General features: G+C 37.7%; 10 protein-coding genes and 2 long non-coding RNA genes across 18 annotated transcripts; 4 read left to right on the top strand and 8 right to left on the bottom strand.

Annotated features, from left to right (window-relative positions):
- Positions 1-3660: 3660 nt before the first annotated feature.
- On the bottom strand, positions 3661-6605 carry LOC103516896 (radial spoke head protein 9 homolog). Of its 4 annotated transcripts, none has more exons than XM_026829172.1 (3): positions 6496-6605; positions 4651-4921; positions 3661-3940 (listed from the first exon to the last, which is right to left on the bottom strand). In XM_026829172.1, exons 2-3 carry the CDS (start codon positions 4872-4874, stop codon positions 3676-3678), a joined length of 489 nt encoding a protein of 162 aa, XP_026684973.1. In that variant the 5' UTR covers positions 4875-4921; positions 6496-6605; the 3' UTR covers positions 3661-3675. The 4 variants fall into 4 exon arrangements, with proteins under 4 accessions (XP_026684973.1, XP_008480106.2, XP_026684974.1 ...); XM_008481884.3 differs by lacking the exon at positions 6496-6605 and adding an exon at positions 5890-6005; XM_026829173.1 differs by lacking the exon at positions 6496-6605 and adding an exon at positions 5406-5565.
- A 1186-nt stretch (positions 6606-7791) lies between these two features.
- Positions 7792-8369, top strand: LOC103516897. The gene is made up of 2 exons (XM_008481886.2): positions 7792-8020; positions 8167-8369. Exons 1-2 carry the CDS (start codon positions 7894-7896, stop codon positions 8367-8369), a joined length of 330 nt encoding a protein of 109 aa, XP_008480108.1. The 5' UTR covers positions 7792-7893.
- A 2022-nt stretch (positions 8370-10391) lies between these two features.
- Positions 10392-13563, top strand: LOC103516898. Its single transcript, XM_008481887.1, has 5 exons — positions 10392-10440; positions 10872-11081; positions 11692-12419; positions 12660-13128; positions 13244-13563. The coding sequence occupies exons 1-5, from the start codon at positions 10392-10394 to the stop codon at positions 13540-13542; spliced, it is 1755 nt and encodes a 584-aa protein (XP_008480109.1). The 3' UTR covers positions 13543-13563.
- A 6547-nt stretch (positions 13564-20110) lies between these two features.
- On the bottom strand, positions 20111-31244 carry LOC103516893. 4 transcript variants are annotated; one of them, XM_026829168.1, is made up of 7 exons: positions 30419-30632; positions 29899-30155; positions 23260-23617; positions 20989-21062; positions 20565-20797; positions 20389-20474; positions 20111-20235 (listed from the first exon to the last, which is right to left on the bottom strand). In XM_026829168.1, the coding sequence occupies exons 1-6, from the start codon at positions 30618-30620 to the stop codon at positions 20459-20461; spliced, it is 1140 nt and encodes a 379-aa protein (XP_026684969.1). In that variant the 5' UTR covers positions 30621-30632; the 3' UTR covers positions 20111-20235; positions 20389-20458. The 4 variants fall into 4 exon arrangements, with proteins under 4 accessions (XP_026684969.1, XP_026684970.1, XP_008480104.1 ...); XM_026829167.1 differs by lacking the exon at positions 20389-20474 and adding an exon at positions 20255-20388 and having other exon boundaries at positions 20126-20191; XM_026829169.1 differs by lacking the exons at positions 20389-20474; positions 30419-30632 and adding an exon at positions 31036-31244 and having other exon boundaries at positions 20115-20242; positions 20482-20797.
- On the top strand, positions 20238-20615 carry LOC113470611. Its single transcript, XR_003393599.1, has 2 exons — positions 20238-20315; positions 20492-20615. It is a non-coding gene; the product is annotated as an uncharacterized LOC113470611 (long non-coding RNA).
- On the top strand, positions 23911-29797 carry LOC113470612. Its single transcript, XR_003393600.1, has 2 exons — positions 23911-24325; positions 29656-29797. It is a non-coding gene; the product is annotated as an uncharacterized LOC113470612 (long non-coding RNA).
- On the bottom strand, positions 24543-25474 carry LOC113470610 (interaptin-like). The gene is made up of 2 exons (XM_026829170.1): positions 25126-25474; positions 24543-24852 (listed from the first exon to the last, which is right to left on the bottom strand). Exons 1-2 carry the CDS (start codon positions 25347-25349, stop codon positions 24555-24557), a joined length of 522 nt encoding a protein of 173 aa, XP_026684971.1. The 5' UTR covers positions 25350-25474; the 3' UTR covers positions 24543-24554.
- Positions 27837-33062, bottom strand: LOC108253382. The gene is made up of 4 exons (XM_017447244.2): positions 32340-33062; positions 31860-32147; positions 28648-28938; positions 27837-27990 (listed from the first exon to the last, which is right to left on the bottom strand). Exons 1-4 carry the CDS (start codon positions 32561-32563, stop codon positions 27966-27968), a joined length of 828 nt encoding a protein of 275 aa, XP_017302733.2. The 5' UTR covers positions 32564-33062; the 3' UTR covers positions 27837-27965.
- A 3424-nt stretch (positions 33063-36486) lies between these two features.
- LOC113470609 (structural maintenance of chromosomes protein 3 homolog) lies at positions 36487-37760 on the bottom strand. The gene has a single exon (XM_026829166.1). The coding sequence runs from the start codon at positions 37714-37716 to the stop codon at positions 36523-36525; it is 1194 nt and encodes a 397-aa protein (XP_026684967.1). The 5' UTR covers positions 37717-37760; the 3' UTR covers positions 36487-36522.
- A 2-nt stretch (positions 37761-37762) lies between these two features.
- On the bottom strand, positions 37763-40458 carry LOC103516899 (cytochrome P450 4d2-like). The gene is made up of 4 exons (XM_026829171.1): positions 40450-40458; positions 40077-40129; positions 38457-38605; positions 37763-38034 (listed from the first exon to the last, which is right to left on the bottom strand). The coding sequence occupies exons 1-4, from the start codon at positions 40456-40458 to the stop codon at positions 37763-37765; spliced, it is 483 nt and encodes a 160-aa protein (XP_026684972.1).
- Positions 40459-41258: 800 nt separating this feature from the next.
- On the bottom strand, positions 41259-44392 carry LOC113470608 (myosin-2 heavy chain-like). The gene is made up of 2 exons (XM_026829165.1): positions 42501-44392; positions 41259-42467 (listed from the first exon to the last, which is right to left on the bottom strand). The coding sequence occupies exons 1-2, from the start codon at positions 43548-43550 to the stop codon at positions 41295-41297; spliced, it is 2223 nt and encodes a 740-aa protein (XP_026684966.1). The 5' UTR covers positions 43551-44392; the 3' UTR covers positions 41259-41294.
- A 1140-nt stretch (positions 44393-45532) lies between these two features.
- Positions 45533-50914, bottom strand: LOC103516895 (cytochrome P450 4C1-like). Its single transcript, XM_008481883.3, has 6 exons — positions 50897-50914; positions 48786-48825; positions 48413-48420; positions 46847-47314; positions 46334-46529; positions 45533-46006 (listed from the first exon to the last, which is right to left on the bottom strand). The coding sequence occupies exons 1-6, from the start codon at positions 50912-50914 to the stop codon at positions 45654-45656; spliced, it is 1083 nt and encodes a 360-aa protein (XP_008480105.2). The 3' UTR covers positions 45533-45653.
- Positions 50915-65365: the final 14451 nt, after the last annotated feature.

Consider the following 65365-nt stretch of genomic DNA (forward strand, 5'->3'; position numbering starts at 1 on the left):
GGCCTTAGATTTCTGCAGACCTCAGCGAACAGAGCAGATTTTTTCTCACGCTCATTCTCTGATTAAAACAATACAAGGACTTTGCACTTGACTCGTGGGGTAACACCCCCAGACTTCAGCCAGCGTGCATGAGCCTAAGCCTCAAGTGTGAAACCTCCTCAACTTTAGTGACGCTTCGAGGTCTCTATTGGCGACATCAGTGGAGACTGTGCAGAGGGGGAAAGGCGAAAAATTGATGCTTTGACGAGTGAAAAGAGTTACATTACATTACATTGAAATGGGAGTCTTTTCTGACGAAATTCCATTGAGCGGAGTCCAGTATGTAGTAGGACTATTGCGCCCCAAGGCCTCAGAAGGAAAAGAGTTACAACTAGCCTTTTCATGATAGTACTTTACTGCTCAACAAAATTACTCTGTTTGTACTATCTGGATGATACTGCCTGTACGAGTATGCCTAGTACCTAGTAAAACCATATGAATCTAGAACTTTGCATCCAATATTACAAGGCATGCTGAGGAGGTCCCTTTGAATTTGAGCCCTTCAGGGCGATTTTAGGGTCCAGAGTTCAAGTGTATACGTAAGTACATTCCTAGTAAACACTATTGACCTTTTTTCACCTGACTCCATGGCATCCGGTCTACGCCACTCGTAACTCTCGAGTTTATCAACTCCAAGGCGTAAGGTCGCATGGTTTGAGGTGCCTCCCTCAAGTTGTATTGTTCAATTGAGTCATGAGTCACACTGGTATTGTCTATCATCGCGGCACTGGCGTTGTGTGCATAATAATCAGATTTCGAGGCTCGGTGCTCGGTTTTAACAGGGTTCAACGCGAGTCAAAGTTTTATCGACAGGGTCTGACTGAAAATATAGGGACCAATAGGTGGTGTTGTGTGGATAATAATCAGATTTCTCAATCACCCTATACGTCAACTTTCTTTCTCACGGAACACCCTGTGGCTCATTAATATTCTTCCAGTGCACATCTTATCATATATTGAACAGATATATGAATCTTATTGAGTTCATATATTAAACAAGGGACATACATATCTAGATATATGAATCATATTGAGTAGATCGTGCTGTGACAACCACTGGGTTGATGTGCTGTATCGGATATTGACAGAGTGTGTTATATGGTCTTCTTGTATGCACCTCTTTATATCCCCACTCCTTAGCCTTATTTGGTGACTTTATAGTCAGGTTATTGACTTGGAGAATATCCTGTGTGAATGTGAAACCGTTCTAGTCGAAAAAAGAAACCAAACCGAGTTGATGGAAATGTTGCGGAGGTCGCTCGACTCGAAATTAGGAAGTCACGGGTTAAGAGCCAGTTCAAACTGGTCGTCAGTTTCATCCGATTTTTTTCCGAATGTCCTGTATGCAAAGTAGTTTAAATGAGAGTGTTCACACTACACATGACACGATTTTTCCCCGAACGACAAGTGTGAACGGGCTTTATGGCGAGAATATTCTCCCGTTGCGAGTCAAAGTTTTATCGACAGGGTCTGACTGAAAATATAGGGACCAATATAGGGACCAGATTTAGGTGGTGTTGTGTGGATAATAATCAGATTTCTCAATCACCCTATACGTCAACTTTCTTTCTCACGGAACACCCTGTGGCTCATTAATATTCTTCCAGTGCACATCTTATCATATATTGAACAGATATATGAATCTTATTGAGTTCATATATTAAACAAGGGACATATCCAGATATATGAATCATATTGAGTAGATCGTGCTGTGAAAACCACTGGGTTGATGTGCTGTATCGGATATTGACAGAGTGTGTTATATGGTCTTCTTGTATGCACCTCTTTATATCCCCACTCCTTACATATCTAGATATATGAATCATATTGAGTAGATCGTGCTGTGACAACCACTGGGTTGATGTGCTGTATCGGATATTGACAGAGCGTGTGATATGGTCTTCTTGTATGCACCTCTTTATATCCCCACTCCTTGGCCTTATTTGGTGACTTTATAGTCAGGTTATTGACTTGGAGAATATCCTGTGTGAATGTGAAACCGTTCTAGCCGAAAAAAGAAACCAAACCGAGTTGATGGAAATGTTGCGGAGGTCGCTCGACTCGAAATTAGGAAGTCACGGGTTAAGAGCCTGTTCAAACTGGTCGTCAGTTTCATCCGATTTTTTCCCGAATGTCCTGTATGCAAAGTAGTTAAATGAGAGTGTTCACACTACACATGACACGATTTTTCCCCGAACGACAAGTGTGAACGGGCTTTATGGCGAGAATATTCTCCCGTCGGCCTTATTTGGTGACTTTATAGTCAGGTTATTGACTTGGAGAATATCCTGTGTGAATGTGAAACCGTTCTAGCCGAAAAAAGAAACCAAACCGAGTTGATGGAAATGTTGCGGAGGTCGCTCGACTCGAAATTAGGAAGTCACGGGTTAAGAGCCTGTTCAAACTGGTCGTCAGTTTCATCCGATTTTTTTTCCGAATGTCCTGTATGCAAAGTAGTTTAAATGAGAGTGTTCACACTACACATGACACGATTTTTCCACGAACGACAAGTGTGAACGGGCTTTATGGCGAGAATATTCTCCCGTTTTATTAAAATTTGAAAGTGATTAGAAAGCTATAAGAATAATGTGATAAATACCTTGGTGCTGATTTATTGAATTCATCCATTGGTCATCAGAAGAAGAACTGACAATGTATGCAGCATCAGCTAATATCTGATGTTGTGTATTTTACGACAATACCTGACAGTGTGACTACCTGATATCTAAAGTACCATCAGTTCGATTTTGCTGATACCATCGGATTCAGCAAAATTGACGAATGATTCTCACGCTACTTACCCTCAGGTTTCCAGGTGTATCCAATTACATAGCACAGCAAATATTTCAGTCACCTGAAAATGTAGATAAATATTCAGCCATCCTACTTACCCTCAGGTTTCCAGGTGTATCCAATTACATAGCACAGCAAATATTTCAGTCACCTGAAAATGTAGATAAATATTCAGCCACACCAGAAGCCCAATTCTAAGGCCAGCCACTCACTATCAGGTAGACCTGATCAGGTGTTTGATAGCTTGTGTACTCATCAGATCAGGTATACCTGATCAGGTGTACCTGTCAGGTCTACCTGATAGTGAGTGGCTGGCCTCAAATCGTGGTATGGATAAAAGAAGAAGAAGAAGTTTGGTAGAGTTCTTACCGTCTCGCAACTGTGAGAACGGAGTTCATATCGTCTCGAATTAGAAGAGAGGAGGAAAAGATAGGAAAAAGCCAGCCGTTCCGAAGAAGGAACATTATCTGTTTAGGATAAAGTTTGCCCCCAGAGCGGGTATCGAACCTATGACCTAGCGCTTCTTACCGTCTCGAATTAGAAGAGAGGAGGAAAAGATAGGAAAAAGCCCGCCGTTCCGAAAAAGGAACATTATCTGTTTAGGATAAAGTTTGCCCCCAGTGCGGGCATCGAACCTATGACCTAGCGCTTACAAGGCAGTGCCTTTTCTATCCGTTTAGGATAAAATTCGCCTTGGGCGGGAATCGAACCTCAACAAAGTTGCGAAAAGAAGTACTTGCTCATAAATCCAGCCGTTCCGAGAACCTTATCTGTTTAGGATAAAGTTCGCCCCCAGGGTGGGTATCAAATCCGTGCCATAGCACTTACAAGGCAGTACTCTCTCTATCCGTTTAGGATCGTCCTGGGGGAATCGTACCTCAACCTGCGTACCTGCTCGATCTCCGGAACCATTTCCTTGATACTTTCCGCTTCCACGTCTCCTTCGCCTCTTTCTCCGATTGTAAACATGCCCTTCGTATCGACCTCTTCTACATCTCGGAACAGCAGGGGATCTCCTACAAATCTGACGCGACAATCCTGGCTGAGGCTGTAGGCATTGTCCTGGGACACCGGGTTCGGAATGAGCACCCAATTCAGACCGTTCAGGCTGGAACGAAATGATATTTATGTATTAGGATAGGATGCATCAACATTGTAGAAGGATATTTGGGGATAGTTGTCAAGTGTCCTGAAAATTCGAGACTCGCACAGTGTGAACCGGTTATTTTCTGACAATTTCTAAAGGTCTTTGTATACGAAGATTCGATGATGTACCTACTACATAATTTGACCCACGTTGTTACAATTTCTTCTAACCAACCTCGGTAGTGCAGTGGCTAACACGTTGGACTTTGAATCTGGAGGTCGATGGTTCGAGTCCAAGTCAAGTCATAAAATGTATCTAGGTGTAATTGGGGGAACGATATTTATGACAAACATACGTATGCTTAACACATTAAAAAATCCGTTGTAAAAATAACTTTTTCCTTCTAAAATTCCCTCTAAGATTGAACCCCAGCCTAGTTAGCTTGGTAGGTAGCGCATCCGTTGTAAAAATAACTTTTTCCTTCTAAAATTCCCTCTAAGATTGAACCCCAGCCTAGTTAGCTTGGTAGGTAGCGCATCTGCGTTGTAAGCGCTAGGCCGCGGTTTCGATTCCCGCCCGGAGCGGATTTTATCCTGAATGGATATGGTTCGTTCTCGGAATTGCTAGCTTTCTCCTATCCTATCCTCCTTCGCGCTTCAATTTCGAGACGATAAGACCTACGTTATTACAATGCTCTCTGTCAAACCTCCTAAAATAATAATAAAACTCACCTGTAGTAGAAGATCCGATCCAACGCATCCTGTCGTACTCCGAACGCAATGTAATAGTTCTTCTGTGTCCCATAGATAATACCGAAGAAGTACATACGACAAAACCTCGCCTGGTCTTGCAGAATACGGAGTGAATTCTGTACAATACTCAGCTGTTCTGTGCTGAGAGTAACACCAATATCGGCTGTGTAGTCCAGGTATTCGAGAAGATATTCCACGTCCATTACTTTTGGTAAGAACACGTTTGAGTGTGTAGAACACTGTGTACACTCTGCAAGAATATGAGAAAATACAAGATTGTTGTTTACTGGAATCGGTAGTACCTACCTACCGGTACTAGTGCAGAAGCCGCGACAGTGAAAAATTGCTACAAAAAGGAGATGTCACAAATGAGCAGAGACCAGTGTTAAAATAGGGTTAGGTTAAACGCAAAAAGGAGCTTTCTTTTTCTTGGTCGTAGCTTCTGAATAATTACCCTAGAATCTTCTTATGGTATCAATATGAATAGAGATCAACAGTGGAACATTTTATACTCAGAACAAGAAAATAAAAAAAAAAAAAAAAAAATGCCGCTACAGTGAAAAATTGCTACAAAAAGGAGATGTCACAAATGAGCAGAGACCAGTGTTATCATAGGGTTAGGTTAAACGCAAAATGGAGCTTTCACAAATTAGCAGTGACCAGTGTTATTATAGGGTTAGGTTAAACATAAAAACGCGCTTTCTTTTTCTTGGTCGTAGCTTCTGAATAATTACCCTAGAATCTTCTTCTTATGGTATCAATATGAATAGAGATCAACAGTGGAACATTTTATACTCAGAACAAGAAAACAAATTTTCAAAACTTCAAAGCAAAAATCAATTCACTAAAGAGCTCACACTCACAAACGAAAATGACTCACCACACTCACAACAAATTTAAAAATTTAACATGCAGAATACTTTATATTCTGGCTTAAATATTTTCAAAAGAAAAGTTTCGAGTTTGAATACCGCCTCGTTAGCTTGGAAAGCGCGCATTCCTTGTGCGCGTCAAGCTACGTTTCCACTTGGGCTGCATTTGTCGCTCGGCATGTCAGGCTGCAAACGTAGCTTTAGGTCGCGTCAGAGGGAGAGAAAGAGAAGAGAAAGAGAGAGAGAAAGAAAGAGAGAGAGAGAGAGAGAGAAAGAGAAAGAGAGAGAAAGAGAAAGAGAGAGAAAGGGAGAGAGAAAGAAGGGAAGAAAGAATAATCCCACATACCTGACTAGATGATAGATAATATTGAGATCATATATAGAGAACTATTACTCCGGATGTCACCAAACGATGGTTTTATCTTGAGATAGTTGAACCAGGGTTTCCTTACAGATCAACCTGCAAATAAAACATAACATTCAATTATTAAAAATACCTACGTTCACAGACACTTGACTACTTTTTCTTTCGAAAGGTTTGACAGAGGGAACTTTAACTACAAAGGTCTTATCATCCTGAAATCGAAGAGAGAAAAAAGACAGGATAGGAGAAAGCCAGCCGTTCCGAGATCGAACATTATACCTTCAGGATAAAATCCGCCCCGGGCGGGGATCGAACCCGTGGCCTAGCGCTCACAAGGCAGACGTATAACCGAACCCATCACCCCGTGTATGGAAAACCAAATCAAACTCAAACACAAGAACAACGTGTTAATCAAAGGCAGAAAACATTGCATTGTAGCTTTAGGTCGCGTCAGAGGGAGAGAAAGAGAAGAGAGAGAGAGAGAGAGAAAGAGAAAGAGAAAGAGAGAGAAAGAGAAAGAGAGAGAAAGGGAGAGAGAGAGAGAAAGGGAGAGAGAGAGAGAAGGGAAGAAAGAATAATCCCACATACCTGACTAGATGATAGATAATATTGAGATCATAAATAGAGTACTATTACTCCGGATGTCACCAAACGATGGTTTTATCTTGAGATAGTTGAACAAGGGTTTCCTTACAGATCAACCTGCAAATAAAACATAACATTCAATTATTAAAAATACCTACGTTCACAGACACTTAACTACTTTTTCTTTCGAAAGGTTTGATAGAGGGAACTTTAACTACAAAGGTATTATCATCCCGAAATCGAAGAGAGAAAAAAGACAGGATAGGAGAAAGCCAACTCTTTATATACTGTGGACTTTTTTTTTTTTTTGTAGAGGTTTGACAGAGGGAACTGCAACTGCTATTGTCTTATCGTCCCGGAATCGAAGAGACAAGGAATACAGGATAGGAGAAAGCCAGCCGTTCCGAGAACGAACATTATACCTTCAGGATAAAATCCGCCCCGGGCCGGGATCGAACCCGTGGCCTAGCGCTCACAAGGCAGACGTACTACCAACCAAGCTGACTAGGCTCGCTATTTACTATTTATTTAAAGAATTCACAATTTAGTTTGAAAGTCTGTGTGTTACCTGTCGGGTCCAAGACACAGTGTCAAGGGTTTTCTTTGAAGAACACTGTGTACACTCTGCAAGAGTATGAGAAAATACAAGATTGTTGTTTACTGGAATCGGTAGTACCTACCTACCGGTACTAGTGCAGAAGCCGCGACAGTGAAAAATTGCTACAAAAAGGAGATGTCATAAATGAGCAGAGACCAGTGTTATTATAGGGTTAGGTTAAACGCAAAATGGAGCTTTCACAAATTAGCAGTGACCAGTGTTATTATTATTATAGGGTTAGGTTAAACATAAAAACGCGCTTTCTTTTTCTTGGTCCTAGCTTCTGAATAATTACCCCCCTAGAATCTTCTTCTTATGGTATCAATATGAATAGAGATCAACGTAGAACACTGTGTACACTCTGCAAGAGTATGAGAAAATACAAGATTGTTGTTTACTAGAAAAGGTAGTACCTACCTACTAGTACTAGTGCAGAGGCCGCGACAGTAAAAAATTGCTACAAAAAGGAGATGTCACAAATGAGCAGAGACCAGTGTTATCATAGGGTTAGGTTAAACGCAAAAAGGAGCTTTCACAAATTAGCAGTGACCAGTGCTATTATAGGGTTAGGTTAAACATAAAAACGCGCTTTCTTTTTCTTGGTCGTAGCTTCTGAATAATTACCCTAGAATCTTCTTCTTATGACGTAACCTAGTGATGAAAATTACCACGCTGATTTTTCTGACCAAAATCAAGTTCATTTTACAATTTTAACGTTTCCCAGCCGATTTCCTGGCAAATTCTCGAATTTGATAAGTTCCGTATATTTATTACTTTCTATTAATTTGTGTCCGTGACGAGATATGAACTGGTGGTTGACTGTCCCTCTAGTTGTGGCCTTAGTACAGAGTGGTTTGTCTTGTATAATACTGCTGCAGAATTTGACAGAACAGGAGGGCTATGAGAATATTGATGATGATTATAATTTAGGTAAGTGATTAGTTGATTATGTCTTTCGAATTGCCTAGAGGTTGCGGTTAGGGTTCAAAAAATACTAGAATGAGGAGCTCTAAAACTCAAAAATCATACATAACTATTTAAATTAAATAAAACTATTCTCCAAATTTCGACTGCAGAAGTACCAGAGACATCTGCTCAAGTGAATGTCGAAGAAAATGGAGTCCTGGATCAAGTCAGGGACAAAAGGAAAACTGAGGAAAACAAAAAAGGATCAGCACTCAGAACAAGAAAACAAATTTTCAAAACTTCAAAGCAAACTCAATTCACTAAAGAGCTCACACTCACAAACGAAAATGACTCACACTCACAACAAATTTAAAAATTTAACATGCAGAATACTTTATATTCTGGCTTAAATATTTTCAAAAGAAAAGTTTCGAGTTTGAATACCGCCTGGTTAGCTTGGAAAGCGCGCATTCCTTGTAAGCGTCAAGCTACGTTTCCACTAGGGCTGCATTTGTCGCTCGGCATGTCAGGCTGCAAACATAGCTTTAGGTCGCGTCAGAGGGAGAGAAAGAGAAGAGAGAGAGGAAGAGAGAGAGAAAGAAAGAGAGAGAGAAAGAGAGAGAGAGAGAGAGAGAGAGTTCCTCTTTAACTGCACTCATTCCCAATCTTCTTTGAGATCGGCGTTACCATCGTTCATCCTAAACCTCCATACCTTTCTATCTAGTACATTCTCCCTCCTCCAACCCTTTTCTCTTAAGTCTTCCTCAACCGTATTTCTTCAGGAAGTAGAATTGTTATTGACTGAATAAAATATTAACAAGTACCTACAGTAAGAGGTAACAACGGAGGTCTTATCCTTCCGAAATCGAACTTTATCTGGATAAAGTTCACCCCGGGCGGAAGTCGAATCCACGACCGAGCACTTATAAGGTATACGCGTTACTTTCCAAGCTAACTAGGCTGGCTATACGTCCTTTGTACGGTTACACGGTAAGAGGTGGAGAGGTGATATCTATCGATAACAATGGTAAAATGTCAATTGGACAGCATTAAGCATTAACACTAGCCCTTACAGATAGACCTTTTTCAACTTACCTGTACTATCCGTCAGATCTACAGCCTGTAGCAGTTTCTCAATGGCGGCGAAACTCATGCGAAGATCTTTGCGTACCTGTACTATCCGTCAGATCTACAGCCTGTAGCAGTTTCTCAATGGCGGCGAAACTCATGCGAAGATCTTTGCAGGACAGCATTAAGCATTAACACTAGCCCTTACAGATAGGCCTTTTTCAACTCACCTGTACTATCCGTCAGATCTACAGATTGCAGCAGTTTCTCAATGGCGGCGAAACTCATGCGAAGATCTTTGCGTAGGCGTTCCACGTTTTTGACGGCCCGTAACTCTTCAATGCCGACAAACATGATCATGGTGTGAAATACAGCTAGTGAGAGTTCAGACAGGGTTTGCTCTTCCAGAGTGACTCCGGCTGTTATCAGAGTTATGCTGAAACATTGAGGGATTTTTCTACTTATTTATTTATTTAGGTATTTATTTTTTTGGGGGGGGGATTTTTTAAGAGATTCTATGGAATAGTACTCCTTAACCAAATGCTTATATCAAAGTAATTTACTACAATCTAGTTTTAAGAAAGCTATAAGTAGCTTCAAATTCCCGCCACTCGTAAGTACATATACACAGGAAGATCTGTACATAAATAAATCCTAATCCTTTGTCCTGCACTTTCCGAAGTTCATCAGTTCAGTACTTAGCCCTGAGGGCAATAATGTTTTAAATTTACATGGGGTCCAGAGGACGAAAGTGAGTGTTTACATTAGATTCTGTTCATCAGTTCAGTACTTATCCCTGAGGGCAATAATGTTTTAAATTTACATGGGGTCCAGAGGACGAAAGTGAGTTTTTACATTAGAGTTCTACTGTACCATATCTACGTAACCTAATGATGAAAATTACCACGCTGATTTTTCTGACCAAAATCAAGTTCATTTATCAGTTTCTGTTCATCAGTTCAGTACTTAGCCCTGAGGGCAATAATGTTTTAAATTTACATGGGGTCCAGAGGACGAAAGTGAGTGTTACATTAGAGTTCTACTGTACCATATCTACGTAACCTAATGATGAAAATTACCACGCTGATTTTTCTGACCAAAATCAAGTTCATTTTACAATTTTAACGTTTCCCAGCCGATTTCCTGGCAAATTCTCGAATTTGATACTACGTAACCTAATGATGAAAATTACCACGCTGACTTTTCTGACCAAAATCAAGTTCATTTTACAATTTTAACGTTTCTCAGCCGATTTCCTGGCAAATTCTCGAATTTGATAAGTTCCATATATTTATTACTTTCTATTAATTTGTGTCCGTGACGAGATATGAACTGGTGGTTGACTATCCCTCTAGTTGTGGCCTTAGTACAGAGTGGTTTGTCTTGTATAATACTGCTGCAGAATTTGACAGAACAGGAGGGCTATGAGAATATTAGTTGAACTTTATCCAAAGTCTGAAATCAAAGTTATTCTCATTGGATTATCTTAGATTTTCTCCCAAGTGTTAAGCCAGCCATTCACTATCAGGTAGACTTGATCAGGTGTGTGTGATCAGGTATTAGGTAGACCTGACAGACAAACCTTTTCAGCCATAGGTACCTTATAATGAATGGCTGGCCTTACAGATAGCATACTTACAGCATCAATATTTCCATAGCTTCTATTGAACAGAGGCATTCCTCCAGAAGTAGTGACCGAATTGCCTATAGGTTGAGGTTGGGGTTCAAAAAGTACTAGAATGAGGACTCAAAAATCATACATAACTATTTAAATTAAATAAAACTATTCTCCAAATTTCGACTGCAGAAGTACCAGAAACATCTGCTCAAGTGAATGTCGAAGAAAATGGAGTCCTGGATCAAGTCAGGGACAAAAGGAAAACTGAGGAAAACAAAAAAGGATCAGACCAGCAACCCGTACAGTATTGTGGATATATTCTGAGGAATAACCGGTTGCATGCTCTGAGAAAACGTTCAAGACATATCAAAGGTCACATGAGAGGAAAAAAAGCTTTCGGTAAGTTTTCTCTGGTTAATTCTAAATAATACGAATCCAATATATTTCTTCAGTAAGTCTAGTAGACTCTAAATAATTCAAATCTAACGTACATATTTCTTAGTAGGTAGATTCTAAATAATGCAAATCTAAGCTATTTCTTAAGTAGGTCTTCCTCTTTAACTGCACTCATTCCCAATCTTCTTTGAGATCGGCGTTACCATCGTTCATCCTAAACAAACATTATTTAAATAATTTTAATTATTTTTATCTTTAAAAAAAAAAGTGTTTGATAGAGGGAACTGTAACTGCTACAGTTTCATTGCCCTGAAAACAAAGAGAGGGGAAGACAGGATAAGAGAAAGCCAGATGTTCTGAGAATAAACCCTGTTGGTTTTGATGAAATCTGTCCGAGTGGGAATCAAACTCATGATTTAGCACTTACAAGGCAAACAAACTACCCTCTAAGCAACTAAATGTTTATATGACAATACTGATCCCTATATTGGTATGTTGAATTTAAGAAACACCCCAAAGAATTTTGGTCTCCTCAACCGGTAGTTTCTTCAGGAAATACATATTACTTGAGACAACAAGTTAGACAAAGCTCTAGTTTCCTCCTTTCTTTTAGGTCCAATCAAGGAGCCTTCTCGGGCGTCAACCATGGTCGTCAAAATCAAGTCAATACCGCTGCAAACCAACACGAGCACATCATCACCAGATAACACTTCCAACACAGATCAGACCAACATAACCGAACCCATCACCCCGTGTATGGAAAACCAAATCAAACTCAAACACAAGAACAACGTTTTAATCAAAGGCAGAAAACATTGCATCTATCATGAGAAACATCAGGATGTGCTGAACGATAGACATCACAGAGAGAAAGTAGAACCAGCGAGAGCTGTCCAGGTTATTCAAGAAATTCAAGATAATGATCAGAGTGATCAGAGACCGGTTGTCTATGAAGTGTACACCAAAGACTTGAAGCCTACCAATACCGTGATACCCATTGTCCCACTCGCACTTGGGGATACCTCCATATCTGAGAACCATATTCCAACAAATGCAGGGACACCTGCAACCAACATGGCGGACAATCTAAACAAAAATGTTGATCTCAACTACGTTGGTCCAGGTGAAGCAAAGTCCAAAGCTACAAGATCTAGCAACAAGCTTAAAAATTGTTCAGGGAAAATGAAAGCTTTTGATCAGCCAAACATGATCGACAACCATACAAACCAAGAGAGAAATGGTAACAGAAGTAATGTAAATATGGGAAATGCAAAGAAAAGGCGTTATGACGAGTCTCAGTTGAAGGAAAGCCAAGAAATTGATTTGTTCACACCCATTAAGGTAACTGATGTACCTACTAATCATTAATTAATTGTTTCACATGTTTAGTTAGTTCAAATTAGATTGCCAAGAATTGTATAAAATTTCTTTTCCTTTTTAGTCCTTTATTATTACGATAGTAATAAAAAGGTATAGGGGACGGACTATTGTATTCGCTTCGGTGTCGTCTGTCTGTCTGTCTGTCTGTGTGTCTACTTGTGTTCATGCTGTCCACCAACCAAAAGACTTCTTCCATTTCAGGAGCTAGAAGCATTTATTGCCTCCATGAGCAAAGATGATTGCGAGAATTATTTCCAACAGTACTGGAAACCTATCCTCCTTGTCTCTCTGTTGTTATTTCTCCTACTCATTTGCTGCGTGTATTACTGCATGACAGCCCGAGTCAAGTCAAGTAATGATGCCACTCTGTTCCTAATCAAACCATCCAGCCATACCAGTACTAACTTATCCTCAGACAGCTTAAAATACAAGAGAAAAGAAAAGCCCAGGTCTCGTGTTTTAAGTACACTCAAAAGTAAACTATGTGACACAGATACTGATGATTATACAACAGGACGGGACAGAAAGTCAATAAGAGGTTATGGTAAACAATACAGGAAAGAAATGAGAAACATAGAAGAGGAGGAGTGTTTGATCAGACCAAAACATGATAGATTCGATACCAGACGTTCTCCGAGACCGAAACGTGCCATTTCATATACATATCGAGGTAAGAACACAAATTGTTTTCCAATTAGATACTTTTTAAGATTAATTTTGAAGGATTTGTTACAGGCTCTTTGAACAAACAATTAATTTATTGCTATGTAATCTCTCTCTTTTAGGAAGCAACACCTACAATTGTTATAAAGTAGACAATGTGCCAGACCACATCAACTCGGATCACATTATCAACAACTACTGTTTCTATAGCAACAAAGAAATCAGAGAACTTTTCAAGCAAGATCCCAAGCATATTTACCATTTCTCCTCTGTTGATTGTCAATCTGGAAAGCCATGCAAACCAGAATCTAATGTAGAAAGTTATGCAGAAACAGTGACATCATCTGCTAGAAGTAGATTCCAGGTCACAAAGACAAATAATAAGAGGAGTAGATATGTCAAGAAGAAGGGAAATAAATAAAAAGAATTATTTCCCCAAGAATCTTTTCTTTCCCTTAACTAATGATTTACTTAAGTACGTCCCTATTTACAATTTTTAGAGGAACAATTACAAATAAAAAGATTATTAAAACAGAGCTTCCACACTGTAATGGTGAATGGGGAAAAATATAGGTACATTACTTAAATAACAAGCGGGGCCCGTCCCTCCGGGAATTTTTTGATCTTGGTTAAAGAAAATCAGTATTTATGTACCTACCTATTTTATTTAATAAAAATGTTCAGAAATTTCCACCCCAGCTGGGATTCATATTTTTAACCACTTGATCATTGAGGTAAGATTCTTGGAGATGGCTACCGAGGCAAAAGTAGGTAGTGTAGGTACTAGTTGGTTTCTACAGCTATGTACAGGTACTGACCTGTTTTCAAATTCCCTCCAAACGATAGTCATGTCTTCAGTTGTGGTACTTTTCAGCAGCATGTTGTGAGACTTTCCATACATATGAACTCCATTCAAAGAGGCCACTGAAGTCCCAAGAATCTTTTCTTTCCCTTAACTAATGATTTAAGTACGTCCCTATTTACAATTTTTTGAGGAACAATTACAAAAAAAAAGATTATTAAAACAGAGCTTCCACACTGTAATGGTGAATGGGGAAAAATATAGGTACATTAAATAAAAATAAAACAAAAAAAAATAAAAAGATTATTAAAACAGAGCTTCCACACTGTAATGGTGAATGGGGAAAAATATAGGTACATTAAATAAAAATAAAAACAAAACAAACAAAAAAAAAATGTTCAGAAATTTCCACCCCAGCTGGGATTCATATTTTTAACCACTGGATCGTTGAGGTAAGATTCTTGGAGATGGCTACCGAGGCAAAAGTAGGTAGTGTACTAGTTGGTTTCTACAGCTATGTATAGGTACTGACCTGTTTTCAAATTCCCTCCAAACAATAGTCATGTCTTCAGTTGTGGTACTTTTCAGCAGCATGTTGTGAGACTTTCCATACATATGAACTCCATTCAAAGAGGCCACTGAAGAGAATGAAAACTGAAAGTATAAAATATTTCATATTTTATTTCATAACTAAAATGATAAAGTATGTAGGTATTTCAATTTTTAAATTGGTTCATAAGATAGGTAGGTAGGTACCTACCTAGCTTTTGGTTATAATTTTATGGCTCTTTCTGTCCTAGTATGTCTGGGGCTACAACTTTTGATTTTAAGTCTTAAGTTATTCCAATTGTTTTTTAAATTTTAAATTGGTTCATAAGATAGGTAGGTACCTACCTAGCTTTTTGTTATAATTTTATGGCTCTTTCTGTCCTAGTATGTCTGGGGCTGCATTCAACCTTTTTGAGCCTTGAAGTTTCTATCATATTATTATCGTAGAGGTTAGACAATGGTCAGACTTTTATTTCTCACCTTCCTGTGAGAGCAATTTGAACCTACATTAGATACCGTTGGCAACCCTATTCAATCATATTATTATCGTAGAGGTTAGACAATGGTCAGACTTTTATTTCTCATCTTCCTGTGAGAGCAATTTGAACCTACATTAGATACCTACATAACAGTCCAAAGTAACAGATCTGGATGGTCACAAAAACACAGAGTTGGAGTTACCACAAAAACATTATTCAAGTTCTCTATTGAAATACAACTGAGGTTGATGAGACTAAAGATTATCCTTTGAAATAGTGAAGAATAAATAAACCTGACTGTAGATACCTACATAACAGTCCAAAGTAACAGATCTGGATGGTCACAAAAACACAGAGTTGGAGTTACCTACCACAAAAACATTATTCAAGTTCTGTATTGAAATACAACTGAGGTTGATGAGACTAAAGATTATCCTTTGAAATAGTGAAGAATAAATAAACCTGACTGACAGCTAGCCATAAAGCCCATAAACGGATTAAACGGCAAATTCCGGCAAAAACTTCTACACTTCTACCCTACAGTCAAAAAGTCAAAAAACCAGATTTGTAATTTTCAAAATCTCGCGGAAGCGTTAAACTCACGGAGGTGAAAAACTTGTGGATAACGCACTAGATGCTTTAGTACTTACCCTACAGTCAAAAAGTCAAAAAACCAGATTTGTAATTTTCAAAATCTCGCGGAAGCGTTAAATTCACGGAGGTAAAAAACTTGTGGATAACGCACTAGCTGCTAAAGTCAAAACTGCAGCCAACTTTTTATCTGAGTTTTACTTTCTTTCTTTTTTTTTAGAAATAAATTAAATAAATAGGTAATGTATCCAGCCTAGGTTCACAGGTTCGATTTCCGCTCGAACATCATCCCAAACAGTCAAAGTTCGTTCTTGGAACGGCTGGCTTTCTCCTACAGCAGGCAAGTACCTCTATATCTATATGTATTCTTTTCTTTTTTTTTAATTAAGGTTTTTAATATTGTAATTTTTAATTTATTCTGTACCAAATATGCCTTCCTGTTCCGTCTTCCTCTCCTTCCCCCCTCGCTCTCACTCTCTCTCTCTTTCTCTCTCTCTCTCTCTCTCTCTACTCTCTCTTTCTCTCTCTCTAGGTATATCCCTGACCCTCCCTATTTCTCTCTATCTCTCTCTCCCCCCCTCTTTCTGCCTTTCCCTTCTTTGTTTCTCTCTTTATCCTGTCAATACGCGTGCTCTTGCATTCTAATGCGTTCAACTCAAGAAATTGGTGATTTATCATCTGATAAAGGAGCAAGAGTTCTTTCCCCCCTCTCTCTTTCTCTTTTTTCTCTCTCTCTCTCCCTCCCTTTTTATCCCTCTCTCTACTCTCCCCTATTTTTCGTTTCCCTATCCTTTTTCAGCTCCCTCTCTTTCTCTCTTTTTTCATGCTCCACGACAATTTGGTTTTCTCTTTTTTACTTTCTATTTCTCTTTCTCTCTCTCTCTCTCTCTCCCTCTCTCTCTCTCTCCCTCTCTCTCTCCCTTTCTATCCCTCTCTCTCTCTCTCTACTCTCCCCTATTTTTCGTTTCCCTATCCTTTTTCAGCTCCCTCTCTTTCTCTCTTTTTTCATGCTCCACGACTTTCTCTTTTTTCTCTCTTTCTCTCTCTCTCCCTTTCTATCTCTCTCTCTCTCTCTCTCTCTCTCTCTACTCTCCCCTATTTTTCGTTTCCCTATCCTTTTTCAGCTCCCTCTCTTTCTCTCTTTTTTCATGCTCCACGACAATTTGGGGTTACCCGGTTACCTACTGTTTGTGCTCACTCCTTCTCCTTCCAATCCTATGCATAATTTTATTTTATAAGTTTCCATTTATTGGTTTTTCAGAACAATTCTCTCATCAAATAAATAGTTAACAAATGGTATACCCATCCGTAAAAGCCGGAGCTTGTAATGCATCCAAAAAGTTATATGCCACCATTCCTATGTAAAGCAGGTTTTATCCGATATACCTGAAGGTTACCCTTCACGTTACCTATCCTAACATTGACCTCGCCCCAGTCCCGTTGGTGGTAGGTACCGGGTTGCCAACCGTACGTTATTTCCCGGAACAATCCGTATTTTTGTCAAAAATCAAATGTTCCGCCGGAACACATCCTTCGCAGGCAACGCATTAATGTGTTTGTGCGCATACTTTTCTACGCAGTTCTTTCTGCTCCTCCGCTAGCGCGCTTGCATAGTGGCGCTACCTAACGGACGAAAAAAACAACTGCGTAAAGTCTGACGTCACACATATTTGAACTCCTTCATTAGAACGGAAAATAAAAATTGAATTTTCACCTTTTACAATTATTTTTTCGGAGTTTTGACCTCAGATTTGGATTTTTCCCAACTTTTTACATAGGAGTCGACCATTTATTTATAATTTTTACCCATTTGCAACTGCTCCATTCCTTCTTATTTCTCCCTTCCTGCCCACTGTACCTTCCTCATGTGTGCTGGGGAATTTACCCCAATTCCTACCGCTTTACCTTAGATGCATCCTTCTTCCCTTCTCATGTTTCCTTCCAGTCTTTCCTCTTACCTCCTCCTAACCTTCCCTTCCCATAGCCACCTCCTTCAACTACCTTAAATTCCACCTTCAGCCCTAACAGTCTCTTCTCCCTTCACATACCTCCCAATCCTTTTACATTTGCCCTCTTCTACATTATAATAGATCAGTTGCGCTTACTTGGGTGATGTTTCAAAGTCGTAGAGCAGGAAAAACGAGGACCAACGGAATTTTTCTTTTTCTTTTACGACTTCTAGATCCCGAGATACATAAATCGATTAAAAAAATGCCGGTAAATCGTGAACTTTGACGTCACGGCATACGCTCCCGTAGGCGATGACGTCACATCAAATGTCCCGAGCAAAGCTCCTTCGCAGGCAACGCATTAATGTGTTTGTGCGCATACTTTTCTACGCAGTTCTTTCTGCTCCTCCGCTAGCGCGCTTGCATAGTGGCGCTACCTAACGGACGAAAAAAACAACTGCGTAAAGTCTGATGTCACACATATTTGAACTTTTTCATTAGAAGGGAAAATAAAAATTGAATTTTCACCTTTTACAATTATTTTTTCGGAGTTTTGACCTCAGATTTGGATTTTTCCCAACTTTTTACATAGGAGTCGACCATTTATTTATAATTTTTACCCATTGAGTTCTTTCCCCCCCTCTCTCTTTCTCTTTTTTACTTTCTATTTCTCTTTCTCTCTCTCTCTCTCTCTCTCTTTCTTTCTCTCTCCCTTTCTATCCCTCTCTCTCTTTCTACTCTCCCCTATTTTTCGTTTCCCTATCCTTTTTCAGCTCCCTCTCTTTCTCTCTTTTTTCATGCTCCACGACAATTTGGGGTTATTACCCGGTTACCTACTGTTTGTGCTCACTCCTTCTCCTTCCAATCCTATGCATAATTTTATTTTATTTTTATTTTATAAGTGTCCATTTATTGGTTTTTCAGAACAATTCTCTCATCAAATAAATAGTTAACAAATGGTATACCCATCCGTAAAAGCCGGAGCTTGTAATGCATCCAAAAAGTTATATGCCACCATTCAGGTTTTATCCGATATACCTGAAGGTTACCCTTCACGTTACCTATCCTAACATTGACCTCGCCCCAGTCCCGTTGGTGGTAGGTACCTTCCTTCCTCATGTGTGCTGGGGTACTCCTCCACAACCTTCCCTTCCCATAGCCACCTCCTTCAACTACCTTAAATTCCACCTTCAGCCCTAACAGTCTCTTCTCCCTTCCCATACCTCCCAATCCTTTTACATTTGCCCTCTTCTACATTATAATAGATCAGTTGCGCGCTCCATTCCTTCTTAATTCCCCCTTCCTACCCACTGTACCTTCTCACATACCTCCCACGAATTTACCCCAATTCCTACCGCTTTACCTTAGATGCATCCTTCTTCCCTTCTCATGTTCCTTCTTATTTCTCCCTTCCTGCCCACTGTACCTTCTCACATACCTCCCACGAATTTACCCCAATTCCTACCGCTTTACCTTAGATGCATCCTTCTTCCCTTCTCATGTTTCCTTCCAGTCTTTCCTCTTACCTCCTCCACGTACCTTTCCTTCCCTCTCCATTTCCTTTGTATATATTTTCCCTGCATCACACCTCCTCACCTCCAGTTAAATTGCACAGGAGGACATTTTATTTGTTTTGATTTATGGTCGGACGATGCAAGATTATGAATTATACCTCTCGCTGTCCCCTCAGGCTAGACACAAAAGTCAGGTTTGTTTGAAGCAGATGGGATGGTAGGAGTGTTTCCCTGAACCCAGTAGCCCTATTCCTGTTCCATGTCTGCCTCTTCCTTGTACCCACTCAAAGGCCAAAGGGCGGAATGCTCTGTCTAATTTACATTCATTCCTTTCGACCTCTGGTTTTCCGTTTCACTTTATCAAACTGTCCAGAAACACATCACTCTTATCGTTGCTTAACAAGAGTGTTCTAGTCTTCCAATGGAGAGTGCACAATTGCACACTGATATTTTAACTTTAAACGCTGAGACTGGTCGCGCAGTGGGTACAACTTTACAAGCTCTTTATATCCTGTGAACTTTTTTTTGTAGAGGTTTGACAGAGGGAACTGTAACTGCTATGGTCTTATCGTCCCGAAATCGAAGAGAGAAGGAAGACTTGAAGAGGTTTGACAGAGGGAACTGTAACTGGTAAGGACTTATCACCCCGAAATTGAAGAGAGAAGGAAGGCAGGATAGGAGAAAGCCAGCCATTCCAAGAACGAACATTATCACATCAGGATAAAATCCGCCCCGGGCGGGAATCGAACCCGCGGCCTAGCGCTTACAAGGCAGACGCACTACCAACTTAGCTAACTAGGCTGGCTGTACATTGTTTATGGTCAACTTTATGGACATTATTTGTATTTAATCAGGAAAATCTCAGAGGAATCTGGGTTGCTGTGAACTTTAATAATAATTGAAAAACATTTATGTAATTAGTGCTTATACATATAAATATATATAGGTAGGTACATGTGTAATAGGTAAATTCAAAATATTAAAAATAAAATAAACATAGGTAATTAAGTAGGGTGTCTAGTCGTACCTTGGCCCCCGTTGTACCTTGGTCTTCTGGACTTTTCTGGTAACTGGCGCCACCTATCGGGTCCGAATAGTAAAGACATTTCACAGCATTCAATTTTCATTTGGTCAAATCACAGCGTTACAAAACAGGTACTTCATACAAAGGCAATAAATTAATAATCTACTACTTTTACTTTCCTTATTGGTTTTGCGATTGATAGATACCTAATACCTCATTAATAATCTACTACTTTTACTTTCCTTATTGGTTTTGCGATTGATAGATAGGTACCTAATATATGTAGGTTTGTAGGTAACTATGTACTAAATCCCTAGATAGATTAGATATCAACGAAAACATGTCAGAGGAAGTTGTACCTAATATATGTAGGTTTGTAGGTAACTATGTACTAAATCCCTAGATAGATTAGATATCAACGAAAACATGTCAGAGGAAGTTGTACCTAATACCTATATGTAGGTTTGTAGGTAACTATGTACTAAATCCCTAGATAGATTAGATATCAACGAAAACATGTCAGAGGAAGTTGTACTTCCGTAAAAATCGAGCAAACAGCCGAAAATTGTTTGCATATTCCTCCTTGGTGACGGATCGAGTAGGTAGTGCCCGATATAAAAACAAGGGTAAGGCAAATTCTTTGTACTTTTCAAGCTTCCTGAAAAGTTCTAGATGCGGCAGGTTCAAATGTTTGTGATACAGGTGAAGCAAATGGGGATAGTGGTCGATCAGGACTTGGAAGTCAATACTTGTCACTAGAAAAGTTACCAAGTCTACAAGCACTGAGTTGGTGGTAGTGCCCGATATAAAAACAAGGGTAAGGCAAATTCTTTGTACTCTTCAAGCTTCCTGAAAAGTTCTAGATGCGGCAGGTTCAAATGTTTGTGGTACAGATGAAGCAAATGGGGATAGTGGTCGATCAGGACTTGGAAGTCAATACTTGTCACTAGAAAAGTTACCAAGTCTACAAGCACTGAGTTGGCATCTATGCCTTGTAGATCTACAAATTTGACATCAATTTTCGATCCGCTTCCTGTAAGGTTTCAAGAAAAGGTTCATGGTGAGTGGTTCTGGGGATTTTTACTGTCCTAACTAGGTACCTATCTGAGAAACTATCAATGCAACAGTGACTTTGTACAGAAACCAGAAACACGTTGGGAATACACAGGTAGGCTTATAAGTACCTATGTAGCCGATACAAAATACATAATCATCGGATGTTGAAGGCAGCTATAAACACGTATCCACTAATAACTACCTATCGAAAACCTATTGTTCAACTCTGTCTAATTTACATTCATTCCTTTCGACCTCTGGTTTTCCGTTTCACTTTATCAAACTGTCCAGAAACACATCACTCTTATCGTTGCTTAACAAGAGTGTTCTAGTCTTCCAATGGAGAGTGCACAATTGCACACTGATATTTTAACTTTAAACATCTACAGTCTAATTTACATTCATTCCTTTCGACCTCTGGTTTTCCGTTTCACTTTATCAAACTGTCCAGAAACACATCATCACTCTTAGCGTTGCTTAACAAGAGTGTTCTAGTCTTCCAATGGAGAGTGCACAGTTGCACACTGATATTTTAACTTTAAACGCTGAGACTGGTCGCGCAGTGGGTACAACTTTACAAGCTCTTTATATCCTGTGAACTTTTTTTTGTAGAGGTTTGACAGAGGGAACTGTAACTGCTACGGTCTTATCGTCCCGAAATCGAAGAGAGAAGGAAGACAGGATAGGAGAAAGCCAGCCGTTCCAAGAACGAACATTATCCCATCAGGATAAAATCCGCCCCGGGCGGGAATCGAACCCGCGGCCTAGCGCTTACAAGGCAGACGCGCTACCAACTAAGCTAACTAGGCTGGCTTAGCGAAATGAACAATGAACAAGCTTCAAATACTGGACACAAAGAATTACCTGATTCTCTTATTCAGAATATTCAGATCAATAAAATATCCCCGAAACTTCTCTCTTTGCGTAGAATACAACTTCTTCTACTTCTTATTTTTCTTCTTCTTCTTCTTCTTCTTCTTCTTCTTCTTCTTTAAAGCCCATAAACGGATTAAACGGCAAATTCCGGCAAAAACTTCTACCCTACAGTCAAGAAGTCAAAAAACCAGATTTGTAATTTTCAAAATCTCGCGGAAGCGTTAAATTCACGGAGGTAAAAAACTTGTGGATAACGCACTAGCTGCTAAAGTCAAAACTGCAGCCAACTTTTTATCTGAGTTTTACTTTCTTTCTTTTTTTTTAGAAATAAATTAAATAAATAGGTAATGTATCCAGCCTAGGTTCACAGGTTCGATTTCCGCTCGAACATCATCCCAAACAGTCAAAGTTCGTTCTTGGAACGGCTGGCTTTCTCCTACAGCAGGCAAGTACCTCTATATGTATTCTTTACTTTTTTTTAAATTTAAGTAAGGTTTTTAATATTGTAATTTTTAATTTATTCTGTACCAAATATGTACCTACATAAGACCTTGTTTAGATTGCGGTAGTAAAGGGACTTTTCAGTCTCATTTCGGCAGGATAAACAGGGTATATTCTATTCAGTAGATAACGAATATACCTAGTAAGTACCTAGCTTGTAGGTACTACCCCATGACACCTACCTAATACATAGGTAGTTATTGTCAGGGGCGTGTTCAGGATTTTGTAATGAGGGGCGCCCTCCCCTTAATAAGGCCCTGCTTATTGTTATATACCTACTGGTTAAATTTCAGTAGGTATAACTGAGGGGGGAAAGAGCTGCTTTGAAGGCCCCATAACAAACAGGCGAGTACCTCCAGGGACTCATAATTTTACCCCCCCCCACACACACACACACCCACTCACCTCTCTTCTGAGAAACTATCAATGCAACAGTGACTTTGTACAGAAACCAGAAACACGTTGGGAATACACAGGTAGGCTTATAAGTACCCATGTAGCCGATACAAAATACATAATCTGCATAATCATCGGATGTTGAAGGCAGCTATAAACACGTATCCACTAATAACTACCTATCGAAAACCTATTGTTCAAGTGACCCATATATACCGATACAAAATACATAATCATCGGATGTTGAAGGCAGCTATAAACACGTATCCACTAATAACTACCTATCGAAAACCTATTGTTCAAGTGACCCATATATGTTTAGTAAAAGCTGCATAATTAGTTCTAAAGTCAACAGATGAATACTTACCTACTATAATTTTATTACATAGGTACCTACTAACCTTTCACATCTTTTTTCTCATCTTGGTCGTCTTCGGAAACTTTAAGCATCACGTTATTTATCCAGCAATCACCATGGATGATTCCTAGCAGCTCATGATCCTCATTTCTCTTATTCAAAGTCAAGAATTGCTTCACATTGTCGTAAAGTTTACCATCTTTATATCCACTAAGCAGTACCTTTATCTCATCATATTCCACCTCTCCAATAGACTCCACCATTTTGTCATAAAATTCACTGTCCTTTGGCATTTTGTCGAAATTTGGGATCAAGCTCTGGAATCTTGAGCACAAAGTTTCAAACGAGTTGGGATTTTCTTTTCGTAATCGGATGGAGTTTGAGTGAAATCTTGCCATTTTCTGCACAAGAACACAAATTTATGGCAATAATAGGCAATACTACCAGTAGGTATATAGATAGGGTGTAGGTAATAATGAGTAATTAAAATAAATTCTAAATAAATCAATAAATTAAATTCATTTTCTTGGTGGAGAGATGAATACTTACCTACTATAATTTTATTACATAGGTACCTACTAACCTTTCACATCTTTTTTCTCATCTTGGTCGTCTTCGGAAACACCTTTCTTTCAAGCTTAGTACGACTAAATTCGAATTGCTGACTAGGACGATGTTTGCATTGCTTAGTAGGACTAAATTGGTATATAGATAGGGTGTAGGTAATAATGAGTAATTAAAATAAATTCTAAATAAATCAATAAATTAAATTCATTTTCTTGGTGGAGACTTTGAGTCCTTGGTCGTTGGAGGCCCTTCATCTGGCGAAGAAAAGATAATGGCGAGAACATAGGCAGAATTCTCCCCTTAGCAAATCATCACCCAAAAGAGATTTGGGGTTATGAAATATACCTACTTATCTATTAAAAGCACTCCTATATAGGAAATTATCTAATCTGCATAAACAGTATTATGTGTATTTCTCCAATAACCGAACTGTATTCTGCATACTGCACCTCATCGTGAGATGCAGTTTATAAGACAAGTGACACCGTGACACCATTATTTTCACTCGTCCATTAAGAAGGCTACTGTCTAGGTAAGTGTAGGTAAATACCTAGGTCTAGGTCAGACAAAATTTTGGTTGGGTGATAAATAATATACTCGTATTATTTGAACTACCATGAAGTGTATTAAATTGTCGAATAAATCATCTCTGAGCTATGAGAGTACCTACTCTTTTTTTTTTTTTAAAAAAAAAAACCTTTATTTGGTCCATTGTTTTAGAGATATTTTGGAGAAAAAAGTCCAGTGGATGTGCCAAAATTACCAAATTTTCTACAAGCTTACCGCCCTCTGAAGCATATTAGGCTGACTCTTTTCTTTTCTACACTTTCCATTTCCTTTTCCATACTTCTGAACTTGTAAATATTCTTTTAAATTTAAATTTTCTTGTAATAATTTGTTTTCATATGCTCGTAGTTCTTCTATTTCATTTGGAAAGTTGTGAAAGTCATTTTCAAGTTCTTCAACCATATCATCTTTCTCGTTCTTGCTTCTCAAACTCTCATTCAAATCGTTCATCTGCCGTATTTGTTGATTCAATTTTTCATTTTCTTCTAGTAAATCCCTCTCTCTGTAACGAAGAAGATGACATTTAATGGAAGCTACCTGGTATACCCTATCTGCTATAGTTAATAGTTGTTGATTTATTTTCATTTTCACTCAAGCAGGATCGGCTCTTCCATTTCAAGAGAAACTCACCACCTTACCATTTTATGTTGTGTATTTTTTCTTCTATTTATTTTTATCGTGCTCACCTCATATATTGTTGCGTTTCAAGAGAAACTCACCACCTTACCATTTTATGTTGTGTATTTTTTCTTCTATTTATTTTTATCGTGCTCACCTCATATATTGTTGCAGATCATCACACTTCTGACATTCTTCCTTGTATTCTTCAAGCAGGTTATCAATTAGAAATTTACCCTTTCGAGACCGTTCCTTCAACGTTTCTATCTCCGTCGTCAGTTGTTTCAATTTGATTTTCAATTTTTCATTTTTATTCCTCAGATCGTCTCGTTCTGTGGTTACTATACGAAGTACTCCACTTACAGATTCTACTTCACCCATAATGTGTTACATGGAATTTCAAGTTGAGATCAAGTAAATTGTTTTCTTTCAAAATCATAATGTTGTTCATATAGTTTGTGATGTATATCTAGACGTATCTAGACTTGTGAGTATTTTTTGGTATATCACTGTTGAATCACATGTACTACGTACTAGGTACGAAGATACAGGTAGATCTTTCTACAAAAGACGTGTTTTTAGATGATAATTAGATAATTAAGAACTAGAAACAAGGCTACACTACATACGTATATACATATATTATTATTCTACACTAAAAGGTTCGGAGTATACCACGTACCACATTGGGTGATGGCTCCATTGAATCAATTTCATCTAAATCACATGTACTACGTACTAGGTACGAAGGTACAGGTAGATCTTTCTACAAAAGACGTGTTTTTAGATGATAATTATAGATAATTAAGAACTAGAAACAAGGCTACACATACCTACATATATATTATTATTCTACACTAAAAGGTTCGGAGTATACCACGTACCACATTGGGTGATGGCTCCATTGAATCAATTTCATCTCATTAAAAACCCATGCAGTGCTTTTTGATAATTTAGGGATCTGAAATCTACATCCCATCCAACTCAAACCCAAGTGAAGACAAGAGACTTCTAATCCTAAACCTACAGTCCTACACACATGGTGTGTTCGTACCCAGAAAGAAGTTATCGTATGAAACACATGGAGGAGGTTCATGAATAATCGAACAGGCAAGAAAATGTGGGTTAATGGCAACCACTACCTTTTATAGGTCATAAAAGATTCAGAGTGGCTGCAGATGGCTAGATGTTAGGATACATAACATGGGGTAGGTGATAGAAGTGAAAGTCCAAAATCAACAGGCAAGAAAATGTGGGTTAATGGCAACCACTACCTTTTTTAGGTCATAAAAGATTCAGAGTGGCTGCAGATGGCTAGATGTTAGGATACATAACATGGGGTAGGTGATAGAAGTGAAAGTCCAAAATGTAGAGGTATATTTCAAACTCGGGAAGATTGTAACGCAACAAACCTGCCTCCAGTTTCACCTTGAAAAGGCGAGTAGGTACAGGGATTTTCATTTCAGCTTTCACGAGACCTTTTGCCATTACCATGCAGTATTGTGTGTCAATCTGCCAATGTTCAAAATTGCTCTATCTACTATTCTAATATATATGTACTTAGGTATCTACATACGTACGTATTTCGAGCAGCATTTTCCCTCAAGGTTAATGTTGCCCTACACCTCAGCCACTTTGGAAAGGGGTTAAGAGTTCAATACTCTTAGAAAAAGTAAAAATACGAAAGTCTGCCAAACTATTCAACTCAGGTGAAAATAAAATTGTCGGCGAAAATCTCCTTTTACTTGCAGTATCCATCTCGACCTTCTTTGAATGATCAAAGTCTTCTTCCTAAAGGGGTTAAGAGTTCAATACTCTTAGAAAAAGTAAAAATACGAAAGTCTGCCCAACTATTCACCTCAGGTGAAAATAAAATTGTCGGCGAAAATCTCCTTTTACTTGCAGTATCCATCTCGACCTTCTTTGAATGATCAAAGTCTATACCCTATCTGCTATAGTTAATAGTTGTTGATTTATTTTCATTTTCACTCAAGCAGGATCGGCTCTTCCATTTCAAGAGGACCGTCTAAGAGACCTAGGTCTCAACTCAAGACTTTTCCGCCAAGACAGTCTGAGCCTTTGAGCGTGAGTGGCGGGCATTACCAACTTATGAAAAGAAAATACTTTCCCAAGTTGGGATATCGTAAATCTTTTCCTGGTTATCACTTGCTCGGTTTCCCTCAGGATGGTGACAATCCTGAGGGAAGGCAACATGTCTGGGATTATTTGGTTCCATCATGTCTTGTGCAGACTGTCTCTTTTGAACACAGGAATCAATCTTCCTCCCATCTGCTGTTGAGACGGTTCCTATTTTTACGTAAATCTTTTCCTGGTTATCACTTGCTCGGTTTCCCTCAGGATGGTGACAATCCTGAGGGAAGGCAACATGTCTGGGATTATTTGGTTCCATCATGTCTTGTGCAGACTGTCTCTTTTGAACACAGGAATCAATCTTCCTCCCATCTGCTGTTGAGACGGTTCCTATTTTTACGTAAATCTTTTCCTGGTTATCACTTGCTCGGTTTCCCTCAGGATGGTGACAATCCTGAGGGAAGGCAACATGTCTGGGATTATTTGGTTCCATCATGTCTTGTGCAGACTGTCTCTTTTGAACACAGGAATCAATCTTCCTCCCATCTGAAGTTGAGACGGTTCCTATTTTTACGTAAATCTTTTCCTGGTTACCACTTGCTCGGTTTCCCTCAGGATGGTGACAATCCTGAGGGAAGGCAACATGTCTGGGATTATTTGGTTCCATCATGTCTTGTGCAGACTGTCTCTTTTGAACACAGGAATCAATCTTCCTCCCATCTGCTGTTGAGACGGTTCCTATTTTTACGTAAATCTTTTCCTGGTTATCACTTGCTCGGTTTCCCTCAGGATGGTGACAAGGACTCTTCAGAATACTTTGACTTGTTCCTTGGGAAGTATTGCCATGCATATTTCCTTTATATGAAAACCTGGACATTGGAGGACATGTTTGTGGTCTCGTGGGACTCATTTTACATCGCAGCTTACAAGACTGCAAATATAGAATCAATCAGTTGTGACAAAGTATGGTAGATAGATGGGAGTTTGATCCCGGTCAAAGTTTACAATTTACAATTACCTTTCTTTCAAGCTTAGTACGACTAAATTCGAATTGCTGACTAGGACGATGTTTGCATTACTTAGTAGAACTAAATTCGAATTGCTGACTAGGACGATGTTTGCATTGCTTAGTAGGACTAAATTCGAATTGCTGACTAGGACGATGTTTGCATTGCTTAGTAGGAAGAACTTACCTAGGGTAAGTGTACCATTTATTCGCCCACCTAAAAAAGTACCATTTATTGGCCCACCTGCCCACATTTATTTTTCTAATTTTTGTTTTTATGACTACAATTTTGGAATACCACTATTTCGATAGCATTCTTTAAGCCTTTTCTTTTGATAAAATTGGATCTTGAAAAAGTTCGTCGAGTTCAGACTTATGTGGCGTATGGTACAGGTGGGCCAATAAATGGTACGTTTTTTAGGTGGGCGAATAAATGGTACACTTACCCTACTTACCTTTCTTTCAAGCTTAGTACGACTAAATTCGAATTGCTGACTAGGACGATGTTTGCATAGCTTAGTAGGACTAAATTCGAATTGCTGACTAGGACGATGTTTGCATTGCTTAGTAGGAAGAACTTACCTACTTACCTTTCTTTCAAGCTTAGTACGACTAAATTCGAATTGCTGACTAGGACGATGTTTGCATTGCTTAGTAGGAGGACTAAATTCGAATTTGCATTGCTTAGTAGGACTAAATTCGAATTGCTGACTAGGACGATGTTTGCATTGCTTAGTAGAACCAGGACGATGTTTGCATTGTTTAGTAGGACGAGTTTTGCATTTTTTTTTCTCTCGAGGTAGAATCCAATCAGCTTGCTCCATATTTGAAAGCTGATGCCTTAGGTACCTGTTCTTTTTTTTCAAATTGCAAACCTGCAAATAAATAAGTTAGGTAGGTATATTACAAATTACAATTTTATTTATTCTTAGTAGGACGAGTTTTGCATTTTTTTTTCTCTCGAGGTAGAATCCAATCAGCTTGCTCCATATTTGAAAGCTGATTCCTTAGGTACCTGTTCTTTTTTTTCAAATTGCAAACCTGCAAATAAATAACTTTTTTTCAAATTGCAAACCTGCAAATAAATAAGTTAGGTAGGTATATTACAAATTACAATTTTATTTATTATCAATTTGTGATTGCTGACAAAGTATGGTAGGTGGATGGATGGACCTAATGGAAGTTCGATCTCGGTCAAGCAAATTGCAAACCTGCAAATAAATAAGTTAGGTAGGTATATTACAAAATACAATTTTATTTATTATCAATTTGTGATTGCTGACAAAGTATGGTAGGTGGATGGATGGACCTAATGGAAGTTCGATCTCGGTCAAGCTCTTTCCTTGCTGTTTATCCCTCCGTTCTTAATAGCATACCCTGTCTCTATATTATAACCTTCTATTTCCTTACCCTCTTTTTGCTTTATCAATCTTTTCCCTCCTCCTCTTTCTTTCCCCCTCTCTCTCTATCCCTGACCCTCCCTATTTATCTATCTCTCTCTCTCTTTTTTCTCTTTCTCTTTCTCTCTCTCTCTTTCTCTCTCTCTCTCTCTCTCTCTCTCTCTCTCTCTCTCTCTCTCTCTCTCTGTAGGTAAATGCCTAGGTCTAGGTCAGACAAAATTTTGGTTGGATGATAAATAATATACTCGTATTATTTGAACTTTCATGAAGTGTATGAAATTGTCGAATAAATCATCTCTGAGCTATGAGAGTACCTACTCTTTTTTTTAACCTTTATTTGGTCCATTGTTTTAGAGAGAATTTGGAGAAAAAAGTCCCTATTTGATGTGCTGTTGGTGATGGTCAGAAAAAGATCAAGGAAGAATTCACCTACCTTCAAAACAGCTTCTGTCTGTGCTAGATTGAAGCCTTGAGCTTTATCCAGCATAGTGTACCCTTCATTGGTCAAATCTTCTAGCACAATTATGTCTGGGTTTTCTAGAATACATTTGGGCATGGGAAGCTCCAACTCTTTCAAGTGACCGTAGGCGGCACATTCATTGCCAAATGCAATTTGGAAATCTGCCCATTCCGTCACTTGACTCTCGTCTTTAGGGCGGACTTTTACAAAGAGCCATTGCAAGTCTTTTGCTGAAAGATTGAGATGAACTTCGTAACATTGTGTAACATGTATTTTAATTGTCACGTAGGAATATAAGCGCTGATTATTTTACTTTGGATAAAACTAATATTTTACCTACTTTTGTTTTTACTTCTAATTCTTAAATTTTCAAAACACATAATAATAACAATTGATTTCTCTACAATACCTACCTATGGATACATTGATACACAATCACAATGAAAATACACTGCAATTCTGCGTCATTTTCCCGAGTAAAGTTTACACTTACATTTCTCAAACCTGACACAAATTCGATACACAAATGACATATAGTTGTTGCCTTTCCCGTATCCTGGGATGACGCTTTCGATATGTTGAATATCGGGCACAAGACTTTTCACCTTTTCCACGACAGCTTGGGTACACACTGCGTCCGTGTCGGTCATGCTGATAGTGACGAGATGCATTAACAAGTAAACGAGGAAATGCATTGCACAAGGCCACTGTTTGCACTTATAACGTCACTAGCTGCTAAAGTCAAAACTGCAGCCAACTTTTTATCTGAGTTTTAGGCCGTGGTTATGAACAGGGCTGAGATAGGCCATTCTGAGATGTTCTTGGCAAGTGGAAAATGATGTGGTAACTTAATACAGAGCCTTCATGAGCGTGTAAAGTTGGCGGAAAATTCGAAATTTTGATTTTTTTTCCGCAACGCGTACAATCTGAATTCATTTTTTACTTTTTATCTCTAGTTTGCACGACGTTTATATTTTCTTAAATTTTCAAAACACATAATAATAACAATTGATTTCTCTACAATACCTACCTATGGATACATTGATACACAATCACAATGAAAATACACTGCAATTCTGCGTCATTTTCCCGAGTAAAGTTTACACTTACATTTCTCAAACCTGACACAAATTCGATACACAAATGACATATAGTTGTTGCCTTTCCCGTATCCTGGGATGACGCTTTCGATATGCTGAATATCGGGCACAAGACTTTTCACCTTTTCCACGACAGCTTGGGTACACACTGCGTCTGTGTCGGTCATGCTGATAGTGACGAGATGCATTAACAAGTAAACGAGGAAATGCATTGCACAAGGCCACTGTTTGCACTTATAACGTCCTCGGTCAAGGTATTCAATTTTAACAGCATATATTTGTTTTTAATGTTTTTATTTATTTATTCTTTGACAAATAGACCAGTTGCGCTTATTTAGGTGAGATTTCAAATTCAAAGAGCAGAAATAAATGTGGAAGTAGGTACCTATGGAATTTTTTTTCCTATGACTTCTAGATCTCGAAATAAATCGATTTTAAAAATACCGGTAGGTATATCTTATTTACTGACGTCACGGCATATTTACTGACGCGATGACGTCATATCAACTGTCTCAAAGCTACCTTGCACGCCACACTAGTGTAATGTGTTTCCGCTCCGCTTATGCGTTTTGCGCATTTCTTACAATCTGACATCACAACTTTTTGAGCTTTTTCATAAAAGTGGAAAATAAAAATAAATTTTTCGACCTTTTAAAGACACATTTCTTGAGTTTTGACCTCAGATTTGGATCTTTCACATCTTTTTACGTAGGTCACATACTTTTACCACCTTTTATTCATAATTATTACCTAAATGCAACAGTTCTATTGAACCTATTGAGAATGCGATATTATTAGTGGATGTGCCAAAATTACCAAATTTTCTACAAGCTTACCGCCCTCTGAAGCATATTAGGCTGACTCTTTTCTTTTCTACACTTTCCATTTCCTTTTCCATACTTCTGAACTTGTAAATATTCTTTTAAATTTAAATTTTCTTGTAATAATTTGTTTTCATATGCTCGTAGTTCTTCTATTTCATTTGGAAAGTTGTGAAAGTCATTTTCAAGTTCTTCAACCATATCATCTTTCTCGTTCTTGCTTCTCAAACTCTCATTCAAATCGTTCATCTGCCGTATTTGTTGATTCAATTTTTCATTTTCTTCTAGTAAATCCCTCTCCCTGTAACGAAGAAGATGACATTTAATGGAAGGTACCTGGCTACCTGGTATACCCTATCTGCTATAGTTAATAGTTGTTGATTTATTTTCATTTTCACTCAAGCAGGATCGGCTCTTCCATTTCAAGAGAAACTCACCACCTTACCATTTTATGTTGTGTATTTTTTCTTCTATTTATTTTTATCGTGCTCACCTCATATATTGTTGCAGATCATCACACTTCTGACATTCTTCCTTGTATTCTTCAAGCAGGTTATCAATTAGAAATTTACCCTTTCGAGACCGTTCCTTCAACGTTTCTATCTCCGTCGTCAGTTGTTTCAATTTGATTTTCAATTTTTCATTTTTATTCCTCAGATCGTCTCGTTCTGTGGTTACTATACGAAGTACTCCACTTACAGATTCTACTTCACCCATAATGTGTTACATGGAATTTCAAGTTGAGATCAAGTAAATTGTTTTCTTTCAAAATCATAATGTTGTTCATATAGTTTGTGATGTATATCTAGACGTATCTAGACTTGTGAGTATTTTTTGGTATATCACTGTTTCAAATAGAATTTTATGGTATAGGACTATTGGTATAGTAACTGGCTTTTTTTTTATGGCATCTCCAATCATTCATTTTCCTTTGTCAATATTCAGCAAAAAAATAATGTATGTATTATGTAGCCACCTCTTCTCTTCCCCAATCCGACAGACCCAGTTATTTGGAGAAAACTGATACCTACTCAAATTCAACTGATCGGATTGTCACATTCTATCCTTTCTATCCACATTCTATCCTGATTCAAAATGGCGGTGGTTCAAATTTATGCCTATTATGTGCACTGTGGGACATGTCAGGTCGCGCTACGCGCTCTCACAGTGCGCATCCCGCGTAGCGTGTATGGTGTGTGTGTGGTGTGATGGGTGTGTGTGTGTATGATGGATGTGTGGTGTGTGTGTGTGATGTGTGATGGGTGTGTGTGTGTGATGGATGTGTCGTGTGTGTGGTGTGATGGGTGTGTGTGCGATGGATCTGTGGTGTGTGTGATGGGTTTGTGGGTGGGTGTGGGTGTGGTGGTGGTGTGCGTGTGTATGGTGGTCCCGTACAAAGGACGGGTCAACCACTAGTAATAAATACAAACCATTTTTTTTTTTTGCATTAAGGCCAGCCCCTCGCCCTCAGACCGTCTAAGGTCTAAGAGACCTAGGTCTCAACTCAAGACTTTTCCGCCAAGACAGTCTGAGCCTTTGAGCGTGAGTGGCGGGCATTACCAACTTATGAATAATCAAAATTTGACAAAGTCCATTATTCTCAGAAAAGTGTCATCTACATTTTGTGCAAAGTTTACTAAAGTCGATCCTAAATCACTGTTTCAAATAGAATTTTATGGTATAGGACTATTGGTATAGTAACTGGCTTTTTTTATGGCATCTCCAATCATTCATTTTCCTTTGTCAATATTCAGCAAAAAAATAATGTATGTATCATGTAGCCACCTCTTCTCTTCCCCAATCCGACAGACCCAGTTATTTGGAGAAAACTGATACCTACTCAAATTCAACTGATCGGATTGTCACATTCTATCCTTTCTATCCACATTCTATCCTGATTCAAAATGGCGGTGGTTCAAATTTATGCCTATTATGTGCACTGTGGGACATGTCAGGTCGCGCTACGCGCTCTCACAGTGCGCATCCCGCGTAGCGTGTATGGTGTGTGTGTGGTGTGATGGGGATTGCTCTATCTACTATTCTAATATATAATTATGTACTTAGGTATCTACTATTCTAATATATATGTACCTACTTAGGTATCTACATACGTACGTATTTCGAGCAGCATTTTCCCTCAAGGTTAATGTTGCCCTACACCTGAGCCACTTTGGGTTTTTGTATACAGGGAAAGACGTAGGTATTTACTTATCACTAGAAATCAATTCAGGTAAGGGTCTCTTTTAAAGGGGTTAAGAGTTCAATACTCTTAGAAAAAGTAAAAATACGAAAGTCTGCCAAACTATTCACCTCAGGTGAAAATAAAATTGTCGGCGAAAATCTCCTTTGACTTGCAGTATCCATCTCGACCTTCTTTGAATGATCAAAGTCTTCTTCCTTAATTGAATTGTAGGTGTAAGCTTGATGGGACTAGGTTGTATTCACCTCAGGTGAAAATAAAATTGTCGGCGAAAATCTCCTTTTACTTGCAGTATCCATCTCGACCTTCTTTGAATGATCAAAGTCTTCTTCCTTAATTGAATTGTAGGTGTAAGCTTGATGGGACTAGGTTACTACCTAAGTATCTACAATCGTAAGTAGTTCTTATTTCTTCGTTACCTTCGGGGGGTAAAAAAAATAATCAAAATTTGACAAAGTCCATTATTCTCAGAAAAGTGTCATCTACATTTTGTGCAAAGTTTACTAAAGTCGATCCTACATCTTACCCACCTTGTTTATTCACCTTCGCTTTGTATAGGCGCTTCACTGGTATCAGTGATTGCCTGCAATACCTAGGAACCTGCTGCAGTTCCCACCTACCTATTAGGTATCGTTTGATAAGATTATCAATGACATTGAATGAATAACTGCAGTTGCGTGCTGTACTATTCTAATGGAGCATTTTACAGTGCACTTTGAGGATTGCACCGTTGATAAGGTAAGTAGGTACCTTGATAATACGTGGATGACTGAAGAGGGAAAATAAACACTTGTCGGATTTGAGACGGACAAGATATTGCGTTGCACTTATTTCCGAAATAGGTGTAATGAGGTATTTTATATTCGACACTAAACTTATGAATAGAATGATTCCTACTGTTAATTTAATATATTCTTCCCTTAATTAATCGAACTAGTACGCAGACAAGGTAACAACGTAACAACCAAGTATGTGTATCAATTCACCTATTCAGAAGAACATAGGCAACCACAGAAAGTCAAAAACAGAGAGTGAGAGCTACCATTGAAGAGGATTTTTTGGAAAAACTTCTGAAAACGTTTGCATGATTTACTGAAATTCTATTAATAAATACAATGGTCTAGTCTTTGACTACATTATGCCACAAAACTCACGACGTTTTATTCTCAATTTTACCTTAGGATTGCTAGGATTCGGGTAGTGAAAGCTGCACACTTTTTGATCTGGACCGTGATTTCCATCATTTAATAAATCAGATCGGAAGGCAACGTGTCTGGGATTATTTGGTTCCATCATGTCTTGTGCAGACTGTCTCTTTTGAACACAGGAATCAATCTTCCTCCCATCGTCGATCCTACATCTTACCCACCTTGTTTATTCACCTTCGCTTTGTATAGGCGCTTCACTGGTATCAGTGATTGCCTGCAATACCTAGGAACCTGCTGCAGTTCCCACCTACCTATTAGGTATCGTTTGATAAGATTATCAATGACATTGAATGAATAACTGCAGTTGCGTGCTGTACTATTCTAATGGAGCATTTTACAGTGCACTTTGAGGATTGCACCGTTGATAAGGTAAGTACCTTGATAATACGTGGATGACTGAAGAGGGAAAATAAACACTTGTCGGATTTGAGACGGACAAGATATTGCGTTGCACTTATTTCGGTACCTTGATAATACGTGGATGACTGAAGAGGGAAAATAAACACTTGTCGGATTTGAGACGGACAAGATATTGCGTTGCACTTATTTCAGTACCTTGATAATACGTGGATGACTGAAGAGGGAAAATAAACACTTCTCGGATTTGAGACGGACAAGATATTGCGTTGCACTTATTTCCGAAATAGGTGTAATGAGGTATTTTATATTCGACACTAAACTTATGAATAGAATGATTCCTACTGTTAATTTAATATATTCTTCCCTTAATTAATCGAACTAGTACGCAGACAAGGTAACAACCACAGAAAGTCAAAAACAGAGAGTGAGAGCTACCATTGAAGAGGATTTTTTTTTGAAAAACTTCTGAAAACGTTTGCATGATTTACTGAAATTCTATTAATAAATACAATGGTCTAGTCTTTGACTACATTATGCAGTAACAACGTAACAACCAAGTATGTGTATCAATTCACCTATTCAGAAGAACATAGGCAACCACAGAAAGTCAAAAACAGAGAGTGAGAGCTACCATTGAAGAGGATTTTTTGGAAAAACTTCTGAAAACGTTTGCATGATTTACTGAAATTCTATTAATAAATACAATGGTCTAGTCTTTGACTACATTATGCCACAAAAATGTGCATAAGTAGGTACCTAGCAAATCATAACATAGGGAGAGCTAAATTAATACGTAACACATACAAGTAATAATCAAAAAATCAGTACTTTCAAATATTCACTGCATGACTTCCTATTGACTGTATTAGAAATTAATAATGAGAAAGAGTGCAAATAAATACATGATTTTACATTGAATCATCTGAGTCTTCACATGACAAAATATTAAAACAAATGGGATTCTCAAAGTCATGAATTTCCAAACTATTACTTTGGGGTGGATATCTCGGTGTTTCGGTTGAACAATAATCATTTCCTCTGTATTGATAGTGATTAGTAATGCTAATATCTGTTTCATCACAGGTATACCATACTCCACTGGTCTCTTCTTGATCACAACAACATTCATGACTAGTTTGAAATTGACTTCCAGGTCGGTTGACCATCTGATCTCTCTGAATCATTATCCTCTCTTTTTGTGATTTGATGATTGTCAACAAGGTTTCTGTACAATCATGTAACCCCTTGTAGTTCAAACTCAACGTAGTATAACAATCCTCCAATCTATTGTTCTCCACCTGTAATTGTCTCTTCTCTTCTTCTGCAATCCTCAGCTCAACAAGTTTTTCGTCTAAACAAGTTTTCTCATTTGCTAATATTTGTACATCATTTCTATACTTTTCGCCTATCATTTGCTCTTGTGATATTGCACATTCCAGATAAGTAATTTTCTGTAACAATTTTTGATTGTCCTCTCGGAACCTTTTAGTTTTTCCTTCACAATTCTTTAGTTCTTCCTCTTTAATCCGAATATATTCTTCGAATTTGTGGCAGTTCTCTTTCAATATGCAATTTTTACGAGACTTGCATTTTAGTTCTTCTTCGAGAAATGTTATATGAGACTCTTGTTCTTCTTTGGTTCGTTCTATATCTTTGATATTGTCCAATAGTTGATTATATTGATCAACAAAGTACTTTTTCATATTATCAAAATCTTGTATTTCCTTATCTTTATCCATAATACTTTGCTCCAATATCTCAATTGTTTTCTCCAATTTCATGTTTTGTTGATTTCCAAGCTCAATTTGCTCTTGTAGTTGTTGAACACTATAACAAGTAGTCTCCTCTTCACAATCATTGGGTGTGTTTTTCAGTTTCATTTCACACAGTAACTGTTGCTCTATTTCTTGTCTTATTTTGAGATTTTCATTCCTACAATATGTTACATCATCTCTCAATTTGTCCAATTTTTTAATTAAAATATTCATTTCATCTTTTAACAATCTCATATGATTTTCTAGTTCTTGTTTACATGAATCTCTTGATTGTAACGCATCTTTGAGCACTTTCTTTCTATCTACCAGAATCTTGTTTTCTTTCATAAGATCATTTATTATTTTTCTTTCCTCATCAACGTTTTCCTGCAGGTTACAAATACATTCTTGGATTTCTCTGAGCGTTGATCTGAATTCCCAGAACATTTCGCACAATCATATCAAATCCTGCCAGCTTCAGTTTCATGTCGGTCTTCGTTTCAGCTCCGTCCTGTGCTTCCTCACGGATGATGTTACAGAGTAGTTGTGACTCTTCGTAGAAGTATTGTATGTAGGAGTGCAAGATTTTGAAGTGGAACGTGGGCGTGAGGATTTTCCGCTGCTTTTTCCACACCTCCGTGTTGACATTGGTTAGAATTCCTTGACCTGAAGAGGAAAAAGATAATTTAGGAACAGGAAATTATCTAAACCCCGAAAATAAATAATGTTGATTTTTTTATGTGATTGAGGTAATTTGATTGTTTGGATGTTTTTTTTTCAGTATCATTTCACCATCAGATGCAGATTCTGCATAGGTATGTACAATATGCAACTATTAGAAACATTAGTTCAGAATGGACCCGGGATTCAGGATATTTTGTTTAGTACCAAATTTTGAACCTGCAAACAGAAGAGGGGTTCCCCGCTTCCAAGCGAATTGGCAGCAGGACCTTCTACTTCTGGTTAATAATGCATAGTATACCACCAGCCAGCCTCTTGAGAAAAGTTATGAAATGGTTCTAATGTGTGTGTGTGGACTGTGGGGACTAGTCTATTTTAAATTTCTGTTAAAATTTAGTTCAATTTACCAAGTGCTGTTTCTCCAAAGATTGTTTTATAATAGTCGTTCTTGCGGAATGCAGTACTCCTCAGTATCTCTTGAGTATGAAGAGGATCTTTGACAATCAAGAAGAGTTTATGGAAAATCCAGATTCTCACAATGTCATCAACTGATTCACTGAAAAGAGGAAATTGGGCACAGTTTTAATTAAACATTTTGTAGAGTTCTCATCAGATAAGGAGGTAACAGCCGGGAATTTTTTAGCCGTAGTTTATTCGGATCGTGGTTAAAGAAAATACCTATGTACCTACATAATTTGTTTAATATTTAATTTATTATTATATATTATTATACTATTATAGTGATTATCTATTATTATCTTTATTTATTATTAGTTGAATAAATTTATTATTATGATCCATTAGTATTATAAAATGTGAAATATTCCATTATAACTATTTTTTGTTTTTAGCTTTATTCTTTCTGGACAAAATTTCAATATTTTCGTGATCCTTAAAGAGACCTTTACCTTTATCTATATCGACCAGTTTGGATTAAGTCTTCTATGGCCAATACTGACGGCCTGCGACACCGAGCGTAGCTTCTACATGAAGTTTTGCTAGAAACGCAGTAGCAAACGCCGCGCTACTTAGATTACTACTAGTCATCATTGGAGTTATTGAAACTAAAAGTGTATCCTGATTTGTGTGAACGCCTGAAAAAGCATAGAGTATGCACTATGCAGATAATTAAAGAGGGCGTTCTGTTACATCCGCTAAGTCACTTGTTCAACCTTTTTGGATTTTTGTAAAGAACTAGGTAAGTAGGTACCTACCTACTAAGCTTAATGGTTAATGATACTCTTCTTTTCAATAAATAAAAAAAAAAAGATTATGGGTTCAGGCTTTAAAGATAGGTATAACTAGTACCTATACCTACTTACCTACCCAATAAAGTTAGAACACTTCGTAGGTACTATTTGATTTAGATTTATATTTTGTGTGTTTTTTTCCCTTGTTCGGTTGATTATAATAGATCAGTTGCGCTTACTTGGGTGAGATATTTCAAAAGGTCATAGAGCAGGAAAAAATGGAGGACCAACGGAATTTTTCTTTTTCTTCTAACGTTTCTAGATCCCGAGATAAATCGATTTAAGGAATACCGCCAAATGTGTGAACTTTGACGTCACGGCATACGCTACCGTAGGCGATGACGTCACATTAAATGTCCCGAGCAAAGCTCCCTCGCAGGCAACGCATTAATGTGTTTGTGCGCATACGTTTCTACGTAGTTCTTTCTGCTTCTCCGCTAGCGCGCTTGCATAGTGGCGCTACCTAACGGACGAAAAAAACAACTGCGTAAAGTCTGACGTCACACACATTTGAACTTTTTCATTAGAACGGAAAATAAAAATTGAATTTTCGATTTTTTACAGTTATTTTTTCGGAGTTTTGACTTCAGATTTGGATTTTTCCCAACTTTTTACATAGGAATCGACCATTTACCTATTTATAATTTTTACCCATTTGCAACTGCTCCATTTTTTTTAATTACCTGGCTTTTATAATTCGACTCGTCTTAGACCGGTAAGCACTTCCGCTCTTTGACTCATTTACTCATTTGCAACTGCTCCATTTTTTTTAATTACCTGGCTTTTATAATTCGACTCGTCTTAGACCGGTAAGCACTTCCGCTCTTTGACTCATATCACTGTTTCAAATAGAATTTTATGGTATAGGACTATTGGTATAGTAACTGGCTTTTTTTTTATGGCATCTCCAATCATTCATTTTCCTTTGTCAATATTCAGCAAAAAAAATAATGTATGTATTATGTAGCCACCTCTTCTCTTCCCCAATCCGACAGACCCAGTTATTTGGAGAAAACTGATACCTACTCAAATTCAACTGATCGGATTGTCACATTCTATCCTTTCTATCCACATTCTATCCTGATTCAAAATGGCGGTATGCCTATTATGTGCATTGTGGGACATGTCAGGTCGCGCTACGCGCTCTCACAGTGCGCATCCCGCGTAGCGTGTATGGTGTGTGTGTGTGTGTGTGGTGTGATGGGTGTGTGTGTATGATGGATGTGTGGTGTGTGTGTGTGTGTGATGTGTGTGTGGTGTGTGATGGGTGTGTGTGTGTGATGGATGTGTCGTGTGTGCGTGTGTGTGGTGTGATGGGTGTGTGTGCGATGGATCTGTGGTGTGTGTGATGGGTTTGTGGGTGTGGGTGTGGTGGTGGTGTGCGTGTGTATGGTGGTCCCGTACAAAGGACGGGTCAACCACTAGTAATAAATACAAACCATTTATGTGTGTGTGGTGTGTGATGGGTGTGTCGTGTGTGCGTGTGTGTGGTGTGACGGGTGTGTGTGTGGTGTGATGGGTGTGTGTGCGATGGATGTGTGGTGTGTGTGATGGGTTTGTGGGTGGGTGTGGTGGTGGTGGTGGTGGTGTGCGTGTGTATGGTGGTCCCGTACAAAGGACGGGTCAACCACTAGTAATAAATACAAACCATTTGTTTTTGCATTAAGGCCAGCCCCTCGCGCTCACACCGTCTAAGACTAAGAGACCTAGGTCTCAACTCAAGACTTTTCCACCAAGACATTCTGAGGAGCCTTTGAGCGTGAGTGGCGGGCATTACCAACTTATGAAAAGAAAATACTTTCCCAAGTTGGTATATGTATGTACCATGTGCATAAGTAGGTACCTAGCAAATCATAACATAGGGAGAGCTAAATTAATACGTAACACATACAAGTAATAATCAAAAAATCAGTACTTTCAAATATTCACTGCATGACTTCCTATTGACTGTATTAGAAATTAATAATGAGAAAGAGTGCAAATAAATACATGATTTTACATTGAATCATCTGAGTCTTCACATGACAAAATATTAAAACAAATGGGATTCTCAAAGTCATGAATTTCCAAACTATTACTTTGGGGTGGATATCTCGGTGTTTCGGTTGAACAATAATCATTTCCTCTGTATTGATAGTGATTAGTAATGCTAATATCTGTTTCATCACAGGTATACCATACTCCACTGGTCTCTTCTTGATCACAACAACATTCATGACTAGTTTGAAATTGACTTCCAGGTCGGTTGACCATCTGATCTCTCTGAATCATTATCCTCTCTTTTTGTGATTTGATGATTGTCAACAAGGTTTCTGTACAATCATGTAACCCCTTGTAGTTCAAACTCAACGTAGTATAACAATCCTCCAATCTATTGTTCTCCACCTGTAATTGTCTCTTCTCTTCTTCTGCAATCCTCAGCTCAACAAGTTTTTCGTCTAAACAAGTTTTCTCATTTGCTAATATTTGTACATCATTTCTATACTTTTCGCCTATCATTTGCTCTTGTGATATTGCACATTCCAGATAAGTAATTTTCTGTAACAATTTTTGATTGTCCTCTCGGAACCTTTTAGTTTTTCCTTCACAATTCTTTAGTTCTTCCTCTTTAATCCGAATATATTCTTCGAATTTGTGGCAGTTCTCTTTCAATATGCAATTTTTACGAGACTTGCATTTTAGTTCTTCTTCGAGAAATGTTATATGAGACTCTTGTTCTTCTTTGGTTCGTTCTATATCTTTGATATTGTCCAATAGTTGATTATATTGATCAACAAAGTACTTTTTCATATTATCAAAATCTTGTATTTCCTTATCTTTATCCATAATACTTTGCTCCAATATCTCAATTGTTTTCTCCAATTTCATGTTTTGTTGATTTCCAAGCTCAATTTGCTCTTGTAGTTGTTGAACACTATAACAAGTAGTCTCCTCTTCACAATCATTGGGTGTGTTTTTCAGTTTCATTTCACACAGTAACTGTTGCTCTATTTCTTGTCTTATTTTGAGATTTTCATTCCTACAATATGTTACATCATCTCTCAATTTGTCCAATTTTTTAATTAAAATATTCATTTCATCTTTTAACAATCTCATATGATTTTCTAGTTCTTGTTTACATGAATCTCTTGATTGTAACGCATCTTTGAGCACTTTCTTTCTATCTACCAACGCATCTTTGAGCACTTTCTTTCTGTCTACCAGAATCTTGTTTTCTTTCATAAGATCATTTATTATTTTTCTTTCCTCATCAACGTTTTCCTGCAGGTTACAAATACATTCTTGCAACTTACTGTTTTCGACAAGAATTGCTTCTTTTTCTTGGTTGAGATCATTTGACTTATTTTTCAATTCTTTTAGGATGGTAATGGCCTCTTCGCTTTCTTTGTAAATCTCGTCTTTTTGTTTGATACACTCTGCAAGTTGTTCATCTTTTTTCACTTTTACTTCTTCTAACTCTTGTATTACTTTGATATAATGTTCCATCTGCACAAACGCGACATGTTTTTCTTTATTTGATTCCTCTAATTCTGAGTTCAAATTAGTAGTAGTTACTGAGAGTTTATCTTTTTCATTAAGAAGTTCTGTCTTTTCCTTCTCAAGTTTTGCTATATTGGTAGTCATGTTCGAAATTTCTTGCTCATATATTTTACTACCCTCTTTCATATTTTCCAACAGATCATTAACCTCTTTTTTATGTTTATCCTCAAGTGTTTTAAGTTCTTCATTTAGGTTTTCTAGGGTACGTTCAAGGGTGACTCTTTGGTTCAGAAAAAAATTCTTAACCAATTCGTTCTTTTCACATTTTTCTAGGAGCTCATTTATTTGCTTTTGTATTTCTTCATGCTCTTTGACCAATTTTTCTTTTTCTTGTTCTTCCAACCTTAGTGTTTCATCTTTCTTTCCCAACTCAGACATGAGGTATTCTTTTGTGTCAAGATCTTCCTGGATCCTTTGCTCATTAAGTTTTTGTAGTTGAGTAGTTAAGATCTTTTTATTTCTATACAAACACATTACGCACCGTTCAAGTTCGTTTGTGTAGAGCATTAGTTTGTAATTTTCACAGCTTAAAGCCTTTTGTTTTTCACATTTTTTTACTAAATTTTTAACTTTCTCCTTGATCAAACTATCAAGATACTTCAATTGAACTAGTTTGTTTACATGTTGTACATTTGCATCGCACGTAGACATTTTAGAGTAATTTGTTCCGACTTTTAGTATGGATTTTTCATTTAAGTATACACTTGACATTGTAATTTTACTGTGTTTTTGGTATGAGTCCAGTTCTGTGTTCTCTAAAGATTTATTGGTGCTTATGCCTACCTGATTTGTTCAACAAAAAATTTAAATGGAACTAATTGGACTCAGAGATTTTACCCACAGTACAATTTCTAAATAAAATACCTAATAACTTTTCAGTTTTTAGTGGTCAAAATCATTATGAATGGGTAGGTGTAGGATAGACATGCAGTATATTTTCTCGTGTGCTGTGCTTAGTCCTACGTATAATTGGCCACTTCCTACCTTCCGAGTGCTGTATTAATGTAAACTGTATGGACTGTATGTAGCATGTACGGAAGGTTGAGCTTGTCAGTATAAAAGTAAAGGAGATAAAAGAAAAGGCGAAATGTTTTGTGTAATACCTACCTATACCAATTGCGTGCTAAAGCCAGAAATTGACCTGGCAAATACATATACTTAATTATATGAGTGTACAAACAAAGTTTATTTACCTATTATCAGGATTGTTTGATACAAATCTACTGCCATACAAATAAACATTATGCTTAAAAATGGGTTCCAAAATTTAATGTAAAGGACATAAATAAGTAATAAAAACTACCTACATAATCCAAAGTAAAAGAAATAAATAAAAAGTAGATAACAATAACTATTTACCTACCATTATCACAAATTGATTCAAAATACATGTCTACAACTACAGTCTTCTCCTTTACTAACCTAGATACTAGATATACTCATCAGCATGCCTGCTAAGAATTTTATGAGAACAAGCTGGGCCCGTCCCTCCGGGAATTTTTTGGCCCGTAATTTATTTGATCGTGGTTAAAGAAAATCAGTACATATGTACAACCTACCTAATTTGTTTAATATTCAGTTTATTTTCCGTAATTTATTTGATCGTGGTTAAAGAAAATCAGTACATATGTACAACCTACCTAATTTGTTTAATATTCAGTTTATTTTTATTATTGATTTGATTTTGGATTTTACTTTCATGTAATGATTTAAAATCAAGACTAGAGCCCGTTCTCCCTTTATTCCTTTAAGTCACCCATCCATTTATTGGCCTCGGCGTAGCTTAACATAGGTAACGCTAAAACCGGTCTTAAATTAACGACAGTGTTATCTAAAACTTTCTCGCTTTGAGTTCATAGGTCGTCGCGACAAATTTCGAGATCAGAGCTCATTTGTGTGAGAAAATGTGAAGAAACTTTCTCGCTTTGAGTTCATAGGTCGTCGCGACAAATTTCAAGATCAGAGCTCATTTGTGTGAGAAAATGTGGAAAACCTCTCGCTTTGAGTTTATAGGTCGTCGCGACAAATTTCAAGATTAGAGCTCATTTGTGTGAGAAAATGTGAAAAAAGTCCCGCAAAAACCTGTTTTTTTGTTTTTAGCTTTATGGCTTTCTGGACAAAATTTGCACCAACATTTTCGTGATCCTGGTAAAGAGACCTTTAATTTGATATATAGGTCGACCAGGTTTGGATAAGTCCTTGTATGGGGACAGACTGACTGACGGACTGACAGACACCGAAGCGTCAGTCTGTCTACCTGAAATTTTAGTAGGTACGCAAGTAGCAAACACCGCCTACTTAGATTACCTACCTAGTGTATGGGGACAGACTGACTGACGGACTGACTGACAGACAGACACCGAAGCGTCAGTCTGTCTACCTGAAATTTTAGTAGGTAGGTACGCAAGTAGCAAACACCGCCTACTTAGATTACCTAGCTAGTCATCATTGGAGTTATTGAAACTAAAAGTGTATCCTGATTTGTGTGAACGCCTGAAAAAGCATAGAGTATGCAATATGCAGATATAAACATAGGTGACGCTAAAACCGGTTTTAAATTAGGTATCGACTAAAGTGTTATCTCAAACTTTCTCGCTTTGAGTTCATAGGTCGTCGCGACAAATTTCGAGATCAGAGCTTATTTGTGTGAGAAAATGTGAAAAAAAAAAAAAATCCCCCAAAAACCAGTTTTTTGTGTTTTTTTTTTGCTTTTTGGTTTTCTGGACATAATTTGCACGTAATAATAGAGGAAGGACGGGCTAAAAATTAGTAACAGAAGACAATGTAGCAAAACAAACACCTAAATCTGTACACTTATTGCTTTCTGCTTTGGAAGATTACAGCTCCATCTTCCATTCTCAACGTTATGTCCATACGTATTCGTTTGTCGATGTCTGCAATTGTTTGGAACCGTGGACTTGGACTCAGATGGTACTGTCTCAGTATGGTTGAAATAACGGTTTTCATTTGGAGCATGGCGTACTTTTGTCCGATGCAATTCCTGGGCCCAGCACTGAACGGAATGAAAGCGTACGGGTGTCTCTGTCGAATGTGAGAACTACTGACAGATTCGTCCGGATGAAACCTTTCAGGAATGAATTGAATTGGATTGACCCAATAGTTTTTATTGCGATGTATCCCGGCAATTGTGAGCATTATTGAAGCACCTGCAAGATATACATAAATACATGTCTAGTTATGAATAATGTAGATATCGTACCTAATGAAATTAATAAATTGACCATGTTTTGGTTCACGCAAAGAATCAATAAAGGAAGATTTTTTTACCCGTTGCAAGTATAATTTGGTACTCGAAAAGTTTACTGCGTGGGTAAAGGGAATCTTCAGTGTCAATTTAGCTGTTGGAATAGATATAGGTATACTAAAACATGTTCCTCGAAAAGTTTACTGCGTGGGTAAAGGGAATCTTCGGTGTCAATTTAGCTGTTGGAATAGATATAGGTATACTAAAACATGTTCCTTGAAAAACTCACCCGCAGGTAGGACATGTCTGCCCAAGGGTACCTCCTCGTCAACCTGCCTGAAGACAATAGGGGCAGGCGGATAAAGGCGGGCAGTTTCCTTGATAACACACTCCAAATAGTTCATACTGTGGAGGTCAGCAGGCGTGGGCGGTCTGCCATCATCTTCATCGGGACCTCCAAATACGGAGTCGATCTCATCGGTCACCTACGAGAGAAAATGATAATAGATCATTAAACCAAATTCCGAGAGTATGAGGGTACAACCCTTGTAGCTGCTCAATGAGCAGTGCTCATACTCTCTAGCTCTACAATATCTATTACTATATCTCTCTGGTCTGTATAAGCCATCAATCTAAGGTTTTGAGCTGACAGTCTAAATAAAGCACTACTTATTGTACTTATATTACTATATCTCTCTGGTCTGTATAAGCCATCAATCTAAGGTTTTGAGCTAACAGTCTAAATAAAGCACTACTTATTGTACTTATACGTATGTATTTTCCATGAAGTTTAATGCCTTACTTTCTGGAGAACCTCAGGATACATTGCGAGCAGTAACAATATTGTTGAGTTTGCAGTGGCCGTAGTGTCTAAAGCGGCAAAGAACAGAGTGGTCAACTCTGGCAGAATCTCTGCATCAGTCAGCTTATCGTCCGCTGCATGGTCGATCTCGAGTAACAATTCCAGGAATGATTTGGTCTTCGTGTTCTTGTATTCAATATCCAGGAACTCTTCCTCATTTCCATTTTCGCTGTTTATTTTCAAATCTTTGTTTTTATCATCCTTGGTGTCGATTTTGTTATTGTTCTCATCCATGCCCTTCGCTTTCTGTAGTTCCTTCTCTTCGTGGTCTTGCCTTTTGATTGCGACCACATTTTGTATGAAAGAATACAACTCCTGTTTAGCTTTCATTTGTCGCCTGTGGTAGCCAAGGAGTTGAAAGAGTGTTTTATTGAGTAGCCATGGCTGAATAATACGCAGTTGAGTTAACTGAAATGGAAAGCGATAGATAGGTATGATAAAATTAATTATCTTAATAATAAAAAAAATAAAAAAAATACACAATTAATAATAATAATAGCTGAGTAGGTATACCCTACCTAGTCATCATTGGAGTTATTGAAACTAAAAGTGTATCCTGATTTGTGTGAACGCCTGAAAAAGCATAGAGTATGCAATATGCAGCCGCCTACTTAGATTACCTAGTCATCATTGGAGTTATTGAAACTAAAAGTGTATCCTGATTTGTGTGAACGCCTGAAAAAGCATAGAGTATGCACTATGCAGATAATTAAAGAGGGCGTTCTGTTACATCCGCTAAGTCACTTGTTCAACCTTTTTGAATTTTTGTAAAGAACTAGGTAAGTAGGTACCTACTAAGCTTAATGGTTATTGACCGGTGTTGAGACTTCTGAAATCTGAAACACGATATAGGTAGGTACCTACGCATCATTTTACGTTGAATACCTATTTTAGGAACAAAAGAAAGTAGGTACTTTATTTTTACATAAGGCTGGTTTCCTTAGTCAGGAGCCAGGAACAGGAACTAACTAGGTAGCTAGGTATTGAGCCTATCTCTGTGGCTGAGTGGTCAAGAGCACTGACACTCAACCTGGAGGTGCTGGGTTTGAATCCCGGCCAGGGCATGGATGTAAAAGACTGTGCCTTGAAGTATGAAACACTTACCAACTGAAAATCCGTAGGGAGTCGTTATAAAAAGTCCACAAAAGTTACTTTATCTATTACACAATACTACAAGTGAGAACTATAGGTACTCAGTAAGCTGGTACTCTCTGAACTCTACTCAAATATGATACTTAGTAAAGACGACTTAGTAACCAATGATGTTCCTGCTAAAAGCGAATAAATTCACCTCTCCACACGAAAAACAGAGGACTAGGCGAATATTTTTAGCACTGACCAATGATGTTCCTGCTAAAAGCGAATAAATTCACCTCTCCACACGAAAAACAGAGGACTAGGTAAATTATTTATTCAAATGGACCATAAAACAGAGGGAAAGTTCCAAGCTATTAAAAAATCTGACTTTATTACGTTATAGGGCAGAAGTTAATTTGGGCTTGGGGCTTGGAGCTCTTCCGGAGTCATATCAGATTTTGAAATTTTATTAAAAGATTATGTATTGTGTTTATGTTTAAGTCACCCATCCATTTATTGGCCTTTCTCGGCGTAGCTTAACACAGGTGACGCTAAAACCGATCTTAAAATCTAATATACCTATGTGCATAGCAACCTCTTTAGACGAGTGGGTGTTATACACTTGGCACAGCAGAAGTAAAGGGTTCAAATCCTGGCAGGGTCAATAGTAGGCAGAGTATTGAGACCATTAAAACTTTTTACCAAGTTCATTGTCAATCACAGGGTATCAGTGAAGTGTTGAAACGAAATTGACATGGCTAATTTTGTCCATCATGACTAACTTGTTGACTTCAAATTAAACGATTTCGTCGAATTAAATTAATCCCAAGGGCAAGAAAAACCTAGACCTCTTTTGATAAAATTTCAAAATAAAATTTAATAAAATTTCAAATCTGATATGACTCCGGAAGAGCTCCAAGCCCCAAGCCCAAATTAAAAAAACTATATACCTACCTACCTACCAACTTTTTTTCGCCCTCCTCGCGACACTACATCTATGAGTAGGTAGTAGGTATAAGTATACATAATCTTTTAATAAAATTTCAAAATCTGATATGACTCCGGAAGAGCTCCAAGCCCCAAGCCCAAATTAAAAAAACTATATGAAAACCTAGACCCTTGACAAATGTAGTGTGCCTGAAGGCATGTGATGTGTTCCAATCCACGTGACCCCTGATAGGATAATAACAATAAACACAATAGGTAGGTACATAATCTTTTAATAAAATTTCAAAATCTGATATGACTCCGGAAGAGCTCCAAGCCCCAAGCCCAAATTAAAAAAACTATATACCTACCTACCTACCTACCAACCAACTTTTTTTCGCCCTCCTCGCGACACTACATCTATGAGTAGGTAGTAGGTATAAGTATACCGTACAGCACCTTTGACGGTATTTCTGGGCAAAGATTTGATTTGGCTCCCTAAAAATGACAAGGCTGTATCTGCCTATGAAGTTGAGAGTCAATTATCCAGATTCTAGACTGAATTCTAAACATAGGTAAGTACTCGTAAAGTACAGAAAACATCATACTGTTACATAGGAGTAACTATATGTAACTACTCGCACATATGTAGGTAGTAGGTACATAGGCTATTTTCTACAGCTTTCCGCATTATTTTCTTTACTGCTAGCTGATTGATCCGGCATGTAAAACTGGATGTATTTTCCTGTCTTGATGGGGAAAACATCATACCGTTACATAGGAGTATATGTAACTACTCGTACATAGGTAGTAGGTACATAGGCAATTTTCTACAGCTTTCCGCATTATTTTCTTTACTGCTAGCTGATTGATCCGGCATGTAAAACTGGATGTATTTTCCTGTCTTGGAGAATACGGAGGTTCCTATAAATACCAATACTATCCTATAAATACCAATACTATCTATTACACAGTGGCATACCTTATACCTGATATAAAATACACGACACAACTTGAAACTCCAGCAAATTTTCCTATAAATACCAATACTATCTATCACACAGTGGCATACCTTATACCTGATATAAAATACACGACACAACTTGAAACTCCAGCAAATCAAAAAATGTTTATTGACATACTAGTGGGACATGACAATATTCTTCGGCTGGATTAAATCTATTCCGGAGGCTAAAGAAGGCCGGCCTACGATGGGTCACTATACTGAATTGAAAATTGTTTTGTGGGTGTGGGTACATACTTACGTACCTATTTTATCATAGCTAGCATTACTAAGGTGCTACTGACAGTGAACATACTTATGAACGAAGACCCCCCCCCTAAACGATAAACCGAAAAAATTCACACTTGAAATCAAAATAGGTAAATAAATGAAATTGTAAAATAAATACATAGCTGAATAATCCATTTTCATTGTGTTTGTGCACACCATATTCTAAATAAGGGGGAAAATATTGACCCTGCCAGGATTTGAACCCTTTACTTCTGCTGTGCCAAGTGTATAACACCCACTCGTCTAAAGAGGTTGCTATGCACATAGATAATTAGATATATTAGATATCTTCTTCATGAGTGAGTCATGAGTTATCTTGTCAGTATCGTCTCATATCTGAGCCACCTAATGTTTAATATGTTTGTCCCCCAAAAATCAGTTTGTTTGATTTTTTGGCTTTATAGTTCTCTGGACAAAATTAGCACCACCACTTTCGTGTTCCTGTTAGAAAGACCTCTAATTTGATATATAGGTCGACCAGGTTTGGATAAGTCCTTCTATGGGGACCGACAGACAGACAGACTGACTGACAGACAGACAGACACCGAAGCGAATACAATAGCCCGTCCACTATACCTTTTTTTTTACTATCGTAATAATAAAAGAAGGACGGGCTAAAAAGCTAGGTACCTACCGATCTACTTCATCAGGATTAAAAATGATAAATCTAAAAGACCTGTGATTGACAATACCTGCTTATTAAGACCCATTTTCGCTCATAGACTGAAACACTTACCAACTGAAAATCCGTAGGGAGTCGTTATAAAAAATCCACAAAAGTTACTTTATCTATATTACACAATACTACAAGGGATAACTATAGGTACTCAGTAAGCTGGTACTCTCTGAACTCTACTCAAATACAATACTTAGTAAAGACGACTTAGTAACCAATGATGTAAAGACCTCTAATTTGATATATACATAGGTCGACCATCAGGTTTGGATAAGTCCTTCTATGGGGACAGACAGACAGACAGACAGACTGACTGACAGACAGACACCGAAGCGAATACAATAGCCCGTCCACTATACCTTTTTTTTTACTATCGTAAGGTGAGCATTATTGAAGCACCTGCAAGATATACATAAATACACATCTAGTTATGAATAATGTAGATATCGTACCTAATGAAATTAATAAATTGACCATGTTTTGGTTCACGCAAAGAATCAATAAAGGAAGAACCATCGTAATAATAAAGGAAGGACGGGCTAAAAAGCTAGGTACCTACCGATCTACATCATCAGGATTAAAAATGATAAATCTAAAAGACCTGTGATTAACACTACTCGAAAAGTTTACTGCGTGGGTAAAGGGAATCTTCAGTGTCAATTTAGCTGTTGGAATAGATATAGGTATACTAAAACATGTTCCTGACTGACAGACAGACACCGAAGCGAATACAAGAGCCCGTCCACTATACCTTTTTTTACTATCGTAATAATAAAGGAAGGACGGGCTAAAAAGCTAGGTACCTACCGATCTACATCATCAGGATTAAAAATGATAAATCTAAAAGACCTGTGATTAACAATACCTGCTTATTAAGACCCATTTTCGCTCATACACTGAAACACTTACCAACTGAAAATCCGTAGGGAGTCGTTATAAAAAGTCCACAAAAGTTACTTTATCTATTACACAATACTACAAGTGATAACTATAGGTACTCAGTAAGCTGGTACTCTCTGAACTCTACTAAAATACGATACTTAGTAAAGACGACTTAGTAACCAATGATGTTCCTGCTAAAAGCGAATAAATTCACCTCTCCACACGAAAAACAGAGGACTAGGGTCCCCATAGAAGGACTTATCCAAACCTGGTCGACCTATGTATATATCAAATTAGAGGTCTTCCTACCAGGAACACGAAAGTGGTGGTGCTAATTTTGTCCAGAGAACCATAAAGCCAAAAAATCAAACAAACTGGTTTTTGGGGGATTTTTTTTCACATTTTCTCACACAAATGAGCTCTGATCTTGAAATTTGTCGCGACGACCTATGAACTCAAAGCGAGAAAGTTTTAGATAACACTAGAGTCGATAATTTAAGATCGGTTTTAGCGTCACCTGTGTTAAGCTACGCCGAGAAAGGCCAATGAATGGATGGGTGACTTAAAAATTAGGTATATTGTGAGTAAAGGGAGAACGGGCTCTAGTCTTGATTTTAAATCATTACATGAAAGTAAAATCAAAAAATCAAATCAATATTATAGTAATAGATATTGTAGAGCTAGAGAGTACCTATGAGCACTGCTCATTGAGCAGCTACAAGGGTTGTACCCTCATACTCTCGGTATTTGGCTTAATGATCTATTATTATCATTTTCTCTCGTAGGTGACCGATGAGATCGACTCCGTATTTGGAGGTCCCGATGAAGATGATGGCAGACCGCCCACGCCTGTGAATATTAGACAAATTAAGTAATTACATAATAGGTACTGATTTTCTCTAATCACTACGGGCTAAAAAAATTCCCGGAGGGACGGGCCCTGCTTATTAGCTTTTACCTAGCTTTTTTTGGGTACCTACTAGGTAAAAAAAAAAAGAAAAAAAAATGTGCCTTGGAACCGCTTTTGCATTACTTCAATGCACAGTCTTTTACATCCATGCCTATCCAAGAACGGAAATTTTCGGCCAGAAAATTTCCGCCCTGGCCGGGATTCAAAACCAGCACCTCCAGGTTGAGTGTCAGTGCTCTTGACCACTCAGCCACAGAGATAGGCTCAATACCTAGCTACCTAGTTAGTTCCTGTTCGTACTAGGTAAAAAAAAAGAAAAAAAAATTGCCTTGGAACCGCTTTTGCATTACTTCAAGGCACAGTCTTTTACATCCATGCCCTGGCCGGGATTCAAACCCAGCACCTCCAGGTTGAGTGTCAGTGCTCTTGACCACTCAGCCACAGAGATAGGCTCAATACCTAGCTACCTAGTTAGTTCCTGTTCCTGGCTCCTGATGACTAAGGAAACCAGCCTTATGTAAAAATAAAGTACTTTCTTTTGTTCCTAAAATAGGTATTCAACGTAAAATGATGCGTAGGTACCTACCTATATCGTGTTTCAGATTTCAGAAGTCTCACTAAGGAAACCAGCCTTATGTAAAAATAAAGTACCTACTTTCTTTTGTTCCTAAAATAGGTATTCAACGTAAAATGATGCGTAGGTACCTACCTATATCGTGTTTCAGATTTCAGAAGTCTCACAATACCTAGCTACCTAGTTAGTTCCTGTTCCTGGCTCCTGACTAAGGAAAAGGAAACCAGCCTTATGTAAAAATAAAGTACTTTTTTTTTGTTCCTAAAACAGGTATTCAACGTAAAATGATGCGTAAGTACCTACCTATATCGTATTTCAGATTTCAGAAGTCTCAACACCGGTCAACATGTTGGAAGACTGGTTTCAACTGTTCGCTTCCCAAAAGCATAGCCTGATGACCAATGTCACCCATTTGTTGTACACAACGACCCTGTCCATACTGGCATACTACATGGTTGTCAAATTGAAAGCCATGTTCAGGGTGTACCAGTTGGCGTCCACAATGAACGGACCAAAGGCCTATCCCATCATAGGAAACGTATTAAACATCTATGAGTCAAAGAGCGGAAGTGCTTACCGGTCTAAGACGAGTCGAATTATAAAAGCCAGGTAATTAAAAAAAATGGAGCAGTTGCGAATGGGTAAAAATTATAAATAAATGGTCGATTCCTATGTAAAAAGTTGGGAAAAATCCAAATCTGAAGTCAAAACTTAAAAAATGGAGCAGTTGCAAATGGGTAAAAATTATAAATAAATGGTCGATTCCTATGTAAAAAGTTGGGAAAAATCCAAATCTGAATTCAAAACTCCGAAAAAATAACTGTAAAAAATCGAAAATTCAATTTTTATTTTCCGTTCTAATGAAAGAGTTCAAATATGTGTGACGTCAGACTTTACGCAGTTGTTTTTTTCGTCCGTTAGGTAGCGCCACTATGCAAGCGCGCTAGCTAAGAAGCAGAAAGAACTGCGTAGAAACGTATGCGCACAAACACATTAATGCGTTGCCTGCGAGGGAGCTTTGCTCGAGACATTTAATGTGACGTCATCGCCTACGGTAGCGTATGCCGTGACGTCAAAGTTCACCATTTAGCGGTATTTCTTAAAAAGAACTGCGTAGAAACGTATGCGCACAAACACATTAATGCGTTGCCTGCGAGGGAGATTTAATGTGCTCGGGACATTTAATGTGACGTCATCGCCTACGGTAGCGTATGCCGTGACGTCAAAGTTCACCATTTAGCGGTATTTCTTAAATCGATTTATCTCGGGATCTAGAAGTCGTAGAAGAAAAAGAAAAATTCCGTTGGTCCTCATTTTTCCTGCTCTATGACTTTGAAATATCACCCAAGTAAGCGCAACTGATCTATTATAATAACCGAACAAGGGAAAAAAAACACAAAATTATAAAATCTAAAATCAAATACCTAGAAGTGTTCTAACTTTATTGGGTAGGTAAGTAGGTATAGGTACTAGTTATACCTATCTTTAAAGCCTGAACCCATAATCTTTTTTTTTTAAATAGAAAAGAAGAGTATCATTAACCATTAAGCTTAGTAGGTACCTACTTACCTAGTTCTTTACAAAAATTCAAAAAGGTTGAACAAGTGACTTAGCGGATGTAACAGAATGCCCTCTTTAATTATCTGCATATTGCATACTCTATGCTTTTTCAGGCGTTCACACAAATCAGGATACACTTTTAGTTTCAATAACTCCAACAGAATGTCCTCTTTAATTATCTGCATATTGCATACTCTATGCTTTTTCAGGCGTTCACACAAATCAGGATACACTTTTAGTTTCAATAACTCCAATTGTGAGTTCTCAGGACACAGAGATGTGATTAAATTTGTCTCCTCCATTCCCAAGAATTATCAGTCACAGACATCTGTAATTTTCCTATGGGATAGACCTCTCACATCTCTTCTGCCCTATAACGTAATAAAGTCAGATTTTTTAATAGCTTGGAACTTTCCCTCTGTTTTATGGTCCATTTGAATAAATAATTTATGTAATGGACACATGGAGGTGGTCTTTACAGTCGCCTATGCAGTGAATATCTAATTTTCTTTCCTCCAGCCTCCAACTGTTGAGAAGAAGGCAGTCGAAATATGTCCATCTGACCCGTTTATTACTCACCCACCTCCTTTCCGTGAAGGTCAGGGGACAGCGGTACAAAATTTCCTCCAGCCTAGAAACATTTCCTTGTCCTGATGCGTGTTCTAAGTCTGTGGTTATTTCAATATGTTTGCTCACACGTTGTGAATTCTAATCAGGAGGTAAACAAAACACTCTAGTAGTTTAGTCCATCCTGCTCCTTACTACGAAGTCTTACCACCAAGTAGTTCTGTGAACTGTAGACCTCACTCAGACTCGCCTAAGATGAGATTTTAACAAAAATCTTCGCTATTAGGATTAACGATACTATTTGAATAAGGAAAAATATAGATTAATTTGTTTTCCTTCCACATCTATCTCACACAGAGAGAGAGTAGATGCATATATGGTCAATTGACTGAGGGACAAGTTTATTATGTGTGTTATCAACTCATCAATATCATTATCACGAGAGAGAGTAGATGCATATATGGTCAATTGACTGAGGGACAAGTTTATTATGTGTGTTATCAACTCATCAATATCATTATCACTATACTATTTGAATAAGGAAAATATAGATTAATTTGTTTTCCTTCCACATCTATCTCACAGAGAGAGAGTAGATGCATATGGTTAATTGACTGAGGGACAAGTTTATTATGTGTGTTATCAACTCATCAATATCATTATCACTTTGTATGTATGACAACTACATACAAAGTAATATTACAACATTTATCTTACCATGTATCTACGTAATGGAGAAATGATATAAACGGAAATTCATTATGTTGTTCTATCTGCATGATAAACTTGAAAATCATTATCAATTATTATAGAAATAAGGACGTAAACTCATTGGGTCCCGAAAAATATTGCAAAAAATACCCATTTACTTACAAACTTGAGGACACCTAGGTACACAAGTACATAGCCATGTATCTACGTAATGGAGAAATGATATAAACGGAAATTCATCATGTTGTTCTATCTGCATGATAAACTTGAAAATCATTATCAATTATTATAGAAATACGGACGTAAACTCATTGGGTCCCAAAATTCATCATGTTGTTCTATCTGCATGATAAACTTGAAAATCATTATCAATTATTATAGAAATACGGACGTAAACTCATTGGGTCCCGAAAAAAATTGCAAAAAATACCCATTTACTTACAAACTTGAGGACACCAAGTACATAATTATGTACCTATCAATTATTGCAAATAGTTATTGTAAGTAGGTATTAGCATCATATTGTTTAATATGTGATGTCCTGTATGTGATGTATAATTAACAAATTCACTCTTTATTTTTAGGTTTATTCATCATCAAGCGTGCATTTTGTGTTGTTTTCTCTTTATTTTTAGGTTTATTCATCATCAAGCGTGCATTTTGTGTTGTTTAGCACTCTGAATGAAATAATAGGCAAGTTGAACGATACCAATTAAAGATTTTGGTAATTAACGAATTTGCGATTGAAGGTCTCAAAAATTGCAAGGTTTTGCATATAGTGCCTGAACGGATACCCGTCTGAGCAATCATATGAGCCTGGATTTTCCGGCCCACTCAGGCCGGGAGAGGTCAATATGAGTTAGATCTCGAGTTTCACCTTTCATGAGTTCATGACGAAGGGAAATATTTGATATAGAGAGAACTGTAACAACGAAGGTTCTATAGTCCCGCGTTCATGACGAAGGGAAATATTTGATATAGAGAGAACTGTAACAACGAAGGTTCTATAGTCCCACGGTACCTATCAATTATTGCAAATAGTTATTGTAAGTAGGTATTAGCATCATATTGTTTAATTTGTGATGTCCTGTATGTGATGTATAATTAACAAATTCTCTCTTTATTGTTTAATTTGTGATGTCCTGTATGTGATGTATAATTAACAAATTCACTCTTTATTTTTAGGTTTATTCATCATCAAGCGTGCATTTTGTGTTGTTTAGCACTCTGAATGAAATAATAGGCAAGTTGAACGATACCAATTAAAGATTTTGGTAATAATTAACGAATTTGCGATTGAAGGTCTCAAAAATTGCAAGGTTTTGCATATAGTGCCTGAACGGATACCCGTCTGAGCAATCATATGCACAATTGAAGATTTTGGTAATTTATTAATTTTCAATTGAAGGTCTCAAAAATTGCAAGGTTTTGCATATAGTGCCTGAACGGATACCCGTCTGAGCAATCATATATGAGCCTGGATTTTCCGGCCCACTCAGGCCGGGAGAGGTCAATATGAGTTAAATCTCGAGTTTCACCTTTCATGAGTTCATGACGAAGGGAAATATTTGATATAGAGAGAACTGTAACAACGAAGGTTCTATAGTCCCGCAATCGAAGAAAGAAGGAAGACAGGATGCCAGCCGTTCCGAGAGCGAACCTTATCTATTTAGAATAAAGTTCACCCAGGGCGGGAATGGAACCCGCGATCTAGCGTTAACAAGGCAGGTGCGCTAAATTCCAAGCAATGCAAAAAAAAAAAAATGATTCTTACGTAAAAAACCATGTTCGGCACATAATAATTATTATTGTAATAATATTCTTACCTTTTATACGTGCACCTAAGAAAGGTGTATCATCAATAAATTGATACGAACAGGATCTACAAAGATTGAAGAAATTAGAGAAAATGGAGCCTTTCTTTAATTTCTCGGTCAATTTTCGGTTAGTAAGAAAACAATTGAAATATCACTGAGATAAATTAGTTATGGTTTTTTGTTTCTCTAATTAGCTTACATATTTGTAGGTACCTAACTTAAGAAAAAGTTGGTGTCACTTGAATTGACAAGCTAGTTTTCAAACAAAACAATTAGGTAAGTTTTAGACGAAAATTATTAAAAAACAGGTACATTTAAATAAAAATTGATTTGGGGAAAACAGTCTCTAAAATTAAAATATGGATAAATAAATAAAAGTTACAAGTTCTCTGGACTTGACTGGAAAATTGAAGAAAAATGTTGACGGTGCAACTTTATCGTAAATGCTGTTAGCTGTTTCTTGTAGCAGAGGATGTGAAGGAAACTGTCTCCAAAATACTGCGATATGAGAAATAGGTACTAAATCTTCTGAAAATGTGGTAGTAAATAAATAAATAAAAAAAAAAAAAAAAAAAAAAAAAAAAAAAAAAAAACGAATTGTTCAGATCAATCGACCTGCGAGAATTTTACTTTGTAATATGTAATTGTTGGTATCGCACAATACTTGCGTACAAGTTTAGCCTTAAGTAGGCTTGCCAAACGTCCCGAATTGGCCGGGACAGTCCCGAATTTCAGGGGGTGTCCCGGCGTCCCGTTCAGTTTTTCATTTTGGGGCGTTTTGTCGGATTTGGCGATTATGTTCGCGGATTTCGGGATTTTGTTCGCGGATTTGGCGATTATGGTCGCGGATTTGGCGATTTTTTTCGCGGATTTTGCGATTATGTTCGCGGATTTGGCGATTATGTTCGCGGATTTGCCGATTATGTTCGCGGATTTGCCGATTATGTTCGCGGATTTGCCGATTATGTTCGCGGATTTGCCGATTATGTTCGCGGATTTGCCGATTATGTTCGCGGATTTGCCGATTATGTTCGCGGATTTGCCGATTATGTTCGCGGATTTGCCGATTATGTTCGCGGATTTGCCGATTATGTTCGCGGATTTGCCGATTATGTTCGCGGATTTGCCGATTATGTTCGCGGATTTCTCGATTATTTTCGCGGATTTCGCGATTATGTTCGCGGATTTGGTGATTTTGTTCGCGGATTTGGCGATTTTGTTCGCGGATTTGGCGATTATGTTCGCGGGTTTGGGGATTATGTTCGCGGATTTGGCGATTATGTTCGCGGATTTGGCGATTTTGTTCGCGGATTTTGCGATTATGTTCGCGGATTTGGCAATTATGTTCGCGGATTTGCGTCCCGAATCGACATTTTGGATATTTGGCAAGCCTAGCCTTAAGTAGCTTTATCAATTTGCTCTTAAATTGTGTGTATAGGTACCTATACTAATTTCATGACTTGGAACGAGATTTACGATTCAAAGGTTTATCAGTCAAACAGGCATAATATTTCAAACTATGAGTACCCTATACTAATTTCATGACTTGGAACGAGATTTACGATTCAAAGGTTTATCAGTCAAACAGGCATAATATTTCAAACTATGAGTACAACTCTATGTATAGGTAACATAATCCACCTTTCCATGTTTTCATCTTATATGTTTCAAAGTTTTCCCTATTGTTCAAATAGGCATTTTACACAAATCTTCTCTATGGATTTTTTAAATAATCTAAGACACCTAAATTGTTAGGTGGGGCGGACAAGGTGGCTCATTATTTCAGGTGATAGACCTTGACTTCTCTTATAAAGTTGCCCTATAGGTACAATTATTACATTGTTGAAATGATCATTTAAGTCTTTAGTGAGTACTCACATGATTTTGTAACCCGATACCAACCAAATGTCTCAAACTGATTTTTTTTTTTATGATGATTATAGTTACGTTACTTTTGTTAAAGACATCAGAAGACAAACGAGTGTACTTATGCAACGACTTTTTTTTCAGCTTGTCTGAGAGTTTTTTGAAAAATGTTTCGTCTTACGTAAGTGGGCAGGTACCTAATACCTAAATGGTATGGTATTACCATAAGTTTTAAGATTCAGGAGGAAGATAAGTTATACATCTAGGTAAGTAATAATCTATTTAATTATCTAGGTAGGTATCTAACAATTCATAAGTATTTACGCTTTCTAGGTAGCTATAGTGTTAGAAAGTTAGAATATCTTCTAACCTATTTCACTAAAGTAAGTAGGTCTAGGAAAGAAATACAGTTTCTAGATCAGTATTGAACTATTGTATTTTTCTACACTTAGCTATTATTGGTATCGATTGCTTTGTCGTTATAGCTTGACCTCTACTTTGGTAATTTAGGTGTCGAGAACTCTTGGCATCTTGTAGGTCCCTACAATAATAAGCTGGGTATTGTTATGATGTACCTAACTATTTGTTACCTACACAAAAAGGAAATAGACTAACAGTGACCAAAACATCTCCTATTTAATAGGTATCTAGCTATCTAGTTATTTTCGTTTTACCTTTACGTGTATAGATGATTTCCATTTCTTTTGCTGCTTTCATTGTTGGATGTCTTACCTAAATGGCAGAATAATATGGCTCAGTAGATACGTAGGTAAGTAAACAGATAATTATGTAGTATGTTCATTGATATAGGTAGGTAGATTGTAGATTCGTTCTACAGTTCTTACAGTGTGAACCGGTTATTTTCTGAAGATTTGTAAAGGCCTTTGTGAAGGAAGATTCGATGATGTAAAAAAAAAAAAAAAAAAAAAAAAAAGTTGGTAATTTTGGATTTTTGGGGGGTTTTTTGGGGGTTTTCAGGACAAAGAGATGTGACACAGAGATGTGATTAAATTTGTCTCCTCCATTCCCAAGAATTATCAGTCACAGACATCTGTAATTTTCCTATGGGATAGACCTCTCACATCTCTTCTGCCCTATAACGTAATAAAGTCAGATTTTTTAATAGCTTGGAACTTTCCCTCTGTTTTATGGTCCATTTGAATAAATAATTTATATGTAATGGACACATGGAGGTGGTCTTTACAGTCGCCTATGCAGTGAATATCTAATTTTCTTTCCTCCAGCCTCCAACTGTTGAGAAGAAGGCAGTCGAAATATGTCCATCTGACCCGTTTATTACTCACCCACCTCCTTTCCGTGAAGGTCAGGGGACAGCGGTACAAAATTTCCTCCAGCCTAGAAACATTTCCTTGTCCTGATGCGTGTTCTAAGTCTGTGGTTATTTCCCCTCTTTTTCCCATATTTTTAAGGAAAATACGTGAATTACTTTAACAGTGGTTAATTTGGGTGGTCATATATTTTCCTGGTGTCTAGACTTAGGTGTTGGATATTCCTTGTAGGTGTTTCCATATTCATTTTAGGCATTTTCCTACGATACATAATCTGTCAAATTTCCTCCTCCATACTGTGTGATCGGTTTCGTTGACATGTGACCTTACACCTATGGCGTCAAATTTTTGCTTTGTTCAATAGAAAATCTCTATGGCACCATGGAAAATTTCAAGATTATATGTTGCTCTGCCATAATTATATTATCTTGTGATCCTGGATCCTCCTACCTTTATGAGGAGAGTACCTATTGTCATTTGGGTTTAGATAAATAGGTACTGCACCGTGCGAATTGGAATAAACTTTCCAGGGAATACGGGAAGCTACAAAGTAGACTTTTCTAAGTCTATGAGATCGCAAACTTCTAATGACATCTCAAGTCTTGGAGAGTTTTTTTGATAATGTCAAGGCAAAGTTTTCCCCCATTGTTCTGAGTGACGAAGGATGAAACCGAGCTGACTTTAAATTTTCCGAATCCACTTCCTCGTTGGAAATAAATAGGAAGCTTAGTTTTTTTCGAGCTCGCAAACTTCTAATGACATCCCAAGTCTTGGAGAGTTTTTTTGATAATGTCAAGGCAAAGTTTTCCCCCATTGTTCTAAGTGACGAAGGATGAAACCGAGCTGACTTTAAATTTTCCGAATCCACTTCCTCGTTGGAAATAAATAGGAAGCTTAGTTTTTTTCGAGGAAATTGCCATCAAGACATTTACTTTTTCATTTGCTGGAGGTATAACTGTTAAGGTTTTTACTGACTAGGTTTTCCTAACTTACTTTAACCTCACCTGGCCTGAGAGGTCCATGAAGGTGTTTTTTACGGGAAAAGACAGCAGCACGCGATTTCCTGGTATGCCTGGCATGGTCCGGAACCCTTCCGGATACTAACCACATGCTACTCTCCAAGCTAACGAGGCTGGCAGATCTCCACTTGTTCGGAATTTGTAGATTGGTGAAACCTGAACAATGGGGCAGTTGCAAATGGGTAAAAATTATAAATAAATGATGGTCGATTCCTATGTAAAAAGTTGGGAAAAATCCAAATCTGAGGTCAAAACTCCGAAAAAATAATGTAAAAGGTCGAAAATTCAATTTTTATTTTCCGTTCTAATGAAGGAGTTCAAATATGTGTGACGTCAGACTTTACGCAGTTGTTTTTTTCGTCCGTTAGGTTGCGCCACTATGCAAGCGCGCTATCGGAGGAGCAGAAAGAACTGCGTAGAAACGTATGCGCACAAACACATTAATGCGTTGCCTGCGAGGGAGCTTTGCTCGGGACATTTGATTGACGTCAGACTTTACGCAGTTGTTTTTTTCGTCCGTTAGGTTGCGCCACTATGCAAGCGCGCTATCGGAGGAGCAGAAAGAACTGCGGAAAAAAAAAGTGTTTTTGCTGTAACATCTAAACAATAAGCTCAAACTACATAAAACGTTCCGCATTTTCTACTTCTTTTCTTTGAGGATAAAAAATTGAACTTTCTGAAACACCCCGTATAAAATGAGACCCACTTACAGGCTTGAAAATGTGTGACATACCCATCTACCTCTTCAAAAGTTAAAAGGTGAGGCTAGTGGCTAGTCCTCTGCGACCAATTGACCATTTGTGTTAAGTTACGTTCGTTGTCACAGATCAATTAGCCGGAATAATAGAATGAGCCAGACACGCTACTATATCTTATGAAAATAATACTCTATCTAGTACCTATCTACGAGTAATAGTTTACCTATTGTTATCATTATCAAATAACTAGACATTGTTGAATGTTCTAGTACCTATCTACGAGTAATAGTTTACCTATTGTTATCATTATCAAATAACTAGACATTGTTGAATGTGGATCAATTAGCCGGAATAATAGAATGAGCCAGACACGCTACTATCTAATGAAAATAATACTCTACCTAGTACCTATCTACGAGTAATAGTTTTTACCTATTGTTATCATTATCAAATAACTAGACATTGTTGAATGTGTAATTTTGTGGTTCCACAAAAGGAATGAGAACAGAACAATACAGGAAATAATATAGCAAGAAAAGCACAAAACATATGCGGCGCGGCGTTAGATGAACGAAATGTGTCATATTTCAAAAGGGATAATCGGCTGACACTTGAGGGGAATGTGAGGTGGCTCTTGAACAGGTACGTACTTTTTTTTCAAGAGGTAGCAAGAAAAGCACAAAACATATGCGGCGTGGCGTTAGATGAACGAAAAGTGTCATATTTCAAAAGGGATAATCGGCTGACACTTGAGGGGAATGTGAGGTGGCTCTTGAACAGGTACGTACTTTTTTTTCAAGAGGTTTGATAGAGGGAACTGTAACTGCTAAAGAGATGTGATTAAATTTGTCTCCTCCATTCCCAAGAATTATCAGTCACAGACATCTGTAATTTTCCTATGGGATAGACCTCTCACATCTCTTCTGCCCTATAACGTAATAAAGTCAGATTTTTTAATAGCTTGGAACTTTCCCTCTGTTTTATGGTCCATTTGAATAAATAATTTATATGTAATGGACACATGGAGGTGGTCTTTACAGTCGCCTATGCAGTGAATATCTAATTTTCTTTCCTCCAGCCTCCAACTGTTGAGAAGAAGGCAGTCGAAATATGTCCATCTGACCCGTTTATTACTCACCCACCTCCTTTCCGTGAAGGTCAGGGGACAGCGGTACAAAATTTCCTCCAGCCTAGAAACATTTCCTTGTCCTGATGCGTGTTCTAAGTCTGTGGTTATTTCCCCTCTTTTTCCCATATTTTTAAGGAAAATACGTGAATTACTTTAACAGTGGTTAATTTGGGTGGTCATTTTCCTGGTGTCTAGACTTAGGTGTTGGATATTCCTTGTAGGTGTTTCCATATTCATTTTAGGCATTTTCCTACGATACATAATCTGTCAAATTTCCTCCTCCATACTGTGTGATCGGTTTCGTTGACATGTGACCTTACACCTATGGCGTCAAATTTTTGCTTTGTTCAATAGAAAATCTCTATGGCACCATGGAAAATTTCAAGATTATATGTTGACAAACACCCAAACATCATAAAATATATTCCACGACCTGCATCCAGGAGATGAACCTGGATTTGTCAACGTCAAAATGTTCTCCTTCCTGGCTTAACCCAACAGGAAGGGTAAATACCTACATACATAATACAACGTAGATATATTCTATTCATATATAGTGAAACAACTTGAAGAGTTAGGAAAACTCATACATCATCGGGACAAACGTACTTACATGTACCTACATAGCTACACTTCCAAAACAAATGACACCATCCATATCCTAACCCCCGAGTAAAATCATCTGAAGACGTGTTGGAAGAGAAATTGAAAAAAAAAAAACATAAGTTTGTTGGGAATACGCGAATCGTCAATTCATCATATTGTGAAGCCGATCACCCGATCAGGTATTCAATTCAATTCAATTCAATATTTTATTGTGTATTTTTATACAGGTATGTTCACAATTTATAGCTTACATCTATGCTTAACACTAAAAAAAAAAAGAATATTCTTAATTCTTATCTTATCCAAAGTACTTACCTACTCATCAGTTCAAAATCAAAACGTTGAACTTTTACTAAGTATTTGAAATCAACGCAAACATAATTTTGTAAGTATATTACCACTTATTAGCAAGATAGATATCATTTCACATTTAGGAGTTCCACCCAACACTCAACTAAGGACGGTAAAGGGAATTTACCATCGTTAAAGACAATATCATTAAACAGTTCAACACCCTAATCAAAAGTTTAAACCTAGCCATTTGCCTAAAGCTCTTACAAAACGCCTCACATTAATTCTCATTCCTGAACATTAAATTTAATAAAAAAAAAGCTCTAATAACACTCATCTGTTCTGGAAAATTTAACTTAAATCGAAACATTTGATAACAGATTGACCCATTAGATGTTTTATTGAACATTTTGTTTGTAGGTGAAGAATTGAAGATGATAGTACCTACCTATAAGCTAAATTCGAAATTAGAAAGGGTGACGGCCTTCATAGTGGGTGGCCCAACGTCACAATTTTGGCCAAAAGCTGCATTTATTCAGGAAAGCACCAAATTTGGTATGGACCTT

Source organism: Diaphorina citri, unplaced genomic scaffold (genome assembly GCF_000475195.1).
Source record: "Diaphorina citri unplaced genomic scaffold, Diaci psyllid genome assembly version 1.1 scaffold1693, whole genome shotgun sequence".
NCBI classification, from domain to species: domain Eukaryota; kingdom Metazoa; phylum Arthropoda; class Insecta; order Hemiptera; family Psyllidae; genus Diaphorina; species Diaphorina citri.

What these genes read in the sequence shown, in the direction of transcription:
- LOC103516898 (XM_008481887.1), top strand. Translation starts at nt 10,392, where the DNA reads ATGAACTGGTGGTTGACTATCCCTCTAGTTGTGGCCTTAGTACAGAGT. An exon ending in ATTTGTTCACACCCATTAAG is followed by an intron (nt 12,420 to 12,659) that starts GTAACTGATGTA and finishes CTTCCATTTCAG; the next exon opens with GAGCTAGAAGCATTTATTGC. An exon ending in CATTTCATATACATATCGAG is followed by an intron (nt 13,129 to 13,243) that starts GTAAGAACACAA and finishes TCTCTCTTTTAG; the next exon opens with GAAGCAACACCTACAATTGT.
- LOC113470610 (XM_026829170.1), bottom strand. Translation starts at nt 25,349, where the DNA reads ATGGGTGAAGTAGAATCTGTAAGTGGAGTACTTCGTATAGTAACCACA. An exon ending in GATCTGCAACAATATATGAG is followed by an intron (nt 24,853 to 25,125) that starts GTGAGCACGATA and finishes TCTTCGTTACAG; the next exon opens with AGAGAGGGATTTACTAGAAG.
- LOC103516899 (XM_026829171.1), bottom strand. An exon ending in AGTCGAATTATAAAAGCCAG is followed by an intron (nt 38,606 to 40,076) that starts GTAATTAAAAAA and finishes TCCTCTTTTCAG; the next exon opens with TGAATCAGTTGATGACATTG. An exon ending in CTTTGGAGAAACAGCACTTG is followed by an intron (nt 38,035 to 38,456) that starts GTAAATTGAACT and finishes TTTCCTCTTCAG; the next exon opens with GTCAAGGAATTCTAACCAAT.
- LOC103516896 (XM_026829172.1), bottom strand. Translation starts at nt 4,874, where the DNA reads ATGGACGTGGAATATCTTCTCGAATACCTGGACTACACAGCCGATATT. An exon ending in GATCGGATCTTCTACTACAG is followed by an intron (nt 3,941 to 4,650) that starts GTGAGTTTTATT and finishes ATTTCGTTCCAG; the next exon opens with CCTGAACGGTCTGAATTGGG.
- LOC108253382 (XM_017447244.2), bottom strand. Translation starts at nt 32,563, where the DNA reads ATGGGTGAAGTAGAATCTGTAAGTGGAGTACTTCGTATAGTAACCACA. An exon ending in AATATGCTTCAGAGGGCGGT is followed by an intron (nt 28,939 to 31,859) that starts AAGCTTGTAGAA and finishes TTATTTGCAGGT; the next exon opens with TTGCAATTTGAAAAAAAAGA. An exon ending in CTTGAAAGAAAGGTAAGTAG is followed by an intron (nt 27,991 to 28,647) that starts GTAAGTTCTTCC and finishes CTATATTTGCAG; the next exon opens with TCTTGTAAGCTGCGATGTAA.
- LOC103516895 (XM_008481883.3), bottom strand. An exon ending in ATCCTGAGGTTCTCCAGAAA is followed by an intron (nt 46,530 to 46,846) that starts GTAAGGCATTAA and finishes TTTCTCTCGTAG; the next exon opens with GTGACCGATGAGATCGACTC. An exon ending in CAGACATGTCCTACCTGCGG is followed by an intron (nt 46,007 to 46,333) that starts GTGAGTTTTTCA and finishes TATATCTTGCAG; the next exon opens with GTGCTTCAATAATGCTCACA.
- LOC113470609 (XM_026829166.1), bottom strand. Translation starts at nt 37,716, where the DNA reads ATGAAAGAAAACAAGATTCTGGTAGATAGAAAGAAAGTGCTCAAAGAT.
- LOC113470608 (XM_026829165.1), bottom strand. Translation starts at nt 43,550, where the DNA reads ATGTCAAGTGTATACTTAAATGAAAAATCCATACTAAAAGTCGGAACA. An exon ending in TGAAAGAAAACAAGATTCTG is followed by an intron (nt 42,468 to 42,500) that starts GTAGACAGAAAG and finishes AAAGATGCGTTG; the next exon opens with GTAGATAGAAAGAAAGTGCT.
- LOC103516897 (XM_008481886.2), top strand. Translation starts at nt 7,894, where the DNA reads ATGAACTGGTGGTTGACTGTCCCTCTAGTTGTGGCCTTAGTACAGAGT. An exon ending in TGATGATGATTATAATTTAG is followed by an intron (nt 8,021 to 8,166) that starts GTAAGTGATTAG and finishes TTTCGACTGCAG; the next exon opens with AAGTACCAGAGACATCTGCT.
- LOC103516893 (XM_026829168.1), bottom strand. Translation starts at nt 30,620, where the DNA reads ATGCATTTCCTCGTTTACTTGTTAATGCATCTCGTCACTATCAGCATG. An exon ending in TTGTGTCAGGTTTGAGAAAT is followed by an intron (nt 30,156 to 30,418) that starts GTAAGTGTAAAC and finishes TCAATCTTTCAG; the next exon opens with CAAAAGACTTGCAATGGCTC. An exon ending in ACTCAGTGCTTGTAGACTTG is followed by an intron (nt 20,798 to 20,988) that starts GTAACTTTTCTA and finishes CTTGTAGACTTG; the next exon opens with GTAACTTTTCTAGTGACAAG.